This window comes from Schistosoma haematobium, chromosome 3 (assembly GCF_000699445.3).
Source record: "Schistosoma haematobium chromosome 3, whole genome shotgun sequence".
Lineage (NCBI taxonomy): Eukaryota > Metazoa > Platyhelminthes > Trematoda > Strigeidida > Schistosomatidae > Schistosoma > Schistosoma haematobium.
Window position 1 is genome coordinate 47,380,012 of NC_067198.1, and position 72,089 is coordinate 47,452,100.

General features: G+C 35.9%; 2 protein-coding genes across 3 annotated transcripts; one reads left to right on the forward strand and one right to left on the reverse strand.

Moving 5' to 3' along the window:
* Positions 1-3,032: 3,032 nt before the first annotated feature.
* EXOC1_1 (Exocyst complex component 1) lies at positions 3,033-39,776 on the reverse strand. 2 transcript variants are annotated; one of them, XM_051214015.1, is made up of 16 exons: positions 39,380-39,776; positions 39,181-39,347; positions 36,150-36,324; positions 33,998-34,242; positions 33,026-33,151; positions 29,968-30,202; positions 26,629-26,996; positions 23,358-23,457; positions 21,672-21,769; positions 21,087-21,194; positions 18,014-18,406; positions 16,473-16,710; positions 13,434-13,579; positions 10,113-10,235; positions 7,136-7,207; positions 3,033-4,864 (listed from the first exon to the last, which is right to left on the reverse strand). In XM_051214015.1, the coding sequence occupies exons 1-16, from the start codon at positions 39,504-39,506 to the stop codon at positions 4,712-4,714; spliced, it is 2,874 nt and encodes a 957-aa protein (XP_051070042.1). In that variant the 5' UTR covers positions 39,507-39,776; the 3' UTR covers positions 3,033-4,711. The 2 variants fall into 2 exon arrangements, with proteins under 2 accessions (XP_051070042.1, XP_051070043.1); XM_051214016.1 differs by lacking the exon at positions 3,033-4,864 and having other exon boundaries at positions 6,841-13,579; positions 16,473-18,406; positions 33,026-34,242; positions 39,181-39,776.
* Positions 39,777-39,862: 86 nt separating this feature from the next.
* On the forward strand, positions 39,863-42,831 carry HMGB2_2 (High mobility group). The gene is made up of 3 exons (XM_051214017.1): positions 39,863-40,294; positions 40,343-40,669; positions 40,760-42,831. The coding sequence occupies exons 1-3, from the start codon at positions 40,142-40,144 to the stop codon at positions 40,958-40,960; spliced, it is 681 nt and encodes a 226-aa protein (XP_051070044.1). The 5' UTR covers positions 39,863-40,141; the 3' UTR covers positions 40,961-42,831.
* The last annotated feature ends 29,258 nt before the right edge of the window (positions 42,832-72,089 follow it).

Consider the following 72,089-nt stretch of genomic DNA (forward strand, 5'->3'; position numbering starts at 1 on the left):
TTTTGTTAGTCTCTACCTATCCTGTCCATTAATAATAACAATATAGATATACATATAATCAATATTGTATATTATCTCAACCAAAACATCTAGCAATAAGAATAATAATTAAGGGAGTAAATAGTAATTTATTCATTATAATATATTGATTTATTTCCGTCCCTCCCTTCCCCCCTCTCTATCTCTCCATTCAATAATCATAATATAACCCATTGATTGTATTCATTCTATTATCATCATTTTCTATGTGTACGTGTTTGTTTTGATTATAAGTGAAGTGTATTTACTTTTTTTTCTGAATAGTAAAACTAATATAGAAAAAAAGGGAGAAAAAACGGCATAGAAACACTGGACGTTTATATTTTTTTTTCAAAGAGAAAACATGTTTATTTACAAAAAAAAATCAATTAATCAATAAAAGTGATAAATTAATAGTGGGGTGAATCGATTTTTTGTTGTTGTTGTCGTTGTTGTCAAGTCATTGTGTTTGAAGATTATTCAATTAAAGAAAGAAAAGTAAAGAAAAGAAATAAATAGTTGACATTGTGGATTCATTTTAATTCAATATTAATTATTATTCAGTATTTGAATATCAAAACTCTTATTCAATCTGTATGCAAAACTTTATTAAGAATTAAATTTAGATTAGATATTGAATTGTTTAGTTTGTAGATAATGATTAGCAATGGAATTAAGGATGCACATTTTGCCTAATCTGAGATATATCAATTGGAATTGACAGCAGCTTGGAGTTGATGTTCACTTCAGAACTCGAACCCAGTACTGTTAGTATGTTACTCTAGTAACTCGACTAGCTCTTGCCAACTTGCAACATTTACGGCGTAGGAGAGATATCCGTGTTTACCAAACAAAGGACGGGTTTACTGTGCAGCAGTTCGTTCCGTCCTAAATTATGGCAGTGAAACATAGCTGGCAAGAGTAAAGGATATTCGTAGTTTACTAGTATTCGAACATAGGTGTCTTCGAACCATTGCTCGTATATCCTGGTACCACCAAGTAAGTAATGCAGTTGTTAGGAAATAAGTACTAGGTTAGGATGGCGAATCAATTGATGGAGTAATGAAACCGTCAGTTGAGATGCCTGGGACATGTGTTACGTATGCACAACCCAACCACCGACTGCCCCGATGTGCGATGTTTTATGGTGTAGGAGTAGGTTGGAAGAAAGCTAGAGGCTGCCAAACCAAAACATAGTACAAATCCGTGAATTCACTGACAAGTGAACTGAGCCATGTTGGCAGGTGTAGACTACGTGGCTGGAATCGCGAAACGATAGCAACCTATGGTAAGAGACCTTGAATGATATGGCTCAAAATCGTTTGCAATGGTGCAGGTGCATCCACTCTTTGTGTTCTCACAAATTTTAATCTCCTGATTCCTGCTTGTCTGTTTTACTCTTTCCGAATTTATTTCACTGGAATGCACTCCTTGAATAACATCTTCAAACCTTAATCTTTCTGATAACTGCTTATACTTTTACTACCTCTACCACTATGGGAGCTGAATCGACAACTGCATCTCTGTGCTAATGTGCTGTGGCAACTCGAACTGATGTATTTACGTACGAATTTCTACGTTGTTACTCACCGACTCTAGTAACTTAGGATCTTAACTATTGTCGAGATTAAACTATAAAATTCTGTAAATTTCACGCATCATTCTAAAGCCTAGCTCTAATACATAAGAAAACAACGGAAATACACATCCTTCTCATCAAAATAATTCCATCTAACTACGAGCTGAATTAGTCTTGACAAAGTTTTATCGACTGCACCTCATTATATATGTATTATTAACAAACACAGATGGGCGGTTGCTAGAAATGAAGAAAGGACTGAAAATGAAAAACTAAGGAGAGCCGATTTCCGGAAAATCTGTTAGAACAATTTCTATGTGTAGCTATTAAAAATATGATTCATAATATTTTGACACTAGCTAAACTGAAGGCTTTCATGTGACCCATTAACTGCTGTGATATCTCTTGCTGTCCTTAATTACAATCGATTAATTGAAAACCCATCAGTCGGCTTTACATCATAAATCCCTTGGTGGTGTACAGTAGTCAGTAACCTTAAGGTAGTGTACTACCAGAGAACTCTAAAGGTCCTGACTTGTTTGTAATGGTGGTAAAAAAGCATTGTTGAAGAATCACAAACTTAAATTAAGCAGTTGCCTACGATTTCATTTAGTATTTAGCTTAATTTTATCAATGATAAAGACTGTTCTTTTGAGTTCATTAACGTAAAGACAGTTTCCAACAATCACCATAAAAATAACATTTTAGAAAGCAAGTGAAAAATCATCAATTAGAAATGAAACGTGCTCAAATTGAGACTTGATTAGAAATAGTCAAGCAATGGAACCGAAAGATAACTTCGTTCATCATTTTCATGGAGAATCGTAAATATTAGTGTCATTGTCTGTTTCAGAATTAACTGAAAACTAACCTTGAATTAAGTTGGACTAAATATTTCCTTCCAAAATGGTACATGTAACCAGTTTGCTTACATCACTACTCCGCAGAGAATAGAAAACCTCAGAAACACAAAATGATGAGATTAGTAAACATCAAACCATGACCACAATATAGATAGATGCTTTGATAGTGTGTGACATCTGCAAAGTTGGTCACGTTTATCCAAACTACGACAAGTAAGTTTCTATTAGCCACCTAAGCAACCTTCCTATACATTGAAATGTATTAAAATCCCGAACTGGCACTGTAACATCTTTTGGACGCGGAATTTATCAGATGATGAAATAAGTGATAAAAACATACGTTTTATTAAACTCACGACGCAATTCTTCGGAATATAGACTAAATGATACACTAAACTAATGAATTAATATCATGATAGCATAAATTGAAGGTAGCAAAAACATGATTCCCAATACATAAATCAAAACGGACAGTGGGTGATAGTGAATCATATATTTTTGTAGCATAAACCTAACGATATGAAAGCTGGGACCAAAACCTTAACACTAATGCCTAACCGTAATCTAAAAAAGCCATTGGATATTGAAAAGTATCATTCTTTTTAAAAGTGTCTTTTTGAATAGGGATGGACGGTGGCTAGCAGTGAAAAATAGGGCGCGTGTTTCGTCCTAAACATCAATGGGAAGATTCAAACAACCACTACATGTAAATTAAAATTCACCTGATTGCATAAGTCAGTGGTTATCTGGAATCAGTAGATGTCGCGTCGGGGTGTGAAGAAATTGGTATTAGAATCGAGTTCCAGAATGAACATCAACTTTGGCATCCAGGTATATCCAAATAACGAGTCCCAAATGAGAAGAAACGCACATCTTTCATTACATTTAGAGCCAATATTCATCTCTGCTTATAATGCGTGTGACTTATTATTATAAGCTTTATTCAATATTATATTTTTGGTACAATATAGAATTCTTAGCACAAAGTATTTCAACAAGTTTCCTTTTCTTATTTCTTGATCGACCCCTGCGATAAAATATTGAGTGGTCGCCAGTTAGATGTTAGCAGTTCAGAAATAGACATCTGATTACTGTTTATTCTTTTCGATGCATACTGCCAACAACCACAATGTCTCTGATTGGTCGTAAACTTTTCACAAACGCATCTGAATAGGTCATACCAATTAATTGACGTAATGATGAGTTAAAACAAACAAGAAAACAGATAACTTATCGAAATATCTAGATGGCAAGAACACATAGGCCTGATATTCAATCGGGCCGCTTTGGAACATTATCGAGTTAATACACATGGAATTCACATATTCCAAAAAAAATTAACTGGTCAATTGGAGTGGCAAACAACCGATACAGGTGAGTTATACACGACTTTGTATTACTCATCTAAATGACCAACAAACCCAACACTATTCACTGTTTGTCCTTGTCCAAGATGCACGTCTTCAACTTACTTTTTATCTAGTTAGCGAGTTAGTTTTCTACGGGATGAGGTCGCTAACCTCATAACCCAACCCTCCTCCTTCATCCGGGATTCGGACCGGCAGTAGCCCCAAAGGGCCTCCGAGCGGAGTCTTCAATAGTGAACATAAGAAAACGAAAACAAATTTCATAAACTGTTATAGATTTCAATGGTTATGATTATGAGTCAATTGAAGCTAGACCACCATAGAAAACCTGGAAGCACTGAACGGCCGTTTCGTCCTAGTGTGGGACTTCCTCAGCAGTGCGCATCCACGACCTTGCCCCCTGCGAGATTCGAACCATGATCTTAAAACCATTGAAATCACAAAACTCATCTGATGCTATAGATTTATTGATCTTTTTACACAGAACGGAGAGTAGATTAAAACAAAACAAAAAAAAAACGAGAAAATCACAAAACAAAATCATTTAAAATAGAATTATTCATCTGAAAGCAGATAATTAAAATGAAGAGAAAAAAAGAGAAAAACTGAGAGTTAGGAAATAACAATATCTGTATAATTGAATGTGTATTGTGCGTATTTTCATATATAAGATCAAGGTAAATTTCATCTGTTGAATGTTACTTGATTCTTTTCTTTTAAAACATTCATTGTGCACTAAAGAAACTGAATAATCCATCAGTAGTTTTGTGTATATGTATGTGTGTGTGTGTTTGTGTAAACAGTAAGGTGATTGAGACATCACAATATACAATATACAAACTATAAACGGGAAGGGAAATGAAGAAAGAAAGAAAGTTCCAGTTTCAACGTGAACATGCAATTTCAGTAAAATAATTTTGTAAATCTGTTATAGTGAATTCAAGTTGTATCCCTGAATCTGGATAACATTGTTGAATTAAATTACTGAAACGTAAACATTGTGTAATAAATTCTGTTTGTATTGATCTCCATACAACCTAAAATTTAATAATTAAAAGAAAAATAAGAATATAAATATGTTTGAAGTTTCGAAAGTGATTACATAATAGAAAAATATCAATCTCTTTAAGATAAGTTAATTGAACTCAGTACGACAAAACTTCCAACGAATCAAGTAAATAAAGTCATCATATGAATCAGACTAAATAAGCAAGATATTGACGTCTGTTCTTCACGAGCTTTGGTTAGGCGTCGAAGAATTATTGAAGCTAATATTTTAGATACTATATTATTTAAACTGATTCCTCTATCATTGTCACAAGAGGACTTTTGTCCTTTCTTATAGACTGGCACAATCAGTGATTGAGACCAGTCAGATGGGATTACGTCCAGTTCCCAAATTCTACCTAAGACCTTAGTTAATCTCATCGCTAATACTAGACCGCCATCTTTAAAAATCTCAGGGGTAAACCTGACAGTGCCTGCTGTTCTCTCTTGTTCCAAATTTCCTATAGCTTTTTCAAATTCGTAAAGAGTCGGAGGACCTAAATTAACTTGCCATTCAGGTTGACTGGAGATCGTGGAAAACCGAAGTGTGGCGGAAGGCCAGTTGAACTGACCCCTAAAGTGTTCTGCCCATCGATCCAATCTCCTGGATTGAGAATGTATAATATGTCCATCTTTCTCTGAGATTGTTTCGCTAACAGTCTGGTTCCTAATACCGGTTTCCTTAACAAGTCTGAACAATTGTCTGCTATTACCTATTGCCGCTGCCTTTTCGCTATCAACCACTGTTCACGATCATTGCGTAGGCTTCTTGTCAGCTTGCGTTTAAGCTGACTCCGCTTTTCGTTATGTTCAGAACCAGATAAAATGCGTTTCCGAGCATCTATCAGTGCGGTAGATGATGCTGAGATCCAGTGTTTCTCCCTAACTTTGTGGTTTACCGTGCTAGCACATATCACTGCTGTTTCCACAGTTTTTGGGATATCATCAACCAAGAGAGTATAACCAAACTGAAGTAGTTGTCTCTTGGGTGCAGCGGTCACATTCTTAGGTCAACAAGACCATAAATTTTGTCAGGTATTTTATGAAAAAGCATCCTTCCATGATTTTAGAAAGTGAAAAGAGACAATAGCATATAAATATCATTGAAAGCAACGTGAGATTACATTGACTAACAATATTTATTTGTCATTTTCAGTTTATGAAACAAACAATCAAAACAAACAGTTTAGTTTTTTACAATGCATTTAACACAATTGTATTATAAAGATAAATGAAGAGAGGATGAATAAAAATAGATATTGGATGTAACACAACTATTTTATAATTTGCATCGATACATCCATCTATATAACAGCAACCATTAAGTTGTTGTTGTTGTTGATTACCATTTAAACCATTTCAAATGCATAATAGAAAGAAATGGATAGTCTTTTCAAGTTAGATATAATAATTATTACTATGATTGGTGTTAGTAAATTTATCAGAATGGGTTTTTGTGGAGATTTTTAGAAATTTCACAAGTTGAAATCATGAGTCAATTGAAGCTAGACCACCATGGAAAACCTGGAAGCACTGGACGGCCGTTTCGTCCTGGTATGGGACTCCCCAGCAGTGCGCATCCATGACCCCGCACCTCGCGGGATTCGAACCCAGGACCTACTGGCTTCGCGTGCAAGCACTTAACCATTAGACCACTGAGCCGGCATCCAACGGCCGTCCAGTGCTTCCAGGTTTTCCATGGTGGTCTAGCTTCAATTGACTCATGATTTCAACTTGTGAAATTTCTAAAAATCTCCACAAAAACCCATTCTGATAATAATAATCACCTGCTCACTAGTGACTGACTTCAGGAGACACTTCTGGAGTTCTAGTGAGAAGTCGTTACCAGTGGAGTTCAACCAGGTCTGTTGTGAGATAGGAACTCACTGAAGACAATGGTGTACGGTGGCGCAACTTCGTGGATTGGTTGAAGTTAGACATTAAGATTGTTGGATGACGGCCGGCTCAATGGTCTAATGGTTAAGTGCTCGCACGCGAAGCCAGTAGGTCCTGGGTTCGAATCCCGCGAGATGCGGGGTCATGGATGCGTACTGCTGGGGAGTCCCATACCAGGACGAAACGGCCGTCCAGTGCTTCCAGGTTTTCCATGGTGGTCTAGTTAGTAAATTTGTTAACTTTTGTTTCTCTATTTTACGCACATACACACACAAACGGATACACCTTAACTATCACATATGATGATAGAAATTATAGGCTATGGGAATTATAAATAGAAAATACACAGACATATATATACTTACAGGGAACAAATTTTCTTCATCAGATAAATGTTTTTCAACTTTTTTACATAAACTTTCCAGACCATGTTTTACCTTAAATTTTATGCGATCAAAAGAGGACAATTGAAATAAAGAGAGAGAGAAAGAAAAGCATACTTCAATGTTTTATTTATACAAGGTCATGTAATATTATTCAATTAGATATTTCACATTAATTGGGACTTATGTAATTATCAATAAATGCCTGGTATGATCGAGGGTGGGGAGAGTCATTTCTCCCTCTCAAAATGACCTCACATGGATAACGCGTATATAGCCACTGACTTATCGTAATGAGGATGTTGTTTACAAAATTGAGAGGACGAGAAATGAATGTACAGCGCTATAACCGAGTTGGTGGACATGGAAGATCCATATAGAGGAGTTGGTAAACTGTCATTTCAAACGAATTGTGCACATGGACTCTAGTATCCTGAAGGAACAAATAGCATATGAACCACTTATTGGTCACTGGCTATCATGGAACTGTATCTCTTAACGTTGCTCTATTGCCTTGTGCATCAGACCTTTAGGTCGAAGGCTCGAGGTATGGATGTCTAAGAAAACCACCTGCTTCGATTTGGGCGCACACACACACACAAATCAAGTAACTTGTGTGGTGCATATGTATTCGGTGCCCCTTTGTAGCAATATTTATATGTTCAAATAAATAATGATTTAATAGTATGAAGAAAATACAGCATATTTCTATCTTCTTAAATGATATTATTTATGATGAATCAATGAAGAAATAATATCATTCATATTAATCAGATACTTTTACATATGAACCGGAGAATCTAAAATTATGAAAGTTAATCAACGAACTTATTCACATGTGATCTATTCTGTGCTGATATGACGTGCTAAATCTTATTTTATTAGTATTATAACACGTTTATTCATCAAAATAAAAGAATTCACAGCATTTATTACCATTTTATTAGGCAATAATGTAATGAATATCTCATAAAAACGGTTAAAGTTTACTAACAGTTCAAATGATACAACTATTTTGTTTGTTTTGTTTTTGATTCATTATATGACTGAATTTATTATTTATTTAATTGAACACAAGAATATTGGTACAAGGAGGCACTAAACAGATATGCAACATAAATCATTCGATTCATGTGTGAGGGCTTGGATACTTCCCAGATGCCCAAGCTAAAAAAGGTGGTTTTCTTAGGGGCCACACCTAGAGTCTTTAACCTAAGGGTCTGATCCATAAGGCAGTAGAGCAATATCAGGAGATGCAGACCCATGGCAGTCGGTGACCAACGATTGGTTCATATGAGATTTGTTGCTTCAGGATACTGGAGCCCATGTGCATCATTGGTTTGGAATCAGTGTATTCCAACTCCCCTAGGTAAATTCTCCATGTTCACCAACCCGATTAAAGCGCCGGATAATCGCTTTTCGTCCTCTCATTTTCGTAAACAACACCGTCGCCACAAGGCAGTGAGTAGGACTTCCCTGGCAGTGGTTGTATGCACATGTCCATGTGAGAGCATTTTGAGAGGGAGAGCTGACTCTCCCCACCCTCGGTTGTACCAGGGCATTTGGGGGCATGAAATCGATTGCATTCGTCTCTCGATTCTTTTAAACGGTAAACAAATGACAAAAAATTTGTCAAAAAGTGTAGTTTTCAACTCAAGATTTCCAGTGTTTAACATCGAAAGAAATTCTAGTCGTATGCACACACATAGTTATGATTATTAATTACTTATTACAAATAAATCTGGAACAAGCAAGTTTAGTGCAAGATTCACACAGTTGAAAAATAGGTAACTTAAAAATTTCGACACAAGGCTCTGACAATTCAAAAACACAGTGAGCTGACTCCACCTGATAGGAATTTAACACACTTGAGCTCATCCGATTAGAGTTCTAATTCAACCAATTGGAATACTGAGGCTCTATTCGCGGTTAGAACATCTCTGACTAGTCTTATAACCAAACAACCATCTTAAGTAGGTAATTCTAGATACTAACACTTATTTTATGAACTTGACAAAAAAGCGAATAGCAAACCCCCTTTATAAGTGAATAATTTATACTCTTATATAATTATATGATGAAAATTATGATCAATCTGTTATCATATCAAATAAAGAGACGGGAGAGAGAGAAAAAAATGATTAGAAGAGAAAGTTTTTCTCATACTAAAAGTTCCCAATCAACATTGAACTGATGATGATATCTATAGTGACAATGAAAACTTCACAAATAATTGGGCTCGGTTAAAAACACACATACTTCAAACAGATCTTCATTATGTCAGACTATTTCTAGTAAACATCTCTGATCATCTAATTTTATGCACTTGCTAATAGTCCAATAGAAATCTTAACTGATAATTCAGTCAGTCAGTCAACAACGTAGAAATTCGTACGTACATACATCAGTTCAAGTTGCCATATCACATTAGCACAAAGATACAATTGTCAATTCAAATCCCATAGTGGTAGAGGCGGCAAGAGTATAAGCAGTAATCGGAAAGATTAAGGTTTGAAGATGTTATTCAAGGAGTATAATACAGTGAAATAAATTTGGAGGGAGAAAAGAAAGGGACATGAAGAATTTAGAAGATTAGAATTCGGGTGAACACAAAGAGTGGATACACCTGAGTCATTGTAAACGATTATGAACCGTGTCATTCAAGGTCTTTAGCCATAAGTTGCTATTGTCTCACAGATCCCAATCAGGTAGTCTACACCTGCCAACATGGTCCAGTCTACTTGTCAGTGACTTTATGGATTTGTGCCATGTTTTGGTCTGGCCGCCCCTAGCTTTCTTCCAACCTACTCCTACACCATAAAACATTGCACGTCGGGGCAAACATTATACGTATATAAAAAATTAAAATACTTTCTATCAAAGAAACACATACACACACAAACGTTGTTCATATTTTCAACGAGTTATTTCTGGGTTTTTTTTCTCATTATTTACATACCTCTTTTCCAGGATATTCTTTGATAACTTTACGTAATTCTTGTTTACTAAAAGCAAATTGATAACTAACCACTTCAGATCGTACACCAGCATCCAAAGCACTTTGAACATTTTCAAAAAAGCTCTTTAAAATGATGTATAGAAAAAATGGAATATAATGTATAAAAACAACAATGAATAATAAGTAAATAAAGTAATACTTAAATAGAAATAATGCTAATAAAGAATATTTATGGCCCAGTAAAAGGATTTTGGAGATGTTGTGTTCTTTGTACTGGATCAATAAGTCGTGAAGTTTCTAATATTCTCTTCATAGACAACATGATCAAGAAGTATTTGAAAGAGAAGTAAGCTGTTAGACTCTCCACAAATGAGCAAAAGCTTATTTTACTGACATGGAATCTTATCAGCTAATGTAGACAACTACGAATATGAGTTCGATTGGGACAGTGCTGAAAAATTCGAATACAGCACGAGCTGATCTTAATTAGATGAGTATTGAAAACTTAGAAGCGTTAGACGGCGGTTTTATCCTAGTATGGGACTTCTCAGTATTGTGCATACATGAATGAAGTTACACACTAAATACGGTTGCATGTCGAACAAGAATGAAAGTTTGGAGTTCGATACGCGGATGAAGGGTTGTCAATGCACACTGCTGACGAGCCATGTGATAGGATGAAACGACACTTGATGCTTTCAGGTTTCCGAAATGGTCTCATATCACCTCATAGTTTAAAAGCTACAGAAACTCTATAGTCTCCACATAAATCGATGCTGACAATCCTAATAAATCATTTCTTATTGAACTGTGTGCTAAAAACGTTGTTTAGAAAGACAACGAAAATTTCACAACTAGACTATCTAACTCAGCAAACAAGAAATATCAATTTTTACGTGTATAGAAGAACAAGTGGCCTACATATTTGACCACCTCACATGAATAATGATGAAACAAGATAATTTTTCGTTCCAACATGACAAGTTCAAAAATATTAATACGTGTCTTACACCAATAATTTGTGTAGTCTAATGGTCATGAACTATGATCTTATTGGCATATCAACCTTTAGATGAAATCGATTGCAAAAAAGGCATTTACACTCAAATCAAACTGAATTTATCAATGATTGTTATAATTTGTAATTGTTTACTTGAGTCTGATGGTGCTCCGGTACCACGACTGTAGCTGCCAGCTTGATACTATGGCGATCGCAGTTATCAATGATGAAGACTGAATGGAATTATATTAACTGGAATACTTCCTCTCAACACCTTCTTAATGAATTGTACTCTATCAAGACCTGTATTTGAAAGCTTCGAGTATCTGAATAGTTGTGTTAGTCCTTGTGGTGGTGGTGAATGAAATCAATCTACACACAATGACAAACTGATGTCAATGTGGCTGTAAGATGTCTGGTTTGTAACGATAACGCTAGCAACAGTTTCACTCTAAGTTTTTAAAACTTGAGCCCTTCGATGTAGGGATTCTTGGCGACTATCTACGTTTGATTATATTTGGCTATCCAAGCTTTGCAGAGATGGTACAATAAATTAACATTTCTGATAATAACCTTTAAAGCTTTACAGAACAAACATAATAAAAAAGTATCCACAAAACGGTCGTGTGTGACTGGTCATAAGTAAACAATCGGCAAGAGTCTAATTTATGGACGACTTTTGAACGACTCTTAAGTGACCTTGAGAGATATTAGCCAGTCAGCAAACAGTCTGTATAGAGTAAAAATATATTATACAAAACCAAGGAAATAAAGTGGATACAATTCTTATATGTGGTTCAAAAACTTTTCAAGATTAGGAAGAGGTTCAGAGGTTCTAGAATCCTAATGCATGCAATAGAGGAAATCATCCATACGGCTACAGAATACTCGGCATCCGGGGCCATGATAAAGTCTCAAAAACTCTTTCAGCCTCGACCACATAGTTTCAATATTGTTTATGTGCACTTCGGTTGCTGAGTACACAAAATGCTCCTTGTGGATAACGACATGATGCACATAACCAAGCCCATGTAGGAGTCTGTGCGCTCTCCAAACATCCGTATATATTGTAGTACCTAGCTGTAGCCAGTGTTACTGGTACTTTTATGATCTAGTTCATGATCATTGTCAGAATTTGCCTCGATTGGGATTTATATATGGGGTTTTCATCATGAACTGACATCATCTCGTCCATAAATTAGAGCCTCGCCAAACAATCTTTTGGATCCTATGGTTGATCGAAAAATGCATGAACAAAAATCTATTTTCCTTTTCTTACTTATTTACTTACGCCTGTTACTCCTAATGGAGCATAGACCGCACACCAGCATTCTCCAACCCACTCTGTCCTGGGCCTTCTTTTCTAATTCCATCCGATTCTTGTTCATTTTTCTCATGTCTATCTCCATTTCCCGGCGTAATGTGTTCTTTGGTCTTCCCCTTCACCCCCAATGGCCTTGAGGATTCCATGTGAGGGCTTGTCTTGTGACGCAGTTGGGTGCTCCCCGCAATGTGTGTCCTATCCACTTCCAGCGCTTCTCCATGATTTTTTCCTCCGCTGGGATCTGGTTTGTTCTCTCCCACAGTACGTTGTTGCTAACATTGTCCGACCAAAGAATCCGAAGTATTTTGTATAGACAATTGTTAATAAACACTTGTATTTTCTGGATGATGGCTTTTGTAGTTCTCCAGGTTTCTGCCCCATACAATTTTCCTTTTCAGTTTGCACCGAAAAACCTCTTTTACAGTATACACAACACGGAAGTCGCAACTGGCTGTAGGCCTTCATTCCAAAATCATCGAAATTCAATGACTTGTTAACAAATACCTCCCTAGCTCCACATTCAAGTACTGAGTAATCATAGCTAAATCCTGACTAATGATTATTTAAATAATGCACGTTCACAGAGTAATATCGAGAGAATTTTGTACAGTATTAAGAAATAGATATTTATTGTGTCAACTGGAAGTAAGTCAATTCAGGGATCAACAGTACTGTGTATCAAAATACATTGTACATAGATACGTCACCCAATATCAAGAATACAAAGAAAGCCAAAAGTTTAATCCTGCTCCAACCAATGATGATATAAGGACAAAACATAGGTATTAACGGAATTCTTACCATATCCATGAAAGTCAGCTATTCAGGGGTATTAGTTTCATAGTATTTGACTCGATAGTACATGCGAGATTCAAGAAATCAAAATGGTGGCTATTAAAGAATTCCATTCACTTTGGTTGATCTCATATGTAAAAGGAGAGGATAATGCACTTCATAAACAATAATAAATAAAGAAAAGAAAATCAAATGAACTTACTGCTAATTTCTCCAATGGACGACCCATACATGTTTTTGTATATTCTTGTAAAGCTAAAGTATAACGATTCTTAGCATCTTGACGATAATCATCTAAGCTGGACATTTTTAAACGTCGAAGAATATCACAAAGACGATGATAATTTTCTAATATAAAGATAGAAAAGAAAAAAGAAAATTGTAATAAATAACAAATAAACACAAGAAACTTGATTAAAAGCTTCTTTTTTTATTTTAAAGAAAATATGAGTCAACCAATGTATGTTCTTAAGACATATGAACTCAAATCTATTCAGTATATAATAATATTAGATCCTGATCGGCAAAGATCACTTGTTTAGACCTATACATCTCACTGTAAGAAATAACTATACTACTAAATTCAGTGGAGTAGTAGTATTCAGATTACAGAATAAATAATTACAATTAAGGTGTCTCAAGGATAAAGTCATATCAATAACAATTCATGAATCAATAAGGAGCACCCACCAAGTAATAATAATAATGCTGAAGATATATAAACTGATGCAATTAGCTAAATTAAAGCAGATAATGGTTAAATTGAAAAATAATGGCAGACATAACCAATAGTCAGTCAGCTACAACGTAGGACCAGGCACATATGTGCATCGGTCCAGGTTGCCATACCGCATCAGCACAACAAGATGAACACCGGATTCATAGCAGTGGTTAGGTCAAAGGTGGTAATAAATAAGAGGAAGATTGCATATAGAGATATAGTACAAGAGGAAAGAATTGGTTCGTAGAAAGAAAGATATGAAGTGATTTTAATCTCATAGTTTAAGGGAAGACAGGGAGTGTATACACCGACGCCATTGTGATCGATTCTGAGCCATGTCACCAAGAGTCTCCAACCATTGGTTACGAAAGTCACGCGGACCCCAACCAAGTAGTCTGCATCTACCAACATGGCTCAGACTAGAAGTTAGTGTCTTCAAGCACTGATGCCACGTTTTGGTTTGGCCGCCCCTAACTTTCTTCCAACCATCCCGAACACCGAATAGCATTGCACGTCGTGGTAATCGGTGTTCAGGCATACGTAACACGTGGCCCAACCATCTCAGTCGATGAAGATTCATAACCTCATCAACTGATTTACCATCATTCCCTAATACCCTGCGTCTAACCTCACTACTACTTACCCGGTGATCCCAGCAGACGCCAGCAATATTTCTAAGGCATCTGTGGTCAAATACTAATAGCTTACGAGTGTCTTCTACTCTTAATGGCCATGTTTCGCAGCCGTAAATTAAAACAGAACGGACTGCCGCGCAGTATACTCGTCCTTTTATTGATAGACGGATATCTCGCCTTCGCCATAGGTGACGTAAGTTGGCAAAAGCCAAACGAGCTTTTCGAATCCGTGCTGAGATTTCGTCCGATACCAACCCATTAGGGCTGATCAGACTTCCAAGATATGTGAAGTTGTCAACGCCTTCGACTACTTCACTCCCTATCCTTAGTTCAGGTGTTAACGCAGACCAGTCCTGAAGCAACAACTTGCATTTAGAGGGAGAGAAGCGCATCCCAAACATCCTGGCATTGTTGCTCAGTGCTAACAAAAGACTCTGCATTTTGTCAGCGTCTTCACCAAACAGGACTATGTCATCTGCGTATTCTAAGTCGATAAGTGGACCTCCTGGATGGAGATCAATACCCGAGAACTCAGTCGACGAGAAAGTTATTTCCATCAGTAGATCTATGATGAAGTTAAACAAAAATGGGGAAAGTGGACATCCTTGACGGACACTACTTGAGGTTGCAAAGGTAGATGACAGTTCGCCATAAGCTCTGACTCGACTAGTAGTGTTCGAGTAAAGAGCCTTTACAAGGTTTATGTACTTCTGGGGTATGCCTTTCAATGACAGACACTGCCACAGAATCTCGCGGTCTACCGAGTCAAATGCTGCTTTTAAGTCGAGAAAGACCACCATTGTCGGACGCCGATAAGCATGCCTGTGTTGTAGAACCTGACGAATGGTGAATATGTGGTCGATGCAGGCACGACCAGGTCTAAAGCCAGCTTGGTTCTCTCGTGTTTTCAGTTCACGAGTCTTAGTTAGGCGTCTGATAATTATCGAGGCTAGTATTTTAGATATTATATTAGTTAAACTAATCCCTCTGTGGTTGTCACAGGATGATTTTGACCCTTTCTTATATATTGGGACGATAAGTGATTGCGACCAGTCAGATGGGATAACGTCTAACACCCAGATCTTAGCTAAAATATTAGTCAACCTAATCGCTAAAATTGGACCACCATCCTTAAAGACTTCTGGAGCCAGTCCATCTGGACCAGCTGCCCTTCCTCGTTTCAGATTAACTATAGCCTTTTGAACTTCTGCTAGAGTCGGGGTACCTACTTCAATGTTCCATTCACACTGTCTGGGAATGATGAGTAGTTGTAGAGTAGCTGAAGGCCAGTTGAACTGTTCTCTGAAATGTTCCGCCCATCGTTCTAAACGTCTGGACTGGGAGCAGATCAAAGTGTCGTCTTTTTCCGAAATAATCTCACTTACACTTGACTTATTAATTCCAGTTTCTTTTATTAGTCCGAAGAGCTGCTTGGTGTTATCTACAGCCGCTGTCTTTTCCATCTCCTCTGTTTTTGTCGCCCACCACTGCTCACGGTCGTTTCTTAGACTTTTTCTTAACCTAGATCTGATTTGTTGTCGCTCTTCATCATGTTCGGAACCTGATGGGACGAGTTTGCGAGAATCCAACCAATAGGTTACACTATTACATGATTTGGTGAGTTTTTAGTGAATTCCAAGCACTTGGATAATAATAATCAGTCAGTATCTTTAACGTTATACCTGGTACCTTCAAATCAAAATAGTGTTATCAGTTAGAACAGATTGCATGTTTTTGTGTCGAGATATGATGTGTAAATAGACCGTTAAACAGGACACATTTAAGAATATCTCTGGGAAACAAGAATCAATGAAATCATATTCCAAGAATGTTCAATGGAGAATTAAAAAAGAAATATCAAAATAAATAATAATGATGAATTTACCTAACTGGACAACTTCACCGGGAGTTTTCACACTTCTTGATGCAACTCGATCAATTTCAGTCATTAAACATCGTACTAATTCTCTATGGGCACGTTCTAGATCAACTAAACGTGAACTCTTAGCAAATACAGTCATTGAACATTCAGCGAATTCAATATAAGTGCGAACCATTGATAATACACCACATCGTACTTTTTTACACGGTTTGCTTGTTTTAAATGAAATAATTAGACGCTCCTGATGAAGAATTTTAAAAAATGCAAATGATATGATAACATATATAAAATGAATAGGTTTACTTACTATTTATACCATACATAAATAATACCTGACAGTTTGAACTAATGTTCAGAGTATGGTTAAAATTCGATGATTGCAAGTCACGTTCTCTAATCACTAAAAAATCGTACCTCATAATAAGCAAAGATGGATAGTGGCTAGCAGTGGAAACCAGGACGCGCGTCTCGTCCTGCTTGGGACTCGTCAGTTGGACGCACCTGCATCTGAGTTGATGTTCACTCTGGGACTCGAACTCAGTACCGTTCGCTTCAAACGCAATTGCGTTATCCACTCAGCTACTGAATCCTGATAGTCACTTGCTTGTGCAATGTGGTGAAGTTTAATTCACTTGATATTGTTTTACTTGAATCTTCCCATTGATGTTTTAGGACTGAAATTGATCAGTCTTTGATTGGCATATATGCATACTGTGCGTATGCCTCGAAATTGCCTTAATTTACAAGCATTATAAGCAAAGATGGATAGTGACTGATTATCACAGTCCTAAATATCAATGCGAAGATTCAAGTAAAATAATATCAAGTGAATCGTAACACATAGTTTAAATATGTATCCACTCAAGGTTTTTTTTACCTGAATGACTGAATCACAGCTCCAATTCTAGAGAACAAAAGGTCCGATCCCTGGTGATGTGAATTTGTACCGGTGGAAAGTCTCATACTAGGATAGAACAACTTTTCAATCGATCCTGATTTTTACTCGTTGTTCAACTTAGATTGGTTTGTAATGTTAGTCATAGAATTCAACTGTCCTCACAAACTTTCTTTATAGTAATAATCATGTGCACACTAGCGATTACTTTGAAAAGGTAATTCCCGCAGTTCTAATAAGAAACTGTGACCAGAGAGATAGGTAGTTTCGATCACAGAGTTAAAGTAAAAACTATGGTTGAAGTGAAGTAGAGATCAAACCTAAAACCTATGGGTCAATATCTGAGTGAGCTCTTATTGACAACTCTATACTTTTAGGTCAAGGTTTAAGATATTTCCCTGAATCTGAAAACAATCAATCGTTATAGATTGATATCAACTTGGAAAAGAACAAATTATGAGAATTAGATAGCTGTTTCGTCTTTAATTTCAAATTTTTCATCAGGGATCACCAACAAGCACGTTCAGAATCGGAAAAATAGGATCTCTATATGACTTTTTCAGTTAATCAATATTGAATCAACAACAACAAAAAAAAACAGGCAACAATATTGTCAGTAAATTTTTTTGTTCAGAGAATTATCACTTACAACAAGACGATTAAAAGCTCGTTTTGTTTCAATAGTAAGTCGTGATAAAAAATTTGCAATATATGTCATTGGAATTTTATCAGAATCTTGTGATTCTAATTGTAGTTGACTAGTATTGCCAATCCCATTACTAGAATTAGAATTATCCAAATTGGTTGTTGTGGTTTGTTGTGAAGGTGATGATAATGATGATGATGATGTTGATGTAATTTCATTTTCTGTGATACGTGAAATTGTAATTAACAATGGCATAATCAATATAGCTTGTAATTGTTCACAATGAGTGATTAAATTTAAAACATCTTGTTCAACACTATCGAATAAATGAACCATACAATCGAATAAAGTAGATAATTCATCACCTTTATAATTTTTATACATAACAGTATTATGCTGGGGAAAAAACATACATAAACAGAGTAAGAGATGGGTACGTTTATGTGAGAATGATAATACTTTTTTTAATGTAAACGACTAAATAAATAATCTATGATTAAGTGGGGATGTGAGAAATGACATAAAATCAGTTGCATGCATTCCTTACTTGGTTGGGGTCCGCGTGACTATCGTAACCAAGGCTTGGAGACTCTAGATGACATGGCTCAGAATCGATCACAATGGCGTAGGTGTATACACTCTTCATCATCCCTTAAACTATGAGATTAAAATCACTTCATATCTTTCTTTCTACGAACTAATTCTTTCTGTACTATATCCTTACATAAAATCTTTCCTTTATATATTACACCATTGAGTTAACTCCTTCTATGAACCCGGTGTTCGTCTTGCTGTGCTAATGAGGTGTAGCAACTTGGACCGATGCATGCATGTACTTGGTCCTACCTTGTAACTGACTAACTGACTGACTGACATGCATTCCATTTCACTATAACTATCCTCGTAAGAATTGCTATCATTGATTTTACGTTTCATATTGTTTTGGTTATATCAAGTAAAATAGTTTAGACCAAATGTCAATGACTTTATTAATAGCTAATATATCTCATTTTGACCACCCATGGCTCTCATTCAAACGACATACATATATATAACAGGAAACATTGCATATCCAGCTGGTTGATGATTTGAAATTATCACTACATATCCCAGACATTTAAATCGATAAAGAATTACAGTTTCATTGAACAATTTTCTATTTTCCGCTTGTGATTTTATGCTTAACCTAAGCTTTGTTTATTCCATCATTTCACAACATAACTATCCAAAAGGAAAAAAGGAGAAAAATTACGTCGGTAAAAAAGAATAACTCAAGACCTTAGTTTAAACACCTTTTTCTCATTGCCATCATACAAAGAAATCTCAGTTTAACATTCATAAAGTCAATGAGAATTATCAATCATTTGGAAAAAGTCTTATTCAATGTATTTATGGTCTGTTAATTATTGTGTCATACGATCAACAATTAGAACAACGGTTATTGACCAGACCAATGACGCATAAACCAATACGAGCAGCCTAGAGTCAAATCCGAGTTCTCATTGGTCTACTGAGATATTGGCTTCTTGCTCAACCCAGACGGTTTAGTCCAGGATATAGGTTTTTGACGGAGTTTTGTTCTCTGAGCTGGATGGTTTGTTTGTAGGACTTTCATTGTTATTCTGGACAACATCATCAGCACAAATTTCAAATTAAAGTGAAGTGTTCGAATCTCTCCACATATTGTTCATAGCTTTGCTTGTAGACCTTGATGTTGATTGGTTATTTTTGAAGTTAAACCAATCCAGAACATCAGTATCAGTCTCCACTATATGGATCCTATATTTCAAACATACTTGGTTTATATACAAACAAACCAGACCTCATAATATCACAAAATAGAAAATAACATCTGTATAAAATCAAGCCAAAAAGTAGCGTTGATTGTGAGAGACTGAAACTAATAAATTGGAAATAACTTTAGAATAGTAAATCGTACAATAAATCAAACGCAAGCTTATAATAAAAGGCATATGAATATACATATAATATAGTTAATTAATAGTTATCCAAAAAGAATATATATGATAACAGTCCATAAGTAATTCTCAACAGTTACCATTCCTCTATTTTTCGTCAGAACATACCACTAAGACGTTAATCACCGTGACAACATCAAAAGAAAACATATCATTACTGCTCTACCACAAGAATATTATTAGCATATAAAGCATTGAATGTATACGTAGAACCAAAGAATTAAAACAAGATAGAGTAGTTCAATGGATCAAAATGTCTCATGCTACCAAGTGAATTCATGCGCGAGTATATAGAATCGTAGATGCTAATCGTCTATGACATAGGTCACTGTTGATACTAATAGTAATCATGATTAATCAAACACAGTATAGCAACACAGAACAGGTTACAAAAACGGAAATATATGTAAGTCTATAGGTGTTTATAACTTAAATTACTCTATAGAAAATAAATTTTCTTTAAAAAATTGCAACCGATGGTTAGAGGCCTTGAATGACATGGCCCTAAATCGTTTGCAATGGCGCAGGTGTATCCACTCTTTGTGTTCACCCTAATTCTAGTCTCCTGATTCCTCCTTGTCTCTTTCTTTTCTCTTTCCAAATTTATTTCACTGTATTATACTCCTTGAATAACATCTTCAAACCTTAATCTTTCCGACTACTGCTTATACTCTTGCCGCCTCTACCACTATGGGATTTGAATTGACAATTGTATATCTGTGCTAATGTGGTGAGGCAACTCGGACTGATGTATGTACGTACGAATTTCTACGTTGTTACTGAATGACTGACTGAAATTTTTAAAAAACCATTACAAAATGATGGAAGGAAGTGTCAGGACATACAATGAAACATATTTCCTTTAAAAAAAGAAATGAAAATCTAGAGAAGTAAACAAGAAGGTTAGGTTAGGAGAAAAAAATCAAACCACTTTTGAATAAGAACGTTGATATGTAAATTTCATTTCCGTTTGAAAATATTGTACCATATTAAGAGATTTATTATTGTAATAAATCACTCTCTAGTTTAACTTGTGGTTTCTCATTAGTTGTAAAGGGAAAACAAAACAAACAAGTAAAACAATTAAACATACTTACTGACTTTTCAATTTGTGATGCATTCAAATGAAAACCGAAGAACTGATTTAAAAATGCTTGTTCTGTACGAATTAGGGTTAGAATTTTATCGAAACAACTATCAAAGATCTATTATTTAAAAAGAAGAAAATAAAGCAGAAAAAACATGATTAACAAAAAACACATGAAATAATAAAGCACTTGAATCGCTAGCACTGGTGACACATGAAGCAAAAGATGAAACAATACAAGAACAGTTAGTATTTGAAGTAGAATAATTAGTAGAAAGTGAAGAAAAGTAATGATCGTGGACTAAATAGTTTCATTTGCTGTTAAACACATGTATGTACTCGTAACTTTCAGTCACCTACTCCATGAAATGACATCAGTTGAAGAACCATCACCAGAAATCAATGAAGATTAATAATGTCTAGTGGCAATATAACTATCCATATATTTCGATGTTATATCTGTTTACTTGACCAATCGAATAAAATTTATTAAATTAAATCTCTCTACTGATAAGAATTAAAGTAGGCATTTGAAATATTAAAAAAAGTGAGTTCAAAAAAAGAAAGTTCATCCAACTTACAAAAAAAAACTTACCGATTCAACTTGAGTTAAAAGATTTGAATCTAAATTATGTAATGACATAACACTTCCAACATCTGATGGTATATTCTCTAAACGTTGAATTTCTTTAGCTAGTACATACAAGAAAAAAAAATATATAAATAGAGGCTACGGAATAAGTGATTCCACCTTGATATGATGATTATCACGATTACGGAAAATATCATTCAACAGTTGAAATGATAACTCATTATAATCCTTAGTAACAATTAAAGAAGCATTGATTAGTATTTGTAACTCTTTTTTTAAATTCCTTATAAGTAGTACATATTAAAGACAGCATCATAAAGATCGTACACATAACCTGAAGGGAAAACGCAACTTTTATAAAATTGATATTTTGATTGAAACCGGTACCACTAGGAGACAAAGTATACTTTCATTAAAATATCTACTGATATTATCAATTATGACATTTATAAATTAAAGTCATGAAATAGTGTACATTCATTATGTAATACTTATTTCGATGGTGAAGTGTTCACTAATATTAAGTATAACGATAATGTAACTTATGAACGATTAATTCCATAGTGTTGGTCAGTCAGTCAGCTACAACGTAGGACCAGGCACATATATGCATCGGTCCAAGTTGCCATACTTCATTAACAAGACAAGATGAACACTGAATTGATAGAAGTAATTAATTCAGTTGTGGTAAAATATAAAAGGAAAATTGCAATAAGGATATAGTACAGGAAGAAAGAATTAGTTCGTAGAAAGAAAGATATGGAGCGATTTTAATCTCTTAGTTTAAGGGAAAACAGAGACTGTATACACCGACGCCATTGTGGTCGATTCCGAGCCATGTCACCTAGAGTCTCCAAGCCTTGGTTACGGTAGTCACGCGGACCCCAACCAAGTAGTCTGCATCTCCCAACATGGCTCAGACTAGAGGTTAGTGACTTCAAGCACTGATGCCACGATTTGGTTTGGCCGCCCCTAACTATATAGTTGGTGCCCTTATAAGAAGTTAGATACAACCAAAAATAATAATAATTCAGTCAGAATAATATGAATTCACTATATTCCATAGTTTCTCCTCAGTTGACTGAAGCCGTAATCGTATAAGAATGGAACACTCAAATATCCCATAATATGGAGTAATAGACATTGATGATGGAGAATTTCAGAATAACAAAGATTTGCAACAATAATTAGACCTATATTTGCAAATAAACAAGTGTGAGATCATTTAAAGTTGAGATTTTAAAAAAAGAATGATGTCCGGAAACATAATAAAATGAATATTGTGGTAAATTATAGAAGTTGTGAAGAGTTTACATCAGTCTCAGATCACTTGAAAATAGATATAGAAGATTTAGAACAATGACGTGACTGAAGGGTTACGTGAAAATTATACAAGATTTGACGAATTAACAAACGTTTAAGGAATAGAGTGAATGACGAGATTACATAATTTTATGTCCAAATGGGCTTCTAACAAATTTTTATCGTTTAAACGAAGCATCTTCTGTCACTTAGCCAAAGGAATTTTAGCCTTACCGACCACCTCGCCAAAAAATAGCCATTAATTTGTCAATGACTTAATGATACTAAGCATATATGAATATATAATACATGACCAAAAAGTTAACGAAAATATTGCGTTTACAAATTCGTTTTGGTTAAGAAAATAAAAAAGCAATTTTAACTTACATTTCCCAGGTCGGACAAGATTAGCAACGGAGTCTTGTGTACACTTTAATACTTCTTGTATTTGTCGTTTAAAAAAATTTTGTGATTTTTCAATATACATCTAGAAACAATTATAGAAATAGATTGTATGATTTTATATGGACTGTAGTAAAAAATATGGGTCAATGACACAACTACTACTCATTTATAAAAAGTAGTATGTTTCATTCTATAAATGTTATAGGATTGTAGATTTTTCAATTACCTGCAAACAACACACTGTTTGCTGACATCACTTCTGTGCAGTTAGTAATATCACATTTCTCTCGAACACTAAGCCTATTGTTTCAAATCTTAACGCTTCTCATAGATCATTACAATATGTAAACTCGATTATCACATCAAGTTGCAAATACTAACTTTAGGCATAAGGAAAAACATCTTTTAACATGGCGACCCCCGAATTCGTCCCAACGTTGGACCCAAATAGATCACATCGCTATCAGCCACCGATGGAGGGGCTCGATAGAAGACTGTCGCTCATTCTGGAGCACATGCCTAGATTCAGATCATGCTCTAGTGCGAGCGCGTATTTGCTTGCGTCTTACTGGACGTAGGAAAGACGCTGCAAGGAAACCTCTTAGAGGCCTACTTAATGATAGTCAAGCTAAGAGTATATTTCAGGAACAACTAGGAAAACAGTTAGGCAGCCATTTATGTGATGCCCACCCCGATGCAGCATGGAATGATATCCGAAAAGCTGTGGAAACAGCAGTGATATCTGCTAGTAAGGTAAACCGTAAGGTTAGGGAGCAACACTGGATCTCAGCAGCATCTATCGCACTGATAGATGCTCGGAAACTCATTCCACCCGGCTCTGAACATAATGAAGAGCGGAGTCAGTTTAAGCGCAAGCTGACAAGAAGTCTACGCAATGATCGCGAACAGTGGTGGGTAGCGAAAGCAAGAGAGATGGAAAAGGCAGCGGCAATAGGTAATAGCAGACAATTGTTCAGACTCGTTAAGGAAACCGGAATTAGGAACCCGACCGTTAGCGAAACAATCTCAGAAAAAGATGGACATATTATTCATTCTCAATCCAGGAGATTGGATCGATGGGCAGAACACTTTAGGGATCAGTTTAACTGGCCTCCAGCCACACTTCGGTTTCCCATGATCTCTAGTCAACCTGAATGGTAAGTTAATGTAGGTCCTCCGAATCTTTATGAAGTTGAAAAAGCCATAGGAAATCTGAAACGAGGAAGAGCAGCAGGCCCTGACAGGTTTACTCCTGAGATTTTTAAGGATGGTGGTCCAGTATTAGCAATGAGATTAACCGAGGTCTTAGGTAGAATTTGGGAACTGGACGTAATCCCATCTGACTGGTCTCAATCACTGATTGTGCCAGTCTATAAGAAAGGACAAAAGTCCTCTTGTGACAATCACAGAGGAATCAGTTTGACTAATATAGTGTCTAAAATATTAGCTTCAATAATACTTCGACGCCTAATCAAAGCTCGTGAAGAGCAGATTAGAGAAAACCAGGCCGGTTTTCGACCTGGACGTGGTTGTATCGATCAGATATTCACACTACGTCAGGTTCTAGAACACAGACACACATTCAGACGCCCCACAATGGTAGTATTTCTCGACCTTAAGGCGGCATTCGACTCTGTTGATCGTGAGGTTCTGTGGCAGTGTTTGTCACTGAAAGGAGTACCAAAGAAGTACATTAACCTTATAAAGGCTCTCTACTCGAACACAACTGGTAGAGTGAGAGCTTATAGCGAACTGTCATCAGAATTGATTACCTCAAGTGGTGTTCGTCAGGGCTGTCCACTCTCCCCATTCTTGTTCAACTTTGTGGTCGACGTACTTTTAGAGATAACACTCTCCTCATCTAAATTTCCAGGGGTTGAACTTGTACCGGGAGGTTCACTTGTTGACTTAGAATATGCAGATGACATAGTTTTATTTGGTGAAGACGCTGACAAAATGCAGTCTTCTGACCACTCTAAGCAACAATGCAAGCATGTTCGGGATGTGATTCTCTCCCTCGAAATGTAAAGTGTTGCTTCAGGATTGAGTTACATCGACACCCGAACTAATGATAGGGAGTGAAGTAATTGAGCGTGACGATCGCTTCACTTATCTTGGAAGTCTCATCAGCCCTTGTGGTCTGGTGTGTGACGAAATCTCAGCACGGATACAGAAGGCTCGACTAGCTTTTGCCAACTTGCGTCATTCATGGCGTAGGCGAGATATCCGTCTATCAACCAAAGGACGTGTTTACTGCGTAGCAGTTCGTTCCGTCCTACTTTATGACAGTGAAACATGGCCGGTAAGAGTAGAGGATATTCGTAGGTTACTAGTATTTGATCATAGGTGTCTTCGTAACATTGCTCGTATATCCTGGGACCATCGAGTAAGTAACACAGTTGTTAGGAAACGGGTACTAGGTAAGGATGGCAAATCAATTGATGAAGTAGTGAAACTTCATCAGTTGAGATGGCTTGGACACGTGTTACGTATGCCCAACGACCGACTGCCTCGACGTGCTATGTTCAGTGGTATAGGAGTAGGCTGGAAGAAAGCTAGGGGCGGCCAAACCAAAACATGGCACAAGTCCATGAAGTCACTGACAAGTGAACTGAGTCATGTTGGTAGGTGTAGACTACCTGGTTGGGGACCGCGAGATGATAGCAACTGATGGTTAGAGACCCTGAATGACATGGCTCAAAATCGTTTGCAATGGCGCAGGTGCATCCACTCTCTGTGTTCTCCCAAATTCTAATCTTCTGAATCCTTCATGTCCGTTTTTTCCTCTTTCCAAATTTATTTCACTGGATTATACTCTTTAAATAACATCTCCAAACCCTAATCTTCCCGATTACTGCTTATACTCTTATTACCTCTACCACTACGGGATTTGAATCGACAACTGGATCTCTGTGCTAATGTGGTGTGGCAACTCGAACTGATGTACGTACGTACGAAGTTCTACGTTGTTACTGACTGACATCAAGATAGCAAGCTATGGACTACGTCAACTAGAAGAAAAGATTACTCTTCTTGAGTAAACCACAGTTAATAACATGATACGTTGCAGTGTAGCTGTAAAGATGTATCGGTATCTTATAATACAATTGACATAGAATATTAAAATGTCATGTGTAATAATCTGCATAGCTGAGCAATAGACAACCAGGCAATCAAAAAGGATGTTTTAGCAATAATGAAATTAGTGTAAATTACAAATTCTTCTTGTAAAAGAAAACAAACACATTATTACCCTTTTAATTCCAATATATAAATCTTTTCTATTAGCTTGTAACCAGTTACCAACTAGTGGAGTTAGTTGAAGCAAGTCAGTTCTTTGAACAGCATATAAATCAGATGCAACACGAAAAGAACTTGTAATCATCATTGATGTTTTCCTATTTCCTCCGCCACCACCGCCAATACCAGATTGATTATTTGATATTGTTGACATTGTATCTGATGAAGGCATACTAATCCCTGTGTTAACAACAAATCCTAATTGACTGGCGTAACGTAACATTGCATCATTTACAAAACCTGATAATTTTGTGGCAAATGAATCACGTAAATTTCTCAATTCTTGCATACGTTCATCTACAGCTTGAAGATGTTCTTCACCTGAACGTTAATAATCAAGATGGAAATGTTACATGACTCTAGATACATAAACCATAATAGTGAATGCAATGAGTGAATATAAACTAAGTAACTATGATCGAAAACTCTTGATTTCGATACCTAACTAATGTAACGGCACAAAAAGGTTTAAAACTTATTCTACGTAACAATCGATGGTTAGAAATAATGTTGAAGATTCTCATTGTGAAAATAGAACAAAACATATAAGCGAACAATATTGTCATTAGGCTTAACCCGAATATAAATAAATATTTATATGAAAATATCAAACAAACCAAGGGAATTTATGAGTCAATAGATTACACAACAACACTTAGAAGATATGCATGTAATCTGAAATGGGCTAGACAAAGACGATATACAGCTCTATTTTGGCACATCTGGTTAACAGAAGTCATACGATTGATTTATCACATACTTCTGTCATTACCCAATTGGTTTCGACTCTATCTCTTATATACACCAGAAGACAGTGTTTTGAACTTCGTGATAACCTTATCCCTTCCTTGGTTGTATATGACTTAATAAAATATTTTAATTTTTTCCATACCATGCATTTGTTTGTCATTTTTTTTATCTCTTCTCGTCTATATACTCACACATCTAATGAATCACACGTTGAATGTCACTTACTTACTTACGCCTGTCACTCCAAATAGAGCACAGGCCGCCGACCAGCATTCTCTAACCCACTCTGTCCTAGGCCTTACTTTCCACATCTAAAGCTTCTCCGTCAAGTGTGATTCGACTGGTGCATGCTGTGTTGTATCGAAGAATCTTGTTTTTACCTTTGTGTATGTTGAGACCTACTGCTGCTGAGGCGGCTGCTACACTGGTCGTCTTCTCCTGCATTTGTTGTTGCGTGTGCGATAGAAGAGCCAGATCATCTGCGAAGTCTAAATCGTCCAGCTGCATCCTAGCTGTCCACGCACTGAATGTTACATAATTCAAATGTTGTGTAATTATTATTTTAAAGTCTATTTATCTATGTTTGACCTACTTCCTATGTCACACTAATGAAGAGAACTTTTGTTATTATTATCACTACCATAGATACCATTGCCTTTTTCCTATAATTTTTTTTACTTTTCACGTATTATATGTAGTTATGCAATTGTGACTATGGTCTCATAAATCCCCTTGATTAGTTTAATATTTTAATGTAAATATTCATTTATATTCGGATAAATTATTTATTTATTTGAACAAGAGAAGGCAGTGAGTAGGACTTCCCTGGCAGAGGCTGTATAAGCGTGGCCGTGTGAGAGCATTTCGGGAGGGAGGGAGGGCCCACCCCACTCTCGGCCATACCAGGGCATTTGGGGGCAAATATTCGGATAAAGCCTGATGATGATGTAATTAAAAACAATATTGTTCGTTTAAATACGTTGTACAAACACTGATTACGACAATCATGGAGATTTTAATAAAAGTAGTTGACATATCCTAACATGACTTAATTCAACAAGTCTGCTTCTAGCTTTCTGTTATATTGGATGAAAATTTACTCATATTAAAAACTGATTAAATTTGGAAATTCCACAGATTGAAATCATGAGTCAATTGAAGCTAGACCAGTGGAGTTCAACTAGGTCTGTTGTGAGATATCAGCTCACTGAAGACAATGGTATACGGTAGCGCAACTTCGTGAATTGGTTAAAGCTAGACATTAACACCATTGGATGCCGGCTCAGTGGTCTAGTTGGTTAAGCGCTTGGCGCGAGACTGATAGATTCTGGGTCCGAATCTCGCGGTGTGCGGGATCGTGGATGTGCACTGCTGAGGAGTCCCGTACAAGGACGAAATGGCCGTCCAGTGCTTCCAGGTTCTCAATGGTGGTCTAGCTTCAATTGACTCATGATTTCAATCTGTGAAATTTCTAAAATCTCCACAAACCCCTTCTGATAAATTTGGAAATTTAAACGGCTTATTAATGAGAATTTGAACTCTATTAAGCTAATCCTGTAGAATAATACAATCGGATGTATACCCTTATGAGTAATTTTCCAAGCTAATACGAAACAACTGTCAAGTGTCGTCATCAGTTGATTGATTTAACTATTCTAGAGATAAAATAAGTTTGTGGTGAGATAACCATTACCATGTACCATATAAGTAAGTTGTTGATAAGTTACACTAATAAAGAAGATATATGACAATCATAAACATAATACAAATTCTGTTTATTTTTTACATTATCACATGATCAATAATCTAATGTTTATTTCTCTGTATCATAAAATGGATCATCTCAATGATGAAAGTTGTGCATACGGAAAAAGAGATATGCATTGTATTGGTAATCGATAATGTGAGTACTTTCTGAGTGCTTAGGTCATATAGATTTATTATGTAGAACTAATAGATATTTTATACAACTTACATTTATTTACGTAGCTTTAAATCAAATGATTCAAGTATGTAAGGGCTAGTGATATCATTAACAGGATGACTGAAATTCTAGAAGTGGATTGATTCTATAGACTTGAGTAACCGATGGTGTGAATTTTTAAGTTGGTAACTATTACACTTAAATTATACAATTTCTAATCGGTTATTGCTTGATGAAGCTTCAATGCAAGTACAAATAGAGTAAGCTGACAGAAGCAGACTAGGTGGATCCATGAAAAAATCAAGTGGATCACATACTTAACCTTCACAAAACGAATGAAGTGATCAACTCAATATATTGCATTCAGACAGAGAGAAATGCAATTCAAAAAAAACTCTTCCGTTCCCACTCAGTGTTTAACAGACTCCGGATTCTCTTTTTATTGAAACTGGGTAATAATATTTGCAGACAATAAGTCAATTAATAAATTCTTCAACTATGAGATTAGTTTGTGAAGCATTTCGAAGTTTCTGACCGAATAACTACGCGTCGTTACTATTCCGTTTGGTCATACAGACAAAATGAAAAAACAATCGATAGGAACGTTATTACACAAACCTTCTTTAAATTCTGAATTCAGCAAACGATCCAAATATCCAGCAGCTTCGATACAACGTGCAATACCATCAGATGTACTTAAATCACCTTTCATTAATACATGGAAGTATTTTGGATCAACATCTAACCGATCAACTAGTTGTTCAAGTACATTTAATAAATTTGCGCGATTATCTACTGTAGTTTGGATTAATTGATCATGATCACGTAGGGTAGACATTGCATCTTCAACTTCCTATATGTGAATGGAATATCATTGATTGAAGAAAAATATTATTCACCAAAATGGGTATGATAATAATGATAACTATCATAATTATCACCATTGTTAATATCGTCATAACAGTACATAAATACTTACTCCCGTCACCACTTGTGGAGCATAGGTCGCCGAACAGCAATATTCAACCTACAATAAACTCAGCTTTCCTTTCCAGTTTTTTACAAATGCTGTTTATTCTTTTGATGTCTGCCCCCATTTTTCAGTGCAATGTGTTCTTTGGTCGGTCTTTCTTCGTTCTGCATTCACAATTTTAGGTTGAGGATTGACTCGATGCAGTTTGGTGATTGCCGAAGGATGTCCTATTTACCTCCAGCGTCCTTTCTTAGTTTCCTCAACAACTGGAAGCTGCTTTGTTCTCTCACGCAGTAAGTTTTTACTGATGTCCGGTCAAAAACCGATTTGTAATATCTTCAGGTATCTGCTCGGTATAGCATATCTATCTTGATGTTTGTATTGAAGATTCTCACTTTGATGTTGATTGACATTTGTTACAAGTCCCATATGTTCTTCAATTGTAAAAATGCTGTTCTTGTTTTGCCAATATGTGTCTTCACATATGCATCAGATCCTTATTAGTTAGTAATGGTGGTACTTAAAACTATCCATCTCTTCCAGAGCTTCTCTATCGTACACTGGGGTGTACGTGTATCCAGTTGATAAGCCCCAAATGGACATATCTTGGATTCTACTAGACACCATCCAAATCTTGTAAAAACGTTACACTAGGTTTTCTGACGAACATCCCCAGGCAGATGAACAACACAGAGTATTATGAGTTCATGTCATTTGAATAAGTGACCAAATTAGAATTCGATCGACAAAACTGGTTACTACTAAATAATCAAAGAGTAAATCTGTAAACCTCCCAGTCACGACCAGAATATTGTATTGGTAACAACTATGAAGTCACTTTGGAGGGTAAGTGGTTCTTAGCACAAAATACAAAGTACCAGTTATCTTGAGATTAGAAAGATACACAAATGTTGACTGGAACAAAAGGTAAGAGTTCAAGCCAATCTGTTGATTGCTATCAATCACCCAACATTAACTTTGACGCGAAAAAGTGAAATACACGTAGAATATTGTTAAACATAAGCTTTTTTACAGGGTTTAGCAGTCAATATGTTTTTTCTACCACACATATTAGACTGGAATCAGATCCGCTGTTTATTTGTCGAAACGGAAATTTGATGAAACACAAGTTTAACAACACTACAGAAAAAGTGAATATATCTAGAGTAAAGTGATTTCAATTATCTTGGAACTCCTTTAATTAATTTCATCCCATTGTGCTTATGTAGTACTCTGGATCCCTTATGACTAACTGACCGTCTACTGAAGTATAGTGACCACATATACTAAACAACAAAGTTACATATGAGTGAGTTGCATGATCATAAAGAGCCTATTATGGAAGTCAGACTGTTGCGACACTCTAAAATTGACTAAAATTTACCGCGCTGAAATACTTTAGGAACCAATTGGTGTAAATTATAGATAACAGTGCTCGACATGATAGGCGCTGAGATATTATGTGGTGTAAGGAATGTTCAAGTTACTAGACCCTATTCTAAGACTCGAAAAACATACAAAATCGCTATGAAACAGCTACAAAATGTAACTTTTGTACGTATAGTAACAATAGTAACCTGCTTTTATGAATAGAATTACGTATAATGAATTTGAAAAGTGTATACAGAAAGATATGGGGAAACAATATAGAGTGATATTATTACCGAATATGCATATTAATGGGAAGTGAGAGGTAAGAGATAAATTTATCTTTTCGTTATATAAACATTTTTTTAGAAAAGTGTTGGTCTGGTACTCCAATCCACTTGAATTCAACTACTTTGCACAAATATAGTGAAAAAGTTGTTAAAGTAGACTTTCACAATGGACTAATGATTTTATAGATGGATAAATGAATCTACCTTAATTATTCAAAAAAATTATTATACTTTTTACTGCAGAATTTTTTGTTGAAATTAGTTCAGTTTGTAAGTAGTATTGGTCATGTATTGACCTAATAAAAAATCTCAAATTAGGACGAAACAGATGTTTAGAGCTCCCTAGTTCTCAGTAGTACCCTCAACGGATATTAAATTGTGATGAGTACCACTTACAAATTATCCCATTTTCAGGTTACGCAAATGATTGATTTAACACAAGCGTAAAACACACCTATTTAACTATGTCGCTATCAGTCATTCAACAACAACGTAGAACTTCGTACGTACATACATCAGTCCGAGTTGCCACACCACATTAGCACAAAGATACAATTGTCGATTCAAATTCCATAGTGGTAGAGGTAGTAAAAGTATAAGCAGTAATCAGAAAGATTAGGGTTTGAAGGTGTTATTCAAGGAGTATAATACAGTGAAATAAATTTGGAAAGAGAAAAAATATCGGGACATGAAGAATTCAGAAGATTAGGATTTGGGTGAACACAAAGAGTGGATACACCTGCGTCATTGCAAACGATTTAGGGCCATGCCATTCAAGGTCTCTAACCATAGGTTGCTATTGTTTCATGATTCCAACCAGGTAGTCTACACCTACCGGACTAAGTCGATATACTAATGTGTTGTAACGGCTTAAGACAATGTACATTAGTAACAGGCTTGTTATATTGATTATGAATGATTGATCTCATCAAAAGTTCTTACAGGATAAAATTGATCATATCAATACATAAAAAAAAAACACTTAAAAATATACAGAGAAAAGAAAACAATTTTAATTTATCATTTAGAAATATTAATAACAAACCTCTAAAAAACTATAATAAATATTTAATTGTTTCTCTAATAATTCAGCTCGTTCAATAGCACTGTCCAATGTTGTCATAAGACTTAATACTTGAGATTCAGACGACATAATTGAATGAACATTTGTCTATTGGAAAAGAAAACATATGAACAACATATACAGTGTATGAACAAATGAACAGTTCAGTCATAAATAGTAACAACTAGACAATTAAATCCTTATTATTACCAATAATAATAATAATACCAGCAGAGGTAGATGATGGCTAGCAGTGGAAACCAAGACACTCGTTTTGTCCTATTTGGAACTTGTCAGTTCGATATACTTACATCCAAGAGTTGATGTCTACTCAACAGCTCGAACCCAGTAACATCTGCACCCAACACCATCACGATGTCCACTTATCTACTAAGTCCACATATCTACGACCTTGTCTAATAGGGTGAATTTTTATGGGATGTAGATACATCCAGATGATGAGTCTTAAATGAAGCGGAAGGCATATTCTCGATTCCATTATGAACCACCATCCAACTCTGCCCAAAAACACTTGCGATTCGATCGCAATATCGAAGCAATTTGCATAGGATGCACATAAGCTAAAAGAGACTGAATTGTTACAGTCCTAAATACAAGTGGGAAGATTAAAACAATCAATACCAATGAGTTATTATTATTGTTTATTATTGGTAAAAATCAGAAATGAACCTATCTGGCTTTTACTATGCGTAAATTGATCTCATCAATCAACTTAAAAACTAACGACTTTACATAAAACCAGACCAAATACCATCTATATAAATTTTGTGAGAAGCACTATAAATACACACTACTGAGATAGCCAAAAAACAATCCTCAATTGACGTTAGATTGTATCGCGAACTTGATTAAATTCATAACAATATACTACTAAATAAATTATTCTTAGAAATAAAAAGGGAAAATCCAAAGACCAAACGTAAATCATCTTACACCTTCAATGTGAGCCAACTGTTCTTGTAAACGTTCTGTTAGTTGAGCAGCATTTAAGAGTGTTGATTCTTCATCAAGTTCATCTAGAAATTGTCGTATATCATCTTCTTCACGTTTTGTCAATGAACGGTATGAATCAGTGACCGGTGCATTGACATCCGACTTATCTTTATCAACTGATTTTTCATCACCGTCAACATTATCCTCATCGCCACCGGTACCAACCGTTGACATATATTCAGGATCTAACCAAAATATTTTAGCCAGAGAGAAAGGACAAGAATAATTCGTTAGTGTTAATTCTAAAACAATTTCTTAGTTTACATTATGGGTAAGCATTGAAAATTAGGAAATATTGAGCAGCCATTTCATTCTAGTATGAGTCGTCCACGACCATAACAGAGATAAGCACTGTTGAAATGTACCATAAAGGGGAGTAAACAGTTATCCAATCCTTTTTGGTTATCTAATTAGGGGTTAACACGTGATACAAATTCAACAATCTCCTACACTAATGATAAGTATCTAAATCTAAAATTTCTTTATTATAAGATAGTAGATAATTTGTAAGCGAGATGGTATGTCTTAAGCAAAAATGGATCGTGGTTAGCAGTAGAATCAAGGACGCACGTTTTGCCCAGTCTGCGACTCATCAAAAGGGATCGACAGCATCTTAGGTTTGATGTTCACTTCAGGACTCGAACCCAGCACCGGTAGTATGTTACTCCAGTAACTTAGGATCTTATCAATTGCCGAGATTAAACTATAAAATTCTGTAAATTTCACGTATCATTCTAAAGCCTAGCTCTAATACATAAGAAAACAACGGAAATACACATCCTTCTCATCAAAATAATTCCATCTAACTACGAGCCGAATTAGTCGTGAAAAAGTTTTGTCGACTGCACCTCATTATATATGTATTATTAACAAACACAGATGGGCGGTTGCTAGAAATGAAGAAAGGACTGAAAATGAAAAACTAAGGAGAGCCGATTTCCGGAAAATCTGTTAGAACAATTTCTATGTGTAGCTATTAAAAATACGATTCATAATATTTTGACACTAGCTAAACTGAAAGCTTTCATGTGACCCATTAACTGCTGTGATATCTCTTGCTGTCCTAAATTACAATCGATTAAATGAAAACCTATCATTCGGCTTTACATCATAAATCCCTTGGTGATGTACATAATGAGAATTATTATCAGTGGTATTTTGTGGTCTTGAATTTTACCTTTAAAATTGTCAGCCTGAGACTAAATTAAAAAACCAGACCAAAAACCTGGTAGCTTTTCTGGTGTTTTGACAGGTGGTTTGTCTACAAATTGTGAAGCCGAAGGGTGCACGACGTTGACGTTGAGTAGGACGGCCGGTATAGGTAACAAATTGGTTTACTATAATACAAAGATTCATCGAGTGGAACGTTTAAGAGAACTTTGATAACCTATAAGGTTCAATCCTAGTTGATATATTTAAGGTAACCTTAATTTATGAAAGTGAAATGTTACATTTTCATATCTGTTTTAATAACACAGTTGCACTCACTTTGTCTAACCTGACATGACAATTTTAGAATGTCGAAGTAACTAATCGATAGACTGAGCATTCCATACAAAATCCTCAACCCAAATCAGGCAATAAACTTTGATAATCTTATCAAACAGTTGTTCTCTTATTCACAACGGTAAAACTTAGTTATTTCAATCAGTTCATAAGGTGTTAAAAGTGATAATATCAATAGATAGATAGATAAAAAGTGAATTATAACATTAATTGAATTCTTAAGTCCGGTGACAAAAAATATGACTTTAATAGAATACCATATAACAACCGAAAAACTACTGGACCAGAGAAGTCAGTGATATCATTAACCTCATATTTCATCCACTTTTAGACAATACATATGCGTTTTTTCAGTGTAACACATTAACAACTACAGATTCACGTACTCAGCCTTCAGACATTTTTGTATGTGGCGGCTAGTGTGATATTACAGTCCTCCCCTAACCAAGGTATAAAAAAAACGATTGCAGAACTTGTACCCCAAACATTGATATAATTCAAGTGCATAATAAAATATACAACCCATTCTAAAATTATGAGACAAATTAACGAAAAGAAATCATAAACGTTAACTCATTCTGCTTACTAAGCAAAGCATCCAATGTTTCATGTTGACTAAGTGGAGAAATATTTATATCTTGTGGGAAATTGACTAATTCTATATCTTTGATCACATGTGGTAGAAGTGTTGCAAGCGTACGACAAAATGAACTGACAAAATGTCTTTTTTCTTCTAATTTCAAAGCATTAAATACCCATATCTGAATCAATGGAAATATAGGGAAAATAAGGGAAAATGAATGGAGTCTAGAACAAATGAACATGATAATTTATGTCCACAAAATAATACGAAGGTAAAAATTGTTACTTGAAAATATAACTTAATGCACAAACGTATTAATAACCCAGACATGACTCAGCTTCTAGATAGCAGGTATTTCAACTAGACTGAATAGATTATTCTAATTGTATGACAAAATCCAGTGCATAATTTGCAGTATGTAAAATAAAAAAAGTGTTACTGATACCAATATAAAATTACTGATATGGTCAAACGCACAAAAACCATTACACAATATGGCATTCAATAGTGCTTGAATAATTCCGTGTACTGATGAAAGAAAAAATCATACGTAAATGAAACTTGAACATGTATAAGGGTCTTACTAATAGTGTAATCTCACAAGGAGTACCATTTCATTGCTAAAATTACGCATAAAACCCGGGTTGGTTGCAAATATGAATGGGGAGAGACGCATCCCAAACATCCTGGCATTGTTGCTCAGTGCTGCCAAAAGACTCGGCATTTTACCAGCGCCTTCACCAAACAGGACTATGTCATCTGGGTACTCTGAGTCGATAAGTGGAACTCCTGGGAGGAGATAAATGGCTGAAAATTCAGTCGATGAGGACGTTATTGCCAGTAGTGAGTTTGTGATGAGGTTGAACAAAAATAGAGATAGTGGACAGCCTTGTCGGACAACACTTGAGGTTAAAAAATCAGATGACAGTTCGCCATAGGCTCTAACTCGACTGATAGTGTTCAAGGAGAGGGCCCTCATAAGGTTTATGTACTTCTGAGGTACACATCCCAATGACAGACACTACCACAGAACCTCCCGGTCGAGTCAAATGCTGTTTGTAGGTCAAGAAAAACTATCATTATCGGATGCCGATAAGCAGGCCTGTGTTCGAAAACCTGACGAATGGTGAATGGGGTCGATGCAGGCACGACCAGGTCTAAAGCCAGCGTGATTTTCTCGTGTTTGCAGTTCAAGAGTCTTGGTTAGGAGTCCGATAATTATTGAGGCCAGTATTTTAGATGCTATATAAGTCAAACTAATCCCTCTATGGTTTCCACAGGATGATTTTGACCCCTTCTTATATATTGGGACAATAAGTGATTGTGACCAGTCAGATGGGATTACGTCCAACTCCCAGATTTTAATCAGCCTAATTGCCAAAACTAGACCACCACACTTTAAGGCCTCTGAAGCCAATCCATCTTCCCTTCATCGTTTCAGATTAGCTATAGCTTTTTGAACTTCAGATAGAGTCGGGGGACCTACTTCAATGTTCCATTCACACTGTCTGGGAATGATGGGTAGTTGTAAGGTAGCTGAGGGCCAGCTGGACTGCTACTTAAAGTTTCGCCCATTGTTCTAAACGTCTGGGCTGATGTTTATTCATCTGAATACATATATTGGTACAAGGGGGGCACCAGATATATATGCGCTGAGCAGATAAGTGTCGTCCTATTCCGAGATCGCCTCACACTTCTTAATTCCAGTTTCTTTTATTAGTCCGAAGAGCTGTTTGGTGTTATCTACAGCCGCTGTCTTTTCCATCTCCTCTGCTTTTGTCGCCCACCACTGCTCACGGTCGTTTCTTAGACTTTTGGTTAACCTAGATCTGATTTGCTTTCGCTCTTCATTGTATTCAGAGTATCATGGGAAAAGTTTACGAGAATCCATCAGTGCAATGGACTAAGTAGAAATCTATCGGCTTTTGGTGACCCTTTGGTTTAAATCACTAATAGATGTCACTGTTGTTTCCACAGGTGTGAATACCGGAATATGTGTAAAAAGATCATAGCTGGATGCTGCACCACCTTAGAAAGATAGTTAGCATGCGACAGCCGAACTTGACCAATGTCACGCGAAAAATACGGAAAGAGATCTGGTTAAAGTAGAGATGTTCATCCGAGTTCAACTCCATTAGTATCTCAACCGCACCACGGATATCAACCATAAGACCAGTACATGTTACTGAAGAAGCTATCCTAATCGCTCAAAAATCTCAGATCTGGTCACTGATTTCTGATAGGTTACATCCACGGTTGCTATCATCCCTCGGATACGCTATTTCAACACAACCCACGATGTTGTTCAACATGTCCGTTTCCCAAACTCAACTCAACAGGGATTGAAAGAACTTCAGTTATAACTATATTTAGGTATAGAAACAAATCGTGCCTACCAAAATTTGAGTCTAACTACGATAGTAGTTAAGTCACTTGAAAAATGATTTGGGCTGTTGCTTACTAAGTCACGTAGAAACATATAATCTGTTAACTCCCGGGGGACACGGGTTTTGAATTAAGCAGTCATGCTTACCTAGCTTAATTATTGCAAGAGAGGATCGGACAGCAGCCCAAGATAAGGGTTTCTCCGTCGGCGTGATACTCATCGATTTTAGTAAGACATCTAACGTTATTAAGGCTTAAATAGAAACTCTTTAGCTTTGGGATTACAGGTGCCACAAAAGTGTGCTTAAGAAACTCCTTCTGTGACCGAAGACAGGTGAGGGTATGTTGGACACTATATCAATGGGAACTAGTCAAGAGTGATGTATCCTAAGGTATCATCTCAGGCTTCTATTTCTTTATACCTCTAAATCAATGAATTACCGAGATTGTTTAGGTACTCTACACTGTTGTTTGCAGATGGCGTTGGAAACTGTAGAAGCTGGATCTTCACGAGAGAACAAGCTGAAGAAATTAGCACAAGCCCACTGTATACATAGTGAGTTTCTACTGATGACCAGGATAAAATACCATGTCAAAAGAAACGTCACGGTTATTTCCAGAATGAAAAAGTAACGTTACGAAGACTAACCTTATTTTCTGTAATGATTTGTAATTCATAGCTAGGTTGAGTTTTTGTATCTCTGCAGTCAATTTTTTTCAGATTCTTCGCGTTGCATACTTGCACTTTCTTAATTTCATTTTTATCCGTAATCTTGACCAGATAGACCTGAATGCTCGTAGGCTTCGTTAGTGAAACTAAGATATTGTTAATGATCTGCACTAATTACTTGTAAAAACTAAATGTTTCCGTTTGTGCTTGCTTTGGTGTCCAGATATAACACCAATCGACAAACCGACACGTTCATTTATAGGGTAAAATAATCGTGAGAGTTGATTAGAGTGATTTTCGGACATTGTAGCCGATAAATTCGTGCCGAACAAACTAAGATCTCAGACGTAGCGGATCGCGTCCAGTCGGAAAGAAGTCGAATGCACGACCCAGCAAGTGCACACCATGCGCTTACACTTATTAACAAATGCAATCAAGCGAAACCAGAACTCAGTTCAACGCACTACACTATCAACCAGTTTGGCGCTACGAAATATAAAACAAATTTCCGCAAATTTGTCAATAAATTCAAACAAATATTCATTGTTTGATACAATAAATATGCCGTTTTGAATATACTAGATGTCCAAAATTGATTTATTAACAGTCAAAATCTATAACTTTGTTCAAGTTGTAACGCAAATTCATCATCTCAAAATCTCGAAGATGATTGGCTAGTTAAATTTTTTGACCTGCCTATGTTAGATTGATTGCAATGAACTAGTTAGGCTTATTCGTATGCATAAAGCCTTCCCTATCTAGTCTATATAGGCTCGTATTGCCATCATAGCTGATCTAAGCTCCCTTTGTTATTGTTTTGACTGGTAAGCGTAGTTTACTATCATTGGTATCTTATACGCTTATATTTGCTTTTATGCGATGGAGCATCTGATTTCGGATTGAAATTTTTTTCCAGATACATTGGGACTATTAAATAATCATGAATAAGACTAAAGATAAGAATAAACCTAAGGGTCCTATGTCTGCTTATGCCTGTTTTGTACAAGTTATTCGAGAAGAGCACAAAAAGAAGCATCCTGGTGAACAAATTGTATTCAGTGATTTTTCAAAAAAATGCGCAGAACGATGGAAGGTTAGTAGTCTCTTTTTTTCTTCTAAATCTTCAACTTTAATCTTACAGTTAATGACGCCAAAAGAGAAGAAACGATTCGAAGATCTAGCTGTCTTGGATAGAGAACGATTCAATCGTGAAATGTGTGATTACGTGCCACCAGATGGCATGAAAAAAGGGAAGAAACGCAAGGGTCCTAAAGACCCCACAGTACCTGCACGAGCCTGGTCTGCTTTCTTTTTCTTCTGTGATGAATTCCGTTCAAAAGTCAGAGAAAGCAATCCGGATTGGAAAGTTGCAGATATTGCTAAAGAACTTGGACGTCAATGGGAAACTTGTCAAGATAAAGCAAAGTATGAACTATTAGCTCAAAAAGATAAACAGCGTTATGAAGAGGTAAATTACTCACTTTGGTTCATAAGTTTTTTTCTAATTCCTCTGAGTTTAAGCCGGTATTGTATCTCTAAAAAACTACTTTCGTTTCAGGACATGATAAAATATCGGGCCGGGACTTATGTTCCTAGAGAGAAGAAACTTGCAGGTGCTGTGTCAAACTCTGCATCTATCAGGACTTCTGAAGCTCAGAATCCAGATTGTGCTACAGTGACCAGTGCTGGAGGTGATGAAAACGGTGCGGAGTTAGAAGATGAAGATGACGGCGAACCTGATGAGGGTGAGGAAGAGTGAAGATCAGAACATTAGGTTTTTGATAACTCAGTTGTACAGGTTTATTGCATTTATAATGTTCTAATCCCCTTCCAATTCTTACCTAAACTTTGTATACATTGGTTTTATTGTTATTTTTGTATCATTCATAAATTGAATGTACATCATTCATACTTTGACTTTCGTTTATTGTGTGATGTAAGATTCTGATAAACATATATATTATTGTTCATTATTGAGTGTTACTGTATTGTAATTTATAGTAGTACAGTTATATTCACGAGCTCGACTTTTCAACGTTTGAAATAAGGAGACGGCATGTTGTATATTCTTGTGTTTTTTTTTCCTGGACTAACGGGTACGTGTGGGTCCTTTTCTAGAGTATCTAGTCTTAAATAAGTTGGTCGGAAACCCGGACCAATTCTATATTATATCCCGAAAGTTGGCTTATCAATTGGGAAACCTATACAGCAGGGGATCTCTCATTCTTGACTTGTAAGCTCATCTGCTCTACTATTGTTATTCTTATTTAGATGATTGTAAGAGAGGGCTAAATCAGCCCCAGAACTGTGGTTAATTCGCTAAATAATCTACGATGGAGTGATGTGAATAATCCTGACCCCGGACACTTCAGTACATACGAGTTATAGCACTAAGTTTCCCCTAAAGATCCGAACCACTAGATTTCATGTTAACATGTCACCAAAAAGCCACTTCCTGTGTGATAAGCATCATAAATATTCACTGATTACTTTCCTATCAACGAAAAGTCAGTTAATCTTCCCAAAACTCCATGATATAAGAAGGATGAAAATGTCAATCATAACGTAGAACGAAAAGGCTGGGAAGTATGGATGGTAACATTGTCTGGACTTTAGTTAAAGAATATTCATATATGCATAGCTTAGCGGGATTAGCACATCCGAGTTACAGATGAGATGTCACAGTTTGGTAAGTGAATATGTATCCAAAACTCCATGTAGAAAGATCTGTTTAATCTCTGTTATTGGGGTGATCTTTCCCATCAACTGAACATGATGCTTCCTCTACGATACCAGACAATGGATTAGAATACTAAACAGGAAAAAGCGTTATTTACTTTGATATAGTATCGCAACGTACTTTCACTGAATCTGGTTGAGGAAAAAAAGCTTGTCGGCACAATGTGATGGACCTATCCCAAAGCGTCTTGAAGATCGGTGAGTAACTGAAGGCTACAGGTTACTGTGCTAGGTCTGCTAACATTCAAATTTTATGTCGAGATGTATAAAGCCTTTAAACTGATCTGGGACTTAATCATTACAATTAAGTATGTTTCGACATACACTAAATGCGGAAGTAAGAGTATGAGATTCCAAAGCACGTCCCTCTTACAATATCCCAAAAGTCAAAATAAGTTACGATTTTAAGACGACGTTCACTGGCACTCGGAAGCAGCCATGGGTCTTCGAACACAATTGATTAGGAAGGATATGCACAATGGTAGATACACGCTAACCACACTATCAATAAAATCCACACTGGAATAATGCGGGAGTTTTAAACCATTATTCGTGAACGAACTCGGATCTTCTGCAGAGTTTAGTGAACTACTACACTTAAGGTTTTGAGGTGGTTCACCCAATGTACATAGGATGACTTCATGACACTGTATCTTAGACGAATCAATTCAAATACTAGGGGATTTCTCATTTTGCACTCTGGGTGATTTCACTTTATAGTCAGACCTAATGAAGCGATACCTTCTGCATAGATTATTTCGCCCATTACGTAATCTCACCTTGAGTATTTAATATGGTAATTGTCTATCACTTTATATTACCTGATGTTCACTCCATTTAATAGTCACTCAATTATATTAGACCACATTAATTCAAGTGATTAGTATATACAAGTAATTTCATCATCTGGGAATGTTAAACTTATTTTGCTTACAATTTTAAATTTGGATTTTGACATATAAAGTTAATTCAGTCTACATTGATCCTGAGTGCTGTTAGAGAAATGAGGGCAGCTATCACTTCCCGGTTGCCCACACCGTGGGAGGGTCCTTCTAGAGGTACCTGAAAAGGAAATTGGATTAGATATGGTCTTACTGACCTGAGAGCGTGACCACAGTGCCCAAGGGACAACTGCTTGAGGTCGGTCACACACGACCTTTTTGTAATTTTCGTGTTAGCTCCGTACTTACTGGAACCTTACCGCTGGAGACAGAAATCCGTGGGACAAGACGAGATGTGCATTTTAATGGTCAACCTTTTCTAACACCACTCCTTGTGGCAAGGCAGCATCGCTGCTATGCTGGTTTCCTGAACGAAACACCTTACTACCGTCACACCTCTGTACAGTTAGCAGTACGACTTGGTGTTCTGACCTTGAGTTTGCTGCTTTTAGTCTCGCCGCTCGTCAGCCGACCTGTCTGGCATGGTAAGACCTTGCGGAACCATTGTTCCAGCCAGTATAGCTCGATTGGACCACCACAATAGGCAAGCCCGACCACCGTGTCAAGGTAACTGCAACGGTCATGTCTATAATTGGTTTATCTGCATAGAATATAGTTTAGTCTGAGGATATTATTAATCATGAACTAATATGATCTAGAAAATGTTTTAACAATATAAAACTCCAGAATAGCCATTTCTTCCTAATTTAGAACCGCTCATCAGTAATCCATGAGATCGAGATCAAAAGCTATCATTTCTCGAAACGACTGCTTAATGGTTTATTCATTTAGTTTGGAAATACCATAATTTTAACCTTCAAGTTCACACGATGATGACTGTGTAGTTGCTCAGTTGGACATTACTGAAATTATCTTTGAAATTTCAATTATTGTGCTTACACAGTTTGTGTGCAACAACATTTTTTTAGAATATTCCATGTCTCTTCTTCAGTTGTTAACTCTCTCCAGGGGATTTTAAATTCGGTTTGCTGGTTGTATGTTATCGCTATAAAGTTCTTCATATTTTACACTGTTGTCTTTCTTAATAGCCCAATACGTTTGTCTGCTTTATTGCTCTTAGACTTAGATATTATTCGTTTACACAACGCAAACAAAGGAGTCAGTAATTATAAGAGTTATCTCCAGCAATAACCTGTGTGATAATAATAACTGTTTGAAATCATCAAAATTTGACTGGTTAGATTGAATTTTGACTTCACTCTCTACCTCAACATGATGGATCCTATCGTATCTATACATTACTGCTGAGTACTCAAATGGAACAGAACATTCGTTCAACAATAAACTTTTCTGGAAAACAGATGGTATAATTATGAGTAACCCTTTTTGAGAACAATTCTTGTAGATAAATTTGTCACAAATCTGGAGAGAAACAAATTATTGCTGTTATAACTTATAGGTTTGTGCCCCTACCAATGTATAACGTAATGATACCGCCAATTAGAGAACAGTGAATTATCGACCGAACCAATGACGCATAAAACCTATACGAGCAGTCTAGAGTCCTTAGCGATCCTGCTTCCCGCCTAGTCATGCCTGTTAAGTCCAGAACACCAATCTCAGCCTCTGTGATATGAATCATGTATTTCAGACATACTGGGTTTATATACAAACTAAACAGACAACGTATCATAAAATAGGAAACAACATTTGTACACAATCTACACAAAGTGACTGTGAATGTAGAAGACTGTAATTAATTGACTGGACATAATTCAAGAATAGTAAATCGTATAATAATAGTTTGTAGGTCGAAATAAAGCTCATAATAAGAGGAACACGAATATGAATAGTCTAGTTACGTAATAATTACACGACAAACAATATACGTATAGTATTGGTCCATAAATGGATCCCAACAGTTACCATTGATTATTCGCATCAGGATATAACCATTTATTGATATCATAAAGACTAAACTCTATGCAAAGTATGTTGGTGATGCGTTCATTTCGCTCAAAGATGTAAATCGTACTAAGAAATTGTTCAAAACAATTAAATATTAGCTAAATAATCCAGTCCATTTTCTTGAACTAGATATGCCCCATGAAATTAATGATGTATCTATAGAGAAGGAACTTAGAGTAAATAATATCTAAACCTTCATAGCTTTTATCTGATAAGTTAATAAATATGGACTAGTGAAAACGTTCTACTACAAACTAGAAAATTATGTTTAACAGATAGACTCTAACAAGTGATTACCCTCTTTTATTAATAAAGAAATCTATATATCTAAGAAGGAAAATGTGTCAACCCTGCTTCGGTTTGGGCACCCGGGCAGTATCACAGCCCTCACACATATCAAATGAGATTTGTGTGGCGCATATGTATTTGGTGCCTCCTTGTACCAATATCAATGTGTTAAAATAAATGTGTCAGTTCAACAAATCGTTATAGGTGTTATAGTTTTTCTTTTTTTGAATTATTTGATTGTTCCAACGTAGGAACAATTGTGGAATTCTTCTATTACATCATGTGAATTAGTTAGATCAGACGACTAATACATAAAAACACATCAACGTCAGTAATCCATACGCATTAAATTAGGAGATAACATCTAACAGTTTTAACTGTTGACGTGATAGTAGGTGAAATTTATCTAGAGCGAAATCTTTTCAAAATACTGAATCAAAAGTAATATCATATGTGTGTACTACATTTTATACATTAAAAAAATGAATATCGGTGTACACACAAAACATTTTCTGGTTAGCGTTTTTTAGCGAGTTAGTTTTCTACGGGATGGAGTCGCTAACCCCATGCCTAACCCTCCTCCTTTATCCGGGCTTGGGACCGGTAGTAGTTCAAGAGGGGCTCCAGGCAAGCCCTCACATGGAATCCTCAAGACCAACGGAAAAGAGGGAGACCAAAGAACACATTACGTCGAGAAATGGAGACAGACATGAGAAAAATAAGCAAAGATTGGATAGAACTAGATAGGAAGGCCGAGGATAGAGTGGGTTGGAGTATGCTGGTCGGTGGCCTATCCTCCATTTGGATTAACAGGCGTCATTAAGTAAGTAGCAGAAATACTGAAAAAAAGACTAAGTAATGAGCCCTCAATTATCCTGGTACAGCCGAAGGCGGGGAGAGTCAGCTCTCCCTCTCCAAGTGCTCTCACATGGCCTCGCGTATACAGCCACTGCCATGGAAGTCCTATTCAGTGCCTTCTCGTGGCGGCGGTGTTGTTTACGAAATCGAGAGGATGAAAAGCGAATGTCCGGCGCTTTAACCGGGTTCGTGGACACGGGGAGTCCACATAGGGGATTTGGAAAACCTTGATTCTAAACCAATGGTGCACATGGGCTCCAGTATCCTGAGGCAACAAATGACATATGTACCAATTGTTGCTCATCGGCACCATGGGACTGTATGTTCTGACGTTGCTCCACTGACTTATTGATCAGACCTTTGAGTCGAAGGCTCCGGATGTGGTTACATAAGAATATTACATACTTCAGTTTGGGAACGAGGACAGTGTCATAGCTAAAACACAAATCATGTGACTTGTGTGGTGCATATGTATTCGGTACCCCTTTGTACCAATATTTATATATTCAACTAAATAAATAAGCAACGAGAATATATTTTTAAAGACAAAAGAAAAATGTGTATATGAAGGAGTACTGGAACTGGAGATCTATAGGAATATAAATAGTGAATTCATCTGGACCACCGTGATCGATTCTCTCCCACGTCACAGAACATCTCTAAACACTGATAGCGGTTATTGCATGGAACCAAACCAGGTAGTCTACATCTCTCCACATAACTTAAATCAACAGTAAACGACTTTATATACTGCTACTATATTTTGTTTCGGTCACTCATAGTTTCCTTTCAACCTATTCCTACACTATACATGATCGTACACTTGGGTAGATGATGATTAGGTTTACATAATGCATGTCGTAACCATCTCAACCGATGAAGGTTTATAACCCTGTCAACTGATTTGTCATTTTTAAGCCTAAATTGTTGAGTAAAAAAAAAACTAAAACTGTTACTTCCCATACAAAATACCATAATCGAAGGTCATTGAAATAACCATTCATGAAAATAAAGTCCATAAATAACTACTAATTAATAATATACTTCTCATCATTATAATAACTCTGAAATTTATCCAAGAATATATTTATCTAATGAATATTCTAGTAACAGTTATGACAGTCTATACATACTTGTTTGAGACTTTTGTGAATCCATGACAAAAATTCAAATGGTTTTATCTTAAATGGTACTCAGTAATTAAATATAGTTCATAGATCTGAAATGTTCCTAGCAATGTTTATATTCAAGAAATGAAGTTGAACAGAAGAAAGAATGAATAGTATGAGTTTATGAAGATTATTAGGTTTTTGATTGAGATCATGAGTTAACTAAGGCTAGATCATCATGGAGAACCTGGAAGCATTGGACAGTCGTTTCGTCCTATTGTGGGACTCCTCAGCATTGGGCATCCACGAGACTCAAGGGCCTGGGTCCGAATCCCATAATGGGACGAAACAGCTGTCCAGTGCTTTCAGGTTTTCAATGGTTGTCTAATATCAATCACTTCATGATCTCAATTAAAAAGAAAATGTACTTGTCACTCCCTATATCATCATAAATATAGACAATACTTTTTTCTCATCAAATTAAGGTTCTGAAGACAATCGTCTAGTTTAGTGTATGGGTAATGATATTACCACAAAAGCGAATATCATTGAAAGTAATATCATCATTCTAAAAAAATCATTGAAATGTTTTTGAAGCAATGTAATAGGATGCGTTAACGTGTATTATCGATTGCTGACATTATTAGAAGTAAAATTATTTGATATTCTTACTAAGTTATCAGGTTACTTTTTCTCATAGATACATTGTTCTCTATATTCCCTCTTCTCCAAAATACATAACATAACTGCAGGCTAACTCCAAACCTACTGATGAAGGTCCTAAAGTTCAACTGTTCTAGTTTGATGAATTATGATAAAATGTTAGAAAATCTAAATCAATAAGTCAAGTTACTATAATATCTATAAAAACACCTGATATTAACCAACATATGCTCACTAATGACTGGCTTCAATGAGGTATTTCCTGAAGTTCTAGTGAGAAACAGTGATCAGTGGAGTTCAACCAGGTCTGTTGTGAGATATCAGCTCACTGAAGACAATGGTGGATGTGTCGCTCAGTTTTGTGGATTAGTTGAAGTTAGACATTAACACAGTTAGATGACGTCCGGCTCAGTGGTCTAGTGGTTAAGCGCTCACGCGCGATACTGACAAGTCCTGGGTTCGAAACCCGAGAGGCGGCATCATGGATGTGCACTGCTGAGGAGTTCGATACTGGGATGAAACAGCCGTCCAGTGCCTCCAGATTTTCCATGATAGTCCCTGCTTCAATTGACTCATGAATTCAACTATTAAAATTATTATGATATCCACAAGAAAAACCCTTCTTTGATTATCAATAATTATCTGTGAATAACTTGTATTAGGTTAAACTAATTGCTTCTTTAAACTGTTCAATTGTATGAAGATAAGATAGAATAGGAATTTTAATGATATTTCAATGACTTGTTATGATATTTGTTTATTCAAAGGTGATAATTTCTTTAACTACATTTTATGCTTTTTTTATGTTCCGCCTACCCTATTTCTTCCGATTAGTCTTCAGTAATAAGGATAGTAGGTTGATGAACCTGTGTTAATCCTGACACATTACTTTCCAGTGAAGGTCCAGCTTTTCCTTGAAAGTATTCACTGATGGGGCTGATACCACTTATTCGGGTAAGGCGTTCAAATGATTGACTACTCGATGAGAAAAACGGGACCCCACTTTAAGTTTATTAGATCGTGGTTTATTAACCTTCTTTCTATGACCTCGGAGATTATTAGTGCTGGAGGGAGCAAAAAGATAAGACATATTAACACCCAAATCATAATTAAAGATACGAAATGCCAGTATAAGGTCACCTCGTTTCCTACGATACGACAAGGGGAAAAGATTTAGGCGTTTTAAACGCTTATCGTAAGGGAGTCTAGAAAGACCCTTCACTAATTTCGTTCCCACACGCTGGACACGCTCAAGGGAGTTAGTATCCTTTACCAGACACGGGCTAGCTGCTTGGATGCAGTACTCTAAATGTGGTCTAACATATATGGGATATAAAATTCAAAACGTTTCCTCGTCAAAAGATTTGAACGCTCGGCGAAGTGACCATAACGCACGATTATTAACAATCATTATCAACTAATCATTGTATATGTTGTATCTATAGACTATCAACTAATCGAATAAGGATATCGGTTACGTAAAATATTCAAACCAGTAACCAGGTTTATATCCAGTCAGATGACTTTTTATTACTAAGATATACCATAATGTTAAAGCAATATATTGTCTATTTAACTCTACCTGGAGTCCCTCTGCGGGCTACTTCCAGTCCCAAACCCAGATAAAGAAGGAGGGTTGGGCATGGGGTTAGCGACCCCATCCCTTAGAAAACTAACTCGCTAACAAAAAACGCTAACCAGAGAAAAATTATGTTGTCTATTTGAAGTATAATTGTAAGCTGTTATTATTAGTTTAAACACGTATTCATTCTGTTTTCCAAAAGAAAAAAATATACATCAAGTACATCCAGATAGCTGAGTCATATGATATAAGCTGAGTTGAGAAAACCAACAGTTGATAGAGTGATTACATTATTAAGAATTTACATTTAAGCTTATTCAACATTTTAATATAATCTGTTTGAACTAATGTAAAAATAAGCAAAGATGGATAGTGGCTAGTAGTGGAATCCAGTTTGACGTGTATTTCACTCTATTTGGTACTCATCAACTGGATGTATCTGTATCTTAAAGTTAATGTTCACTCTAGGATTCAAACCCAGTACTGTTTGCTTTAAACGCCATCATGTTATACACTTAGCTACTGAGTCCTAATAGCCACTTACTTGTGCAATGGGATGAAGTTTAAATTCACTTGATATTGTTTACTTGAATCTTCCCATTGATATTTAGCACTGTAATTGATCAGTTTCTTATTCAAACAAACAATACTAAGTGACTTTAATGTAAAAATAGATACTCTGGTTGTAATACCTTACAAAATATTATCAACAGGATGTTTAAACAACCAGTGTATAATTTTCTCATCCTTCATAACTCACAGATATATTCAGAAATCGTTGATTTTCATTACAGACTATCATTAACTAGATGAGAACCACTAAAAATCATTCGGTAGTAAACAAATAATTCCTCCACGTACATAGAACTATAGGTTAGACACTTGGATTTTGAGCGTTGTTTGAATTATGAGGATGGTTGTCATTTTCCTACAACTTATACTGTGTAAGGATATTTCTTCTTGAGCTATATTTACAAGAAATTGGATCTTGACAACCTGGGAGAGTGACCTCAGTGCTTAGGTGACAACTGCTTGATGCCGGTCACTTAAGGTCTTTTCGCTAGTTCTTAATTTGTTAAGCCCCTACTTGATAGGTCTTATCATCGGATGAAGAAAATTCACGAGGTAAATTAAAGTTTTTACTACTTTTAATCTAGATCCTTCATAACCCTTTCTTTTCGTTGTAGGAAGAAAACATCACTGATGCTTCTAGTTGTCTGAGAGAAACACTGTACCGTCTTCACATCCCTGTACAGTGCTTTATCTATCAAACTTTAAGTTCTCTACTTTTAGACTTACCGCTCCCCAAGTGAACTATCTACTTCCATGGTCGTCAAAATATAGAAGCTTGACCACCACATTAAGGTGGCAACTGTAGTTGGGACAGGACTCATCAATATTATCATAATGACATTCATATAAGTGGTCTGTAATGTTTAATATTGTAATCTAATTTTATTACGATGAATTAGGTCTTTCAACTAGTTATTTATGCAAGCATAAGCCAGCCTTAGTGACTGGATTAAAAACTAATATATACTTATTTATTTTATCAGAAGGGGTTTTGTGGAGATTTTAGTAATTTCAATAGTTGAAATCATGAGTTCATTGAAGCTAGACCACTATGGGATCGTGGATGCACACTGCTGAGGAGTCCCATACTAGGATGTAACAGCCTTCCAATGTTTCCAGGTTTTCCATGGTGGTTTGGCTTCAATCAACTTGTGATTTCAATTATTTATTTTTAGTCAAAACAAATGAATCAACAAACTTGAAATGAGTATATTATTTTAACTCTCCTATTATTTATTACTAGTAAGTAGTATCGAGATAGGTATACGGGGAATATGGGACAGAAAATGAACTTGAAATTAAGTTTCGTTTTTGATAATTAATAAATTTATTCTATGAATTGTTCAATGAATGCTTCCTTCTGGTATATACTTTCTCTACTATCGTGGATTAATTATCTGTCAGGTAATCTAAAATCAAGTATTGAAAATAAAGGATACAAGAGATTTCTTTATGATCAAATTCTAAAATCTTAGATGAAGAGGATTGTTGGAAGGATCAGGTAAATATCCCAGTGATTTGAAGTTCCTTGACAAGAATTGATTACAGTCTATTCAAATAATACCATACTTTTAGTTGTAACCATGAGAACTGAAAAATTTACGGCAAAACTATAATTTATGGACAAACTTTGAATGACGACAGAGTGACCTTGAGAGTATCTACCTAATTACTAGGGTTAAATAAGGATTATAAAGAAGTTTAAAGGATAAGGATTAGGAATCACAGTTGATGGTCAAGGTTGTGAATTAGATTGACGGTTTTTCATCACAAACTGACATCAATTAAAATACCAATACACTATTTGGCTAAATGGGTGAGTGAATTTCGCGCTAAAATCCGAGACCTGTTATCTTAAATCTGATTGGTTGGTTCATAAATTATAGTCTCGCCAAATTTACTACATAATTACTTACATGTTCTTTGTTAAATGAAATCTCAACACTATTTATACTTTCCAGACCTATATAATGGTGCATACGATTGCAAAAAATACTATGTTTTGTTTAACAATATCAATTTATTTAGTCTAAGTAGTGTCATAAACTCCTCCTGGAGTCCCTTCGGGCGCTACTACCGGTCCCAAACCCGGATAAAGGAGAAGGGTTGGGCATGGGGTTAGCGACCCCATCCCGTAGAAAAATAACTCGCTAGAAAACGCTAAACTAAGTAGTGTCATGCAGAAAAAATTGTAGCAAACAGATTCTAAACGTTCCGAACGATAAAATAAGGTATTTTCTATTGATTGAGATCATGAACCGACTGATGTTAGACAGCCATTGGAAACCTGGAAGCACTGGATGGCCATTTTGTCCCATTGTGGGACTCCTTGACAGTGCGCATCCATGACCCCGCTAGCGGGACTCGAACCCAGGGCCTTCAGTTTCGCGCGCGAACGCTCAACCTACTAGACCACTGAGCTGGCCGTCATCCAATGGTGGTAATATCTAATCTCAACCAATCCACAAAATTGTGTGACCATCTTCCATTGTACCGAGGTAGATACCTGTTCCTACCCGACACGGATTAGTTCCACTGGTCACGGCTTCTCACTAGAACTCCGAGAATTCCTTCACGAAGCTAATCACTAATGAGCACATGTTAATAATCTTCACAACCTCATACTGAAAATATTTTTTGGCCTTTCATTTAACTCATTTCTTTTAATTTATCCATAAAGAAAATATTTTCTGATTGTATGTGTTTATCATTAGACTGACAATATTGGTCGATCATACTGTTTATGTGTTCATCTACATATTCAATTATTTTCTATTCAGAAATATAGGCTCATTATTTGTATTAATTAGCCATTAATGAAATCAATAGTCATACTATTTTCATTTGGAAAACATTAATTTGAAAGATCTACAATTTTGATTATTGATAATGTTACTTGATTAAAAGTGATCGGTAGAATTATTGAAGTATATAAAAACCTTCACATATTTGGGCAGTATCATTTGATCAGCATGATGGATCTGATGAAGATGTGAAGGCATGAATCGATAAAGCAAGAGCAGTATACATCTCAAAACAACTCTCAACCGATACTAAAGTCAGAATTTTTAATACAAATGTCAAGACAGTTCTACTGTATGGGACGGAAATCTGGAGAACTACACAAACCATCATCCAGAACATACAAGTATTTATTAAAAATCATCTACGCAAAATACTTCGGATCGGTTGGTCAGACACTATCATCAACAACCTATTGTGGGAGAGAACAAACCAGATTCGAGTGGAGGAAGTAATGAGGAAGAAGTGCTGGAGGTGGATAGGACACACGTTATGGAAAGCACTCAACTGTGTCAGAAGGCAATCCCTCACCTGGAATCCTCAGTGTCAAAGGAGGAGAGGAAGATCAAAGAAAACATCACACGGAAAAATGAAGTCAGGTGTGAGAAGAGTGAAGAACAATTGGACAGAACTAGAAAGGACGGCCGAGGATAGAGTATGTTAGAGATTGCTGATAGGCAACTTATTCTCCATTTGGAATAACCGGCGTAAGTAAGTAAGGTAGAATATTCTGTCTCCACATTCTACTTTTTATCACTTGATAACTTTTAACAATATATCTACAATCTTGATGGAACGAATGCTCATTATTTCACTGATCAGTTGAGACAAGTGTTTGTTTTTTAACCATCTCATATCAGTATTGTAGACAATCAGTATAACTTAAAATCAGTGTGAATTATGAAACATTGATTGTTTGATTTTAACCTTGAACATGAATAGTAAATCAGGTTAATGAGATAAAACTACAACTGTTAATAATAATAATAATAATAATAGTAATACTACTATCACTACTACTACTACTACTACTACTACTACTACTACTACTACTACTACTACTAATGATAATAATAATAATAATAATAATAATAATAATGATAATATTGCTCACACATATATCCAATCTATTAACATCTGTAATATTGATGTTATTAGTAATGAATTCAGTTAAATACTCACGAAATCTCATGTTATCAGCAAAGGGTTGTGGAGGTTATCAAGTTATTCATTGAGATCAAGAACCGATTGATGTTAGACAGCCATTGAAAACCTGGAAGCATTGGAAGACCGTTTCGTCCTGTTGTCAGACTCCTCAACGGTGCACGTGCATGGTCCCGCTCGCGGGGTTCGAACCTAGGGCCTTCACTAAATGCACATTAAATACATTAAACAAAAGTATAACTAGTCATTCATTCTTTTATCAGAAAAATTTTTAGTAGAGATTGTAGTAATTTAATAGTTGAGTTCGTGAGTCAATTAAAGTTAGACTTGCATGGAAAATCTGGAAGCACTGGATGGCCATTTCGTCCTACTGAAGACAATAGTGAATGGTGGTGCAATTTCGTGGATTGGTTGAAGTTAGACATTAACACCATCGGATGCCAACTCAGTGATCTAGAGGTTCTGGGTTCGAGTAGTAGGTTCGGGATCATGGGTGCACATTGCTGAGGAGTCCCATACTAGGAAGAAATGGCCATCCAGTGCTTCTAAGTTTTTCATGGTGGTCTAGCATTAATTGACTCATGAACTCAACCATTCATTGCTTTATTCAGCTAGAAGAAAAGAAAACAAACTTTCTTATTCTAACTATTAAAGTCAGTTGAAGTTTCAGTATTACAACAACAACAACAACAACAACAGAGAAATAGACTAGATAATAATTGACTCAAATTTCACTATGTAAACTAATCTATGAACAAGGCTTTTCTTATAATTAAGAGCATTCTATATATTGAAATAAGGTGAAGATGAATATCAATTTAGTGAAGTTTCCTTTGATTTAAACGAAGTCAATACTACATTTAGTTCTATTGAATTTGATTACATAATACATACATTACAGATATACATACATATTAAATGTGTACATCATCAAATGAAATTCATAATCATCAAAGTTGTGTAGCTACAGTTTTAAATTCAAGTGTATATATCTATGTACAGTGTAACGAATTCATTTGAATAATGACTGTCATTTGTATAGTACATATTTGAGGTCATTAAAGGATAAAATAGTAAGTACCAAAAGTATTAGTTATATAATATTGATAAAATATATCATGTATTTCATCTCTTTTCTAAATGATCAGTTTATGAGAGGAGTGACATGATTGAGAAGATTAGTAGCTCAGGTGGATGATTTTGTTAGAGTTTTATTTTCTGAGCTAGATTATTTGGTCGTGGATCTTTCATCGTTCTTCTGAACAACATCATCAGCACTTCCACCTGAAGTTTGTAGTGGACATTTCGTCCTATTGTAGGATTCCTCAACAGTACGCATTCACAACCTCACCTCGCGGGATTCAAAACCCAGGACCTTACTGAATAAACTCTTTTTTTTTCACCACCAACCCCGATTATTTTCACAAGACGAACTGACTTCTATTTATCTAATATGAATTATATAGCTGTAAAAAGTACACATCAAAGAATCACCAAGTTAATTCTGTAACCAACCGACAAAATACTTCAGTCATTTTTTTTGTTCTTCAACGGATACTTATTGGAAGGTTTGTTGTTGACTTTTGTTTCATTCAAATTTATTATTATTATTATGATGATGATGGCTTTCTTTGTATTGCCCATCATCTACCATATATATATACATGTCTTAACATTACGGTTTCTAATTCTATTTTCTAGGCGTTTTTTGCTTAATGTTGACTTTTTTTTTTTATTCGAACCGTTTAGATCGCATAGTTTTTTACTCTGTGTGTGTATATGACTTTATGTATGTATATATATGTATATGTGGGTATGTCTGTGTGTTTGTCACTGATATCTCCTTTACCTTACCTAGTACAGTAACATTTTACCCTCCCCCCTCCCTCTATTCGTCAGTCCATTCGGTCATTACCATTATTAGTAGTAGTGAAGTAGTAGTAGTATTAGTAGTATTAGTATTAGTATTAGTATTAGTATTAGTAGTAGTAGTAGTAGTAGTAGTAGTAGTAGTAGTAGTAGTATGCAAGACTTGTTATTCTATATTTAGCTAAGACTGATTGTATGATTTTATATTGGTTTCTCTGCCCACTCTCTCTCACTTTTTTACGGATTTGTATTAGTAGGGCAAATGGGGTATGGATCAGCCCTATTCAATTGAAACGATTTAACATATATATGTATATATATGTAAATGTTTTGAAACATATGGGTTGATAATAGAGAGAAAGACAGTCTAACAAGTCTACTATACATAGAGATAAAAAACAACAGACATGATAATATGTAGGCTGAGAAGGATTTGTGGAAGGATAAAAAGAGATAGAGAGAGAGAGGTGTGGAGGCAGGGTCTGTACGAAAAGAGCCTGACCTTTTTTATTGATATGAAATCCAATAATGCATTGACTTGTATAGAAAAATGAATTGGTGGGCATGTTGTATGGTGGAAATAAAAACACAGTAGTAATGAAGTTATGAAAAATACTTATAATAGTTTAAGTAGTTTATAAGGGTTAACACTTACTTGATTGATATCATATCATTTTAACAACTATGAGTTATAAGTGACGAAGAAAAAGTCATTTGTCTCCCGGAATTCTGTCTCCCGTGATGAAACATTGTGAAGTACGGAGTCATGCTCTTCACACATACTTTCAGATCCTCCTTGATTACTAATGATACTGTCCATGTACGTAAAACTTTCCACCTCTTCCAGAACATCTTCATCAATTATGATAGGGTCGGTGCTGTCTATGTTGTATTTGAAGATGCTGCTTTTTCCATTGAATATGTTGAGGCCCACTACTGCAAAGTCTGCTGCTGCATTGACTGTGTTCACCTACATTTGTTGGTGTATATGAGACAGAAGAACTAGGTTATGTTCAAAGTTCAAATCGTCTAGTTACATCCAATTTGTCCTTTGTATTCCAGGCTTCCCCTGAAATATGGAGGTCATTAAATACGAATATCTCCACCCTCCTAAATTTTTTTCATCATTTTTATAATTTAGTAAACCCTTATTCCATTCTTCATATCCATTATCATAACTCACTGATGACAATGATGGATGTGTCGCTCAATTTCGTGGATTAGTTGAAGTTCGACATTAACACCGTTGGATGCCGACTCAGTGGCCTAGTTGGTAAAGCGCTTGGCACGAGACTAGTAGATCCTTGAATCGAATCCCGCGAGGCGGGGTCGTGGGTGCGCACTGCTGAGGGGTCCCACAGTTGGACGAAACGGCTGTCCAGTGCTTCCAGGTTTCCCATGGTGGTCTAGCTTCAATTGACTCATGATCTTTACTATTTAAATCACTACAATCTCCACAAAATTCCTTCTGATACTAATCATATTTTATATATTGTGTATTCTATTAGAAAGAAACATCACGTTAATTCGGTTATACGGTGGTATTTCGATATTTTTAAGATTGGAAAACCGATAACAAACTTTGACAAAACAATAAACTTGTTAAAACGACTAAAAACTGATCAGTCTCACTAGTTCAGTGTGAAGCGCTTTCCATATATACAGACCCTCTGTTCATTGGTTGAGTGATAAATTCAAGATAATGTAGTCACTTCAGGAATCTCTTAAGCTCATTCTTAAACTAAACTTTATTTGGACATAGTCCGGTTTCGCCCCAGTTCCATGTCATTCATTAATGAACATTTATAACCACATAAAGGTGAGATAGAATTTAGGACATACATTTAACGGTGAATACCTTACAGTTTAGTTATTTTATGATAGATGACATCATCTTTATCGAATATTATCCATGTTTAACTTCCTTACTTATCCGACCTGATATAGTTTATTAATCAGCATCGATTTCTATTACAACTTAACAAACTCAATATTAGCACGGATGAGAAATTCCATCTTCACCAGTGATATTTATGTTGACGAAGTTAAACTTTCCATTGGGATTGAATGAAGAAATGATTATCTTATTGTCATAGAAAACATGAACTGATCAATGTTAGATCACCATTGAAGACCTGTAAGCACTGGATGGCCATTTCGTCCCAGTATCGAACTTCTCATCAGTACGCACCTACGATCATGCCCAAGGGATTTGAAACCAATAAACTCGGTCTAACGAGGACGCTTATATTCCAAACCACTGAGCCGGCACCCAACATCCTTAATGTCTAACTTAAAACAAAACACAATATTGCGTGATCAAATTCCATTCACTGGGTGGTGATCAATGTCATGTGTGTCAAGTCCTTCTTAGTGCAGATCGAATGCTATCGACCAAGTTGCAATGTTGAGCACCAGTTCCTTCAAGATTACAAGTACACCTTGATGACGATTTCCAAGTAGCACGGAACCCAAGTCCAGGGTTTCCTGTTGACTACCTCCAACCACCATCGAAATTTAACCATCCCTACAACCCTAAAACTGAACATTATCTAGCTAGTAAAATTATGTTGTGAAAATTCAATTTGATTGGAAACTACTTTCATCTCCCCTACCGAAACTCATCACACATATATTAATTTGTGTACAATTCAAAATATGATGTTTTTTCTCTCAGATACTAAATTAAAGGAGTAATTCTTCAGTCAGTCAGTCAGTAACAACGTAGAACTTCGCACATACGTACGTACGTACGTACATCAGTTCAAGTTGCCATACCACATTACACTGATTTAGTCAATAATCAAATTACTAAGAGAAACATTTATGTTTGTTTCAACAGAATACCATTATCAATTTTATTGTTATTGTGTTTTCTGTAATTATCAGAAAGGGTTTTGTGGAGACTTTTTATAAATTTCACTGATTGAAATCATGAGTCAAGTGAAGCTAGACAAACATGGAAAACCTGGAAACACTGGATGGTCGTTTCATCCTAGTACGGGATTCCTCGGAAGTGCACATTCACGATCCCACACCCCGCTAGATTCGAACCAAGGACCTATCAGTCTCGCGCCAGGAGCTTAACCAACTAGACCACTGAGCCGGCACCCAACGGTGTTAATGTCTAACTTCAACCAATTCACGGAGTTGCGCCACCGTACACCATTTTCTTCAGTGAGTTGATATCTCACAGCAGACCTGGTTTAACTCCACTGGTAACGGCTTCTCACTAGAACCTTAGGAAATGCCTGTTGAAGTCAGTCACTAGTGAGCAGATGATTATTATCAGAAGGGGTTCTGTGGAGATTTTTTAGTAATTTCACTGACTGAAATCATGAGTCGGCTCAGTGGTTTAGTTGGTTAAGCGCCTGGCGCGAGACTGATGGGTCCTTGGTTCGAATCTCGCAGGGTGCTGGACCGTGGATGCTCACTATTGAGGAATCCCATACTAGGATGAAACGGCCACCCAGTGCTTCCAGGTTATCCATGGTGGTGGTCCAGCTTCAATTGACTCATGATTTCAATCAGTGAAATTTTCTGTAATTGTTTGTATCACGCAACAATTCCAACTTCTATTTTTTACTTATTTACTACATCATTTATCATTGATTATTTTGTTTGTTTGTGTAGGTGGCGCCAATATTTTGTTTAAAAAAACCAAGTAATATTGTTTATCTACTACTAATTTAAGTAGTTTTATCTACTCATAATTATGTATATTTATATGATTATTATTATTATTATTGTAAACTAACAGTTTTAAGAAGCTCATATGATAGACAATTTTGAAATTTCTGTCATGAATATAAGAAATGAAAAGACTGTTATTATTGTCTTCGTAACCCAGAGTAATCCACAAATTGTATTTCAGTATTAGTAATAATAATAATAATAATAATAGAGTCCTAGCGATATTGGCCATTTAGTCAGTATAGATATAGTTACTGAAATTCGATTTATAGTTATTTGAAAAGTATCACATTGACATCAAGAACTCAAGGTAATATGCTTAATCCTTATCGGAATTAGTGTCACTCATGAAACTGTTGTGTCTTTAAGTCCGACTAATTATCACATGACTTATTCGTCAATCAGAATACGACTTATATAATCTTAGCACTGTGCTAAATCAATGACGTATCGACCGATATGACCAACCTAGTGTACGTATTGGTCTTTTACCCTCCTAGCTCTTTCAGTTGAATCCAGAACGTCACTATGCGAATTATGTATTTCAAACATACTGGGTTTATATACAAACCAAACAGACCATATCGTACCATAAAATCAGAAATACATATTTGTACAAGATCAAGTAAAAAGTGGCTGTGTGAGCATTACTTACTTACTTACGCCTGTTACTCCTCGTGAAGGAGCATAGGCCGTTCACCAGCACTGTGTGAACATGAGAGACTGTAATCAATAAAGTGACGATAACTTAATAACAGTAATTAGTATAATAATAATCTATAGGTCAAAATGAAGCTTATAGTAAGAGGAATATAGATATACATAATCTACTTACTGAATAGTTATGCAATAAGAATATATATGTGGTGATACTATAATTTATGAACGAATCAATCAGGTTTAAGATAACAGTTCTTGGATTTTAGCATTTTAACAGATGTCAGTTTGTAATGAAAAACCATCAATCTAATTCACAACCCTAACCATCAACTGTGAATCATAATCCTTATCCTTCAAACTGCTTTATAATCCTCGAACACAACTTGTAGAGTGAGAGTTTATGGCGAACTGTCATCAGAATTGATTACCTCAAGTGGTGTTCGTCAGGGCTGCCCACTCTCTCCATTCCTGTTCAACTTTGTGGTCGACGTACTTATAGAGATAACAATTTCCTCGTCTAGATTTCCAGGGGTTGAACTTCTACCGGGAGGTTCACTTGTTGACTTGGAATATGCAGATGACATAGTTTTATTTGGTGAAGACACTGACAAAATGCAGAGTCTTCTGACAACTCTACGCAACAATGCAAGCATGTTTGGGATGCGATTCTCACCATCGAAATGTAAAATATTGCTTCAGAATTGGGTTGCATCGACACCCGAACTAATGATAGGGAGTGAAGTAATTGAGCGTGTCGATCGATTCATTTATCTTGGAAGTCTCATCAGCCCTTGTGGTCTGGTGTGTGACGAAATCTCAGCACGGATACAGAAGGCTCGACTAGCTTTTGCCAACTTGCGTCATTCATGGCGTAGGTGAGATATCCGTCTATCAACCAAAGGAGGTGTTTAATGCGCAGCAGTTCGCTCCGTCCTACTTTATGGCAGTGAGACGTGGCCGGTAAGAGTAGAGGATATTCGTAGGTTACTAGTATTCGATCATAGGTGTCTTCGAAACATTGCTCGTATATCCTGGGACCACCGAGTAAGTAACTCAGTTGTTAGGAAACGGGTACTAGGTAATGATGACAAATCATTTGGTGAAGTAGTGAAACTTCATCAGTTGAGATGGCTTGGACACGTGTTACGTATGCCCAACGACCGACTACCTCGACGTGCTATGTTCAGTGGTATAGGAGTAGGTTGGAAGAAAGCTAGGGGCGGCCAAACCAAAACATGGCACAAGTCCATGAAGTCACTGACAAGTGAACTGAGTCATGTTGGTAGGTGTAGACTACCTGGTTGGGGACCGCGAGATGATAGCAACCGATGGTTAGAGACCCTGAATGACATGATTCAAAATCGTTTGCAATGGCGCAGGTGCATCCACTCTCTGTGTTCTCCCAAATCCTAATCTTCTGAACTCTTTATGTCCCTTTCTTTTTTCTTTTTTCGAATTTATTTCACTGTATTATACTCTTTAAATAACATCTCCAAACACTAATCTTCCCGATTACTGCTTATACTCTTATTACCTCTACCACTACGGGATTTGAAACGACAACTGCATCTCTGTGCTAATGTGGTGTGGCAAGTTGGACTGATGTACGTACGTACGTACGAAGTTCTACGTTGTCACTGACTGACTGACTTTATAATCCTTATTTAACCCTAATAATTAGGTAGATAGTCGCAAGCTTATTTTGTCGTCGCTCAAAGGCTGTCCATAGTCTCATCTACATATATAATATTAGTTCATTAATGGTTCTTAGAAGCTACCCATTATTTGATCTTCTCTATGATCTAACAGAAACACATGTCAAATACTTTCAGGTTTTTCGGTTTTTAATGAAGACTAACTAAAAAAGAGTCCCCTTTTTAAGAACAAATACAACGTTCAATATTACAGTATATTAATCTAGGATTATTGACAAATTAAATTATAATTATTCATAATGAAATGACTAGTGTGTATTGTTTACTTGAAACCATTCACCCGATTTTATCTAATATTGATTCTGGTTATTAGTACCACAATTTCGATGAAGCTCTGCCTGGATGAACACGATAGATTTGATGAAGATGTGAAGGTGTGAATCAATAAAGCAAGAACAGTATATCTACAATTGAAGAACATCTGGAACTTGAAACAACTCTCAACCAATACTAAAGTCACAATATTCAATACAAATGTCAAGACAGTTCTACTGTATGGGACGGAAATCTGGAGAACTACACAAACCATCATCCAGAACATACAGGTGTTTATTAACAATCGTCTACGCAAAATACTTCGGATCGGTTGGTCAGACACTATCATCAACAACCTATTGTGGGAGAGAACAAACCAGATTCGAGTGGAGGAAGTAATGAGGAAGAAGTGCTGGAGGTGGATAGGACACACGTTATGGAAAGCACCCAACTGTGTCAGAAGGCAAGCCTTCACCTGGAATCCTCAGTGTCAAAGGAGGAGAGGAAGACCAAAGAACACATTACGCCGATAAATGGAGACAGATATGAGAAGAATGAACAACAGTTGGATAGAGCTAGAAAGGAAGACCGAGAATAGAGTGATTTGGAGTATACTGGTCGCCGACCTATGCTCCATTTGAAATAACAGGCGTAAGTAAGTAAGTAAGTACAATTTCTATGGACCTATAAATCTATTAAAGTATATAGTAAACATTAGTCTTTTTGATATGAGTAGTTTCATCCAAATTCATCCTGCTCATTAACATCATAATTGTAATTGACCTTCAAAGGAATTCAAATTAACTCTGTATACTAGCTAGCATTAACAATGATATTTTGTTAGTCGAGATTATTAAAATTTTTAGTATACATCACGGACTAATCTTACTAAGAGAGACAATAATCGAAAACCACTATCCATGAGATCGAAGGTTCTGGATTCGGTCAGTTGTGGTAGGGTCGAATAGCGCTCTTGAGGCGTCCCAAAGTAGATCGAAGAAACTGTCCAGTACTTCCTAGTTTTCATTAGTTCTCTGTCTAAAATCAGTCTGTGATGTAAATCATATTTTATTTTCACAATCTAAATCACAAACTGATTCAATCTAGAACACCATAGGGAACCTGGATTAACTAGAGAACTATTTCCTTCTAGTCCAAAACTCCTCAGAAGTGCGCACCCACAACTCCTAATGTGGAGATCGAACCCAAGCATTTCGGTCTCAGACACGAACCTTTAACCACTGGACCATTGACCCGCCATCCAACGGTCTATCTTCAATCAATCTATGATTTTGAACTGTGAAATTACTACAATCTCTACAAGTCCAGTATACTAATATTTTATTTTGTCAAGAATCCTAAATTTTACAAACTGTAAATTTAATCAGCTGTATTCACACTTAGAGATAACAAGACATCTGTTATCTGAGATATGTGCTCTCGAAGATGATATTATTTGACTGGAAAGCTTACTGTTGTGAATTTATCTCGCATAGATTCCCATTTTTGTGTTCACTAATGAAGAGTTTACTTTACATCAATTATATTAGTGACCTTTTCTTAACCTGTTTAGTTCACCTGTTGTACTGACGTTTATTGATCCATACAAATCCTTTTTATCTCTAACCTAGCTAATCAGAACACGAGAATAACAATTAAATCACTTCATTTATTTGATAGCTCAAAGATATCATTCATCAGATTACATCAGTCTTTGATTGCCATATGTGCATAGTGTGTGTATTGTCTCGATATTACTTTAATTCACAAGCATTCTAAGCAAATATGAATAGGGGTTAGCAGTGGAATCCAGTATGGCGCGCAGTTCGTCCTATTTAGGACTCATCAGTTGATATTCACTCTTGGAATTGAACTCAATACTATTCAATTCAAACACCATCATATTATCCACTTAACTACTAAATCTTAATAGTCATTTACTTATGTATTGGGATGAAGTTTTAATATCAGAATGGGTTTTGTGAAGATCGCAATTTCAATAGTTGAGATCATGAGTCAATTAAAGTTAGGCCACGACCATAGAATACTGGATGGCCGTTTCGTCCTATTATCGAACTCCTCAGTAGTGCATATCCACGATCCTGCATCACAACATTCGAACATACGACCTACCAGACTTGTGCGTGAGCTCTTAACCACTAAACCAATGAGCCAACCTTCATCCAACGATGTTAATCTCTAACTTTAACTAATCCACTAAATTTGAGCGACACATTCACCAATGTGATCAGTGAGTTACGATCTGACAACTGACCCGGTTGAACTCCACTGGTCATTGTTTCTCACTAAAACTGCAGGAAATACATCATTGAAGTCAGTCACTCGTGAGGATATGTTGATTCATATGAGAAGGGGTTTTGTATGGGTATTCTAGTTATTTCAGTAGTTGAGATCCTGAATCAATTGAAGTTAGACCACCACCATGGAATACCTGGAAGTACTGGATGTTTTAAATTCAACAATCTTGTAAATGAATTACATATTTCATTTAATAACACCTTCTTTATTATGTTTTAATAATTAAAATAATCATTCAATGGAATAGATTAATGACCTACTTTTTTTTTCTGATTTTTCTGATTGATATATTCTAATTTTATTGATTATAATCAATTTATCGATTTTTTTTATTTGACCTTAAATGTTATAATCTCTAAGAGAAATTTAGTTGTGTTTTTTGTTGTTGCTGATGTTGTGGTGGTGGTGGTTGGATTTTCTTTCTAGATTTTTTTTCTTTTTCAGTTCTAATAGCCTAGAGAATTATCTTTCCTTTTAAAGATTGCTGTGAAGAGGTAAATAGATTTCCAACTCAATAATTTCTTAGGTAATTCTAATTATTGTTGACCTACCTCCTTTTTGGTTGGTTTTTTACGGGGAGGGAGGGGGGTATTCATATGAGTTGTTTATCCTATTTTCATCTAAATAGCTAATCTAATTGTTCTACATTCATTTACATTACTCCTTCTATTTGTTATCATCTTATATGTATGTCTTTCAGGTATATTATGGCCCCCAAATACCCTGGTACGGCCGAGGGTGGAGAGAATCAGCTCTCTCTCGAATTGATTTCACATAACTACGCGTATACAGCCACAAACAGGGGAGTCGTAATCACTGCCTTCTCGTGGGGAGGGTGTCGGTTACGAAATTGAAAAAACGAAAAGTGCGTGTCCGGCTCTTTAACCAGGTTGGTGGACACGGAGAGTCCACCTAGGAGAGTTGGGAAACCCCGATTCCAAACCAATGGTACACATGGGCTCCAGGGTCCTAAGGAAACAAATGGTATATAAACCAATTATTGGTTATCGGCTACCATGTGACTGCATCTCCTTACGATGATCCACTGCCTTATAGATCAGACCTTTAGGTTGGAAAAGCTAAACATCAGTATAGATCGATACTGTCGCATCGCGTCATCTTCAATAAACTATGTTCATTAAGCTATAGTTCACACTAAAATAGAATGATGTTATATAATAATAAATAAAAACTACATGAAATGTATCTTATCATGAATTGTTTACATAAGTGATATACGGAAAGGAAGTTACATAATAATCGGTTAGTGAAAAATGTTAAGGTTGTAATCATGGTTATGGAAGATAGACAATGATAGAATGAACGAATAAATATACTGTCTTTGTACATGAAGGTTAGGCTTTATTTGATGGATAGCTATTGCCTGCCTCTACTGTACATAAGTTTTTCAATTACATTCTAAAGGTCTAAAGGTTAAGCGTTCGTGCGCGAGACTGATAAGTTCTAGGTTCGAATCTCACGGGACAGGATCATGGATGCACACTTCTGAGGAGTCCCATACTAGAATGAGACAACCGTTCAGTGCTTTCAGGTTTTTCATGATGAGCCAGCTTCATTTGACTCATGAATTCAATTATTAAATAATAGATTGTCTAATAATTGGTTATAAGATAATAGATTTTCATAGATCTATCTCGACATTTCATCGTGATTGCAAACAGTATCTGCCTATGGAATCCAGTGTAGACATTTCATCAATAACTTCAGACATCTACAGTGTAAACCAGTCATCATAAGTAGGTCTATTCAGTAAATACGATTGTTTATGACAAATTAAATGAATGAATGAAAACATTTATGTGAAACAATATACTATCTGTTATGCAACAATAATTTCTCTAATGAATGGTAGTCGCTCAATTTTATGAAATTGACTGGACACCGGGCATATCACTAACATTCCTCAAGTATTTAAGATTATTAGCAGGCAAAGAAATACTGCTTCTCTTTGGTTTGCTGAAATGATTGTGATAAAAAGAAACGCAAACCTGATCTATGTATTCTTAAAGAGACAGTAATAAACCTATTACTACTACTACTACCATGGTGATTCAATTTTTGGGTCATTAGTTTTATTTTATTATATGGCTCTTCCATGATCGAATTCTTATTTTAGGTATATTTAAATCACTGCCCCCCTCCTTCGCTCATACATTTCCATTCAGTCAATTCTCCTAAATTATGTGAACTCTTCAAATTCTATTCACTTATTACATAACCCATCTTATGCAAACCCTTCATTATCTCTAAAATTTATCTTGCCTGTCTCTGAACTTCACTCACTTGTTATATCACTTATTTCTAAGGTTTTCTTGATTCTAACACCAAATGACCTCCGACCTCTTCTTGTACACAAATATATATATAGAGAGTTATAAGTGATAATCTTTGTCATTCCAATTCCGTTTCATTCAGTATAGGGGTTGTGGAGATTACTAAGTTTTTGATTGAGATCATGAACAATTGATGTTAGACCACCATTGAAGACCTGGAAGCACTGGGCGGCCGTTTCGTCTTATTATGGGACTCCTTAGTAGTGCTTATCCACGATCCCGCTCGCGGGATTCAAACCCAGTGCCTTCAGTCTCGCGCGCGAATGCTTAACTGTAACCAGTGGAGCTAATCTATGTGGGGTAGAGACAGGTATCTACCTCAGTACAATGGAAGGTGGTCGCGCAATTTCGCGGATTGGTTGAGGTTAGACATTAACACCACTGAATGTCGTCTCAGTGGTCCGTAGGCTGGAAGTTTGCGCGTGAGACTGATAGCTCTGGGTTCGAGTCCCACGGGTGGGACCGTGGGTCTGCGCCGCTGAGGAGTCCCGCACTAAAATGAAATGGCCACTCGGTGGTTCCAGGTCCTAAATGGTGGTCTAGCATCAATCGGTTCATGATTTTAATCAAAAATATTTTCATTTACTTATATCACTTACTTCACACCATATCTTACATCAATGTAAAATTTTACTATACATTTGATTGTAAGCAGCTGATAAGATATGACGAATTCACATTATTCTGCATCCATATTCATTCAGGTTATATTTAAATTCATAAAGGGAACTAATTTCATGAAATTCACTATCGTTGGTACTATGAACTATCAGTTAACAATTCAATCATCGAACAATCATCAAACTCACCAAATCACCTGACACTCCAAGATTAACATCATAATGCATAACTGAAGTCATCTCAACTCACCAATTCAAATCTGACCTATCAGCGTAAAAGAATCATGTTCAATTCGTTTTTCTTTCATAGTCTATGCACCGTTCCTAAAACCGTTCCATTTATGAATTTTTTATGTTTATTACTTACAATCTTTGGATAATCTTTGGTTACCTTATTCAATTATCTTTTCTGGTTAGCGTTTCTTTAGCGAATTAGTTCTTTGCGGGATTGGGTCACTAACCCCATGCCCAACCCTCCTTTTTTATTTGGGCTTGGGATTGGAAGCAGCCCCAGAGGGGCTCCAGGCAAAGTTTTGTTTATCTTATTAAATGATGTAAAATTATTCCATTCTTTTACTTATAAAAACTTTTAAATCCCTTACTTGAATACAGTTGATTAGTTTTCATAATTTGATTTAATAATGTAACACTACTCTATTTTATTATAAACTATTACTGTTGTGATGGGTGCTACTGATGTCGACAGATATAAGTAGTATATGTCGCCGATCGAAAGTGAAATACCTGGTCGGAGAAGGTTAAGAAGATCATAGAAAAGAGAACAAGAACAAACAATGATTAATGTAGAAATGCAGGAACAATGAAGCCTGAGACAATTGATTGACACTTTGCAAATGAACTATGTAATGTATGGTTTTCAGATTTTACTAAGAAACTCTGTAACTACTTGTTCAGATACATTCGATTGTACTCACTTGTGCTCTCGTTCACTACTCTCTCTATATAAAAGATTACCTATCAAGATGATTTCCTATTGTGCTAAAATGTAGATGGTGTTTTATATTTGAATATGAGCAGTTAAAAATCATATCTTATAAGAATTTCGTTTCTGACTATCTTGGATCTCAAGGTAGGAGTTTCTCATATGTAACATGAGTTTTAGTTGAAATCATTCTATGAATGAGCTTTTGAAGCGACTTTCAAGAAACAATAAAGCAGAATTCTTTGCTTTCAATCAATTTTTACAAGTCATTAAATGTGAAAGAAGAGAGAATGTATAATTGGAAGATAATTTATTGAATAGGTCTGAAACTACATATCAGAAGTTAGTACGATAACTTCAAGAATTCCTACACTGGCCAACATTTTTCAACCAGGATTTCCATTCTGTCAGTTATAAATGAGTTGTTTCGAACGACTGTCTAAACATAAGCAATCGAAAGTTCCCTATTCTTATCAAGCGAATTGTGCACCAACAACTGGTCACTTAGAAATATCGTTTGTTTTTAATGTGTTGATCAAGCTAAATTCTTTAAATATTTCATACTACTTTAAGCAATTAAGTAGTTTAAATGAATTGTATAAAGATAAATTATAAGATGTTGGTTGGAGGTAATCAACAGGAAGCGCTGGACTTAGGTTTCGTGCTACTTGGTACTCAATCTGCATTAAGAAGGACATGAGATTGATCACCACTCAGTGATCAACCAATTAGAAACGTGAATTGTCGCTATGTCATGGATTCATTTATTTATTTTTATTCTAGATATTAAACTTCTCATGTTGTTAAGTACATTTAATTGCTTACCGTCATTTTACTAAACCTTATCTATACAAGTCATGAAAAATAAATTATAGTTATTTTACATATAAATGAGATTGAGTTGATAACTTTGTGGGCTAATCTGTGATAACTACGTCATTATATAACTAACATAATCCTTTGAAGGGTCCTACACTAACCCTGTCTAATATTTTCTCGTTTTCAATTTCTCCCCAGTTGACGGAAATCAAATTTAACAAATCTCTGTGGAAAACATGGGAGAATCGGACGGTCGTTTCGCCCTAGTGTAGGACTCGTCAGCAGCGTACATCCATGGTTGGAATCCTTCAAGCGAAGTTGTGGATCGACTCATGATTTCAACTATCATGTTTTTGATAGCTGTAAAAGAATCTCAACACAAACTATGCGATACTTCAAACGACTTTCTGTTTTTCCGCCCATCTAAATCGTGAATATTAGGAAAATATAACTTTAAAGTGTTTAAACAGTTAGATGCCTGCTCAGTGGTCTAGAGATTAAGTGTTCGTGCGCTAGACCGATAGGTCCTGGGTCTGAATATCACGAGGTGGGATGGTGGATTCGCACTGCTGAGGAGTCCCACAATAGGACGAAACGGCCGTCCACTGCTTCCAGGTTCTCCATGGTGGTCTAGCTTCAATTGACTCATGATCTCAACTGTTGAAATTACTACAATCTCCACAAAACCCCTTCTGATGCTTAATTATATGTAATTTGTATGCCCAATAATCTATAGAACATTTACTTTATAAATTCACTTGTTATTGTTTGGCTTGTATCTTCCCATTGATGTTTAGAACTAAAATTGATCAGTCTCTCAATGGAATGTATGTATTCCGTGCGGATTGCCTCAATATTGCCTTAATTCACAAACATTGTATATAAAGATGAATAGTGGCTAGTAGTGGAATTCATTGTACAAGAAAGTGGCTATCAGGACTCACTAGATCAGTAAATAACGCGATGGCATTTGAAGCGAACGGTACTGGGTTGGAGCCCAAGAGTGAACATCAACTCTGAGATGCAGGTACATCCAGCTGACGAGTCCTAAATAGGATGAAACGCGTGTCCTGGATTCTACTACTAGCCACTATCAATTTTTGCTTATTTGCCTCATATTTTTTAATGATATTTTTAACTACTGAATATAATTTTAAGTAGACAAACTATTTCTTGAAAAAAAATAAGGATCCTTTTCTTTCAGTTTGTTGACCATCAAATTGTATGTTGATTTATATACAGTTTTCCCATTAAAAAAAACCTTAATGTGATGAATTCCTTTGAATGGTTCGGTTCAAAGCTTTGAAGTCAATAATTTATTACTAACAATTATAATTAATTATTAATTACCTTCTTTTATCGGTTTGAATTCGGACTATTCTTTGCATAATCCCCTCCCTTTCCTCCCTCCAGTCAACATAATTGATAAATGATAAAGAACGTAAGTGTAGAAAAAAGAAGAGCATACCTTATTTTGATTACTTTTTTAATGAAAGAAATTCTATGGTATTACGATATTTTACAAACATATTCCTACTGTTAATATAATACATTAAACATCTGGTTACAATATTGTACAAATTCAGTAATATATTTGGGGCATATTAAACACCCCTCCAATAAGTAAAGTCAACAATTTTTGGTATCCAAAAGAAAAGATGGATAGTGTTTAATAGTGGGGTTTATGACACTTATTTTATCCTATTACAGACTCATTAGATGGATGTATTTGCATCACAGTCTTTACTGAACGCTATACCTTATCGTTTTAAATGCTAAACGCAAGTTCAAGAAGACACTCACATAAGCAACGAAGATGGAGTTTATCATTTATTTCTTGCGTTCGAATCTTCTTTGTGTTGATGTAAAGGACTAAATTTCGATTGGTCACTTTTAAATTATTTACTTGCATTGGCAATTCCACTTCTAGGCACTATCAGTATTTCATTAAATACTTGAAAGTGAAGGAGATCCTCTCAGAATACTGATATGTCAAGAGTGACTGATCAAGATTTAGTTTCAAACATTTATAATTGTGTGTGTGTGTAGATCACGTCATACTACTAACTGTCTTTATTTAATCATTTGCATTGCCTGAGAGTATTGTAGTTTTGATGACTAGTTTATTGAATACTACGCTCTCTGTAATAGATGATTTAATCATAAATTATATACTGACTGTTTTGGACAAATGAATGCTTCGTAGATAAACCATCCATCACACACTTTGGCCATAAATTTCCTTGACCACACTCTAGTTTATTTGAACTGATTGCAATTACAATGTGATATAGTTCAATACGCAAGTACAGACGTTGGTGGAGTTCTGTTCTCTGATCTGGATGGTTTGGTCGTGGAGCTTTCATCGTTCTTCGGAACGACTTCATCAGCACAAACTTCAGATATAATTGAAGCGTTCGAATTTCTCCATATGTGTTTCACAGCTTGTTCTGTGCACCTCGATGTTGATTGGTGCTTACTGACCTTAAATTTATGGAGAAATTCGAACACTTCACTTCTATCTGAAGTTTGTGCTGATGATGTCGTTCCGAAGAACGATGAAAGCCCCATGACCAAACCATCCAGCTGATAGAACAAAAGTCCATCAAAATCATCCACCTGAGCTACAAATCTTCTCCACCATCTCAAGTACAGACGTTATTTACTCAAATTTTACCTACATGTTTTTAGTGTGTGGGTAAGTGATTTTACCTGACTGCTCAGAGACTGAATCATTAAAGAAGGTATCGAAAATAAAACGGAATTTTTTCAAATTTCAGTCTTGTAAACATAAATGACTATTTTCAGTCTGAGATCGTGAAGATTATTGAATTTCATTGAAATTATGGACCAATCAATGTTAGACTATTATTGGAAACCTGGAAGCATCAGCATGAGATGATACAATTTCTTGAGTAGCCATAATTCGGTCATATGATATCATTTAGTTGATCTATCAATTAAAATCATTCAGAATACTCCCTCCGTAACAA

Excerpts from the sequence above, each read along its gene's own strand:
- EXOC1_1 (XM_051214015.1), bottom strand. The coding sequence starts at position 39,506 with ATGTCCGAAAATCACTCTAATCAACTCTCACGATTATTTTACCCTATA. Across the intron at positions 10,236-13,433 it reads GTCCATTGGAGAAATTAGCA|AGCTTTTTTGAAAATGTTCA; the intron begins GTAAGTTCATTT and ends ATCATTTTAAAG. Across the intron at positions 4,865-7,135 it reads ATGAAGAAAATTTGTTCCCT|GTTGTATGGAGATCAATACA; the intron begins GTAAGTATATAT and ends ATTAAATTTTAG.
- HMGB2_2 (XM_051214017.1), top strand. The coding sequence starts at position 40,142 with ATGAATAAGACTAAAGATAAGAATAAACCTAAGGGTCCTATGTCTGCT. Across the intron at positions 40,295-40,342 it reads AATGCGCAGAACGATGGAAG|TTAATGACGCCAAAAGAGAA; the intron begins GTTAGTAGTCTC and ends TTAATCTTACAG. Across the intron at positions 40,670-40,759 it reads ATAAACAGCGTTATGAAGAG|GACATGATAAAATATCGGGC; the intron begins GTAAATTACTCA and ends CTTTCGTTTCAG.